This window comes from Protopterus annectens, chromosome 9.part0 (assembly GCF_019279795.1).
Source record: "Protopterus annectens isolate FY-2018-M chromosome 9.part0, PAN1.0, whole genome shotgun sequence".
Classification (NCBI taxonomy): Eukaryota; Metazoa; Chordata; order Ceratodontiformes; family Protopteridae; genus Protopterus; species Protopterus annectens.
This window is the reverse complement of record NC_056743.1, coordinates 1,395,896,444-1,395,968,532: the sequence shown is the minus strand read 5'-3', so window position 1 is coordinate 1,395,968,532 and position 72,089 is coordinate 1,395,896,444.

Below are 72,089 nucleotides of genomic sequence, written 5' to 3'. Positions count from 1 at the left end.
CAGAAGCAGTCTTAGTGATGCAATAGGTAGCACACTCACCTTTGATGCAGAAGGCTGTGAGCTCTACTCCCACACCAGGTAGTTGGATTGGTGACACTGCAGTACCAAACAAGTAAGGTGTATCTCTCCTGAGTGTGCAGTCCTTCTGATGAGATGTTAAATTGAGGTTCCATCTACCTGAATTAGTGGCAGCTTAGGTGGATGTAAAAGATACCATTGCACTTATTAAAAAGAGTATGGGATGATACCTGATGCACTTGCTAAATTTACCTTAGAAAGTTATAAATCCCACCTTGGGTCTCTCCTGAAAAGACCACAAAATATAATGAAAACAGTCAAAGGATAAAGTGCCTCTTTGATACAGCAAAAGAGAACTTCATAAAAACTCAAGAGGCAAGACTAGCCAAGATATTGTTTTCCATGAAATATTCACAAATTTAGAACAACAATTTAAAGATAGAGGATATAAATTGGATGAATGCATGAGGCTGTTTGACAATACCATAACTAATAGACAAGGCAGAGGCAAACCTTTCTTTAAGAGGGATAGTAGTAAGCAGAATGAATTAAGAAACAATAAGCATTCATTAGTACAGTTTAACAGATTAATTATCCTCTATACTAACAACAATAATAAGATACATGAGATAGTAAAGAAGAACTGGAATAACTGACTGTAGATGAAAACATTTCAGGGCTGGTGGGAGCTACACCTAAATATTCCTACAAGAACACAAAGTCCTTGAAAAGACTATTATGTTACAATAGAAAGAATAAGAGCAGAGTACAGTCAGTTAGGAAGGGGACATTTCCATGTAGGAACTTCAGTCAGTGTTCCTATATGGCTAGTGACAATATCTTTGTACATCCAGACACAGGCAATAACTATACTTTTGATCACTATGCTGATTGCAAATCACGTGACTTAATATACTTAGTGAAATGTCAGAAATGCACCTCTTTTTATATTGGGAAAACCAATAGGACCCTATGGGAAAGGGTTGGGGAGCATTTGTACGCTATTCAGAAGATGATAGGAATGCATTAGCTAAACATTTTATTAATAATGATTCAACACATAGGTTTATCTTCCTAGCAATAGAGTTGATCAATAAAACAATTAGATTGGGAAATATTAAAAATCATACAGAGAAACAAGAGAATAAATGGATTTTGAAGCTGCAAGCTGATAAAGCCCATAGACTCAATGAAAAAGTTTCATTGAAACCTTTCTTGGCAGACCGACCTTTTACACATTAGCCCCCGGATTCACGAATCCTCCGTGTAAGACTTAATAAATCTTACTCGGAGGCTGCAGTTGAACGGTATTATGTCAGTGTGCCATGAATATGCATAAGGGCACGCTGACCCAACCGTAAGTCCTACACGGACCGTGTAAGAAAGCAGGAGGCGTGTCCGACTGCCGAGCAGTCAAAATGTCCACGCCCCTGCAAGTGTTTAAAAAGAAAGTAAATAAACAAGAGCGAGTCCACTCAAATGTCCCTGCACCCAACACCTCACTGCCTGATAATGAAAACCCCCATCACACATCTAAAACACATAACCATAATTTTTTTTTTAAATATCCAAAATAGCTGCCCGTATCTGCACGTTTGTGCGCATGTGTGCCCATTGCTTAGCTACAGTCAGCAATTCTCACATGGAAGAGCACAAGAAAGAATGTTTATGCAAATCACAGAAAATAGCAATAGCGTAATGGTAGAGTGTTCGCACAAAGAAGAAGCATTCATGGTTCGAATCCCACCACTCCCTTTTGTATTTATTTTTTAAAACAGTATATGGAATAATATCCAACATATATATGTTTAAACATAACTAAAAAGCAGTGAAATGGCCAATGTATCAGAGAACAAAATAAATATTTTAAAGGATCCCAATATAAAATTGCCCGCAGTTAAGCAGCGCTTCACCTAGTGCAATGTAGTTGCCCCTAGCTAACTCGCACTTCCCCAGCGCAATGTAGTTGCCCCTAGCTAACTCGTGCTTTACCCAGCACAATGTAGTTGCCCCTAGCTAACTCGCACTTTACCCAGCACAATGTAGTTGCCCAAAGCTAAATAGCGCTTTACCCAGCACAATCGGTTTGCGCGGAGGTGCGCGCCGTGCCAACCAGTGCCCCATTGGGCAACGTGGAGCAATGTAGAGCAAAGTTGCTTACACACAGCCACGCCCCCTAACTTGTCTGGATAGCAGTAAAATAAAATACAATGATAAGGTTTGAACCCAGGACACTGTGCACCATAATCAAAGTACTGAACCACTAAGCCAAGACAGCTTAGGAAAAACATCCACTGTTAACTTATATATAGTAATAAATGTTTGCTTAACCATTGCTAAGCATGTCTGCAGTCAGCCGAGAATATTCAAAAATGGCCAATCACTGTAAAGTGCGGGAAATGTGGCATATTTAAGCCGCATAGGTGGGAATACTCACCATAACTGATTGTAGCTCCCATCTGCAGTTAGAATGTCTGGTGTTGGAGAGGGTACACACTTTCGAGTGCAACGCTGGGGCATCGAGGAGTCAAGATATATGGTTTGGCTCCTAGTCCATCGGCATGAGACTTGACTCCTGCAGGGCCAGTTCCAAGGAACAGAGTATAAGGCGGAGGCTGGGAACCGTTGGCCCATGAACTCACCAGTGCCACAGGCGTCCCTTGGACTGGTGAGCAGGTCCGTCACCACCATGCAGACCTGAAGAGGTAGAAGCAGGACCTTCTGAACCAGTGGATCCAGGAGGCCCGTCAAATGCGGGATGCCCCTCTACTAAGTAGGTAGCCATGGAATGCAGTATGTAAGATAAGCTAAGATAGTCTAAATAATGGCTAGGTATGTCTCAATATCCCTTTATTTACTCCACAGCTGCAGGTGCACACACTATGTATCAGCAAGCCTATGCAGATAGGCTGCTATGGCTGCGCCACCAGGCAGGTTAGTAAATATTCTGCATGTATTGTTACATGATATATGTGAGTGAGCATGAGAAAAGTGTTAAAGCCCAATAATACAGCAATAAAATGTCCTGATTAAATCCTCTGCATGTACTGTTAAATAACAAATATCAGTGAGCCAGAAATTGAGTGTACTAACCCACCAATTAAGCTAAAATAATTCTGGAATACTATCCCTGCATGTATTGACATAACATATAAGTGAGCAGGCCTGAAAAAGAGTGTCGTAACCCATCAAGAAAGGTATAATATGTCCTGAATATGTCTTCTGTATGCACTGTAATAACAAGTAAAGGAGAGAGCCTGTAGAAAAGAGTTTTCAATGTAATTAATAAAGGTATAAAATTTGTGTGTCTGTGTCACTTACTTTGAAATGTTGTTGTACCCTTGCAATAATAAATAGTACTGTTGTATTAGGTGCTGTCATCCCACAGTTGCGCAGTCCCATAGGAAGTGGATAAAGGAATTGGCAGTAGCTGTGAAGTATAAAACATTAATTCCCTGAATAAATCATCTGCATGTGCTGTTACATATCGTAAGTCAGATAGGCAGGAATAGAGTGTAGTAACCTATGAATAAAGCAAAAACATGTCTGGAATACTATCTCTGCATGCACTGTCATAGATAAAATGTGAGTGAGCCTGTAAAAACAGTCTTGTAACCTATCAATAAAGGTATAACATTTCCTGAATATGTCTACTGTATGCAGTGTAATGTCAAATACAGGAGAGAGCCTGTAGAAAAGAGTTTTAATGTAAATAAGAAAGGTATAATAATTGCAGTGTGTATGTGCCAGTTACTCAGAAATGTTGTAGAACCCTTGCAGTGAAGAAATGTTACTCTGTTGTAGTAAGTGCTGACAACCCCCAGTAGTGCAGTCCCATATAAAGTGAATGAAGGAAGTGCCAGTAGCTGTGAAGTATGCAACAGTCCTAAACAGTTGTGAAATGGCTGACATGCATAGGTAAATCTGGCACACAAGTTGCCTGTCAAGGTGTTCCCCAGAAACTTAAGTGTGTTACCTGAAAAGTAGGTTTGTGTAGAAAACAAGTGAAAAAGCCATGTGAACACATCCAGATGTGCACATACATAAACAAGTCAATTTAATGCAAGTATGTAGCAGTAACATCTGCATCCTGGGCAGTTACCATGTCAGATATAGGCCAGGTATATCATGAAGTAGCAAAACCCATAACGCAATCAAATACATGTTGCTCAGTGTAAGAATACATGTAGGGGATATATACCTGCAGTCAATAGGAATGTAGTATACAGTTAAAGTACTAATAAGATGTTAATGGAGGTTTCTTTTTACACCCTACTCCATGTGCATAAACAATGCAATTCCACACCTCAATGGGTATGTGTAATCTCATAACATTAGTTGGGACATATGTCCTATTTTTATTTAAATCTGCACCTACTTTGATGCATGTCGACTGTTAAAACACCACAATCTTGGCGGCCTGTTGCCACCAATCATCCCTGCATGCTGTTGGAATGTCCACTGTCATTCAATACATGCATGTGTTATGCTTGCTGTTCAACTGTTGTAACCCTGGTGTGTTGGGTTAATGGGAATATTACTGCATGCTGTTACAACTAACTTGGAATGCTGTTGTCTATGTTGTAATTAAAAACACCTAATCACAGAACGTATGGGAAGGCCGGTCCCAGTGGACCCACCTGTCCCACCTCAGCTGGCAGTTGCACCTGGCACCAACAGGTCTGGTGCCCAGCCCGGGCCACCCTCCTCCGTAGATCCTGTGCCACCTTCAGGTGGAAGCGTTGCAGGGGATGGGGCTCACCCCCCCTGCAAGCGTGGGTGGAGAAGGGCCTCCTGTCACCCTCCGAAGGGTCCGGGTTGTGGTGCGTAGGGAGATCCAGCGTTTAGTTGCTGATCCCCTACGCCAGCTCAAGGTGAGAGTGGTGAGACACATGGGTGAGCCTGCCCCAACTACGCAGCCCTCAGCATAGCGACCCTCGGGTCTGTGAAGGTCCAGTGGTGACTGAACATGAGTGGGGATATCAGTCCCACTGTTACCATCTGTGGGCTCATGGGCTTGCGATTTCCAAACATCCGTCCCCGTCAATTGTGTTTACCCACCCCATGTGTCATACTCCACCCCTATATGTGTCTTGTTTGTCTTGTCTGTTTACCTACCCAACCTACCTCCCCAAATATACCTACTTCCTCTACCTCACCTACCATTCTCCCTGAAAAAAAAAAAAAGGGCAATCTGTACCTGAAAAAAAATTATGCCCTATACATAGCTTCCCATTTCGCACACATCTCCATTGGACATGTACACTGACAATTCTAATTGGCAGTGCAACAAACTATGTTGTCCTCACCCCTCTCTCAGGGGTGGAAGGTTTCAAATCTCACTCCAAATTTTCAACATATGCACAGCTGTTGCTGTTAAAGAAATGGGCAGCTATGGGCCTTCCCTACACCCTTCTTGCACATCCAGAGCTTGTTTTCCTACTGTCTTTCCCTCTCTGTGCCCCTTTTTCACCACTTTCCTATCTCCCCATTTTCTTTTCTTTAAAAGAAATTAGCGCAGGGGTTAGCGGGAATAAGCACGTTTAAGCAGTAGTAAGCGGGATTAAGTGAGTGTGCGCATATGTGCGCTTAGCTAAGCATAACTAAGCGTCACTCAAACCCATGCAAACCCGCTTACTACTGCTTAAAAGTGCCTTAGTCACTCTATGGCAGGGCCCTTGTTCTGCTGAGCAGCAAAATAAAAAACCTCTACCACTCTCGAACCCCAGACCATTGACACAATAGACTGCATGAATTACCACTAAGCCACAGTAGATATACAAATAACTTGGTTCTGAAATAAATATATCATGCATTACAATGAGGGAATGTAAATGGAAATTAGGAATGGTATAACACAAACCCTTTTCTGTGGGTCTTTACCAGCAGTGGTTGTGGAATTGCATGACATGACTGTGAAATGGGAACCAGCCATCCTAGCAGGGAATAATGTTACAGTAGCACCTTACAAACACCACACAGTATCAGACCAGGATAAACACTGGCCACAGGAATACAGTGCAATAACCACATTTGTATGGCAGTTAATTGTGTAAGTGTGAAAAATGTACATACTCCCATGTATGAGTACAACATGCACATAACTGGCTATAACCCTAGCATCAGATAAGAGACAAATACCAACCTTCAGACTGACACAACTGTGTCCAGAGCAAACAAGAATGGGCCCCACCTTTGAAATCTGAAAGGGCTATGCCTACCTAACCTAGCATTTTATAGCAGTGGGCTGCAATCACAGTGAGTAATGCAATCATCAAACAGCAGGCTGCATGCAATTACTGAATGGTGGGCAGCAATTGGTGCAGAGGCTGTCACATGCACAAGTGCAGATACCTAGAAAAGCAGGCTGTGCCTGCAGTCCACACATGCAATTATATCATTGCAGGTGTTGTGAGACAAAGAGCGAGAGAGAGAGAGACAAAAACAGAGACTGAAGCTGAAATAGAGGGCAAATACCCACATCAAACCAGCCAAAAAAAAAGATACAAAACCATATCACATGGAGCAGGTAAATACAAAGGTAAGGTATGTAACCCAAATGTATGTGTTGGCATGTTGTAGATGTTCCCAATAAGTACTCCACACACTGCAAATCATCCATGTGTGGCAGCAATATGTATCTATCTGTAGCTGCACATGTGCATAGGCCAAGGGACATACTGCAGCTGTTAGTGAAGGGTGGACAGCTATCTGTCAGTGAATGTTGATATGTGCATATATCCATGTAGGTTGTACTGTGTGGCCTAGAAGACAGCATGCAGTGCGGTGGAGTGGCCTTAGGTCAACTGGTGCCCTAGGCAAAAGGGCCCCACGGCACCCCCCACAGCACTTCCTGGTGCCTCCATCCTTGTGTCCACATAAATACTGGAAAAGCACCCCTGCTAGAACGGCGCCCTAGGTGGCCACCCAGTAGGCCTATGCCTAAGGCCAGCTATGGTAGTGCTGATATATGTCATGTGGTGGTTAAATTCTGTGGGACAGATATGTCAGATCTGATGTGTTACAGACAGTGAGGCCTGCTAATGCTACAAGGTCTGAGGACACCCACATGCATTCTACACAACACTGTGCAATGCAATCACATACCTGTACATCCCACAACTGCCGCATAAGTGAGATCCCCACCATGAAAGGTGGACTGTACATGTGCCATTATGTACATCCATGTGTACAGCAATGGATGTGTACATGTATGTGTATAACTAGGCATATACATAATATATAGATATATATATATATCTATATATATAGATATACAGATATATATATATATATATATATATATATATATATATATATATATATACATCTAGAGTGAGAGAGAGAGAGATGCAGAGACACTGGGTCATATGTATCACAACAGGTGTGTGGTGAACAAGGCATCGACTGTAGACAAGTGTTGATACTGCAGTGCCATTCCACCTTCACAAAACAGTGTACCCATTAACTAACACATAGGCAGAGATCTACCTAACAGTGAAGGTGTGATAAGAGAACATGGGACACAGGTGGACAGTAGCCTCCACTGTGATGAAGACAGTGCCACACTACACCTGTAGTCTGTCTGTGTGGTATGTGTCATGACAACAGGTGTGTCATCTATGGAAGTATAGGGTAGGGTTCCCCTCTACTCATCACAATGCCCTGTGTGGTATGTACTTCACATGACAACTACACCAGGTGAACAGGCCACAGACAGACCTCCCAAAGGGTAATACTGTCCGCAAACAGATTCCCTATGCAGACTGACTCACAAAACCACAACTACACTGTATTGCATACTGGCCACACAGAGGTGACCTCTGCCGGACATACAGAGGTATGTCACACCCATAGCTGGGTGACAACCACCATGGCAACATATCACAACCCCTCGGGGTCACACGCTCTAGGGCCCTAAACCTTGTCAGCTCACTAAACAGCATATGCTGGAGGGATAGGTTCCCATCTCAGACATATGCCACACACCAGAATAGACCACATAGGAATAGCAAACAAGGCTCCTCCTTAGTAGTTGTTATCAATACCCCTGATGATTGTGTGGGAGATTGTTAATACACCCCAGGAAACACCTCTGTGGTTCAGGTTGGCAGGGGCAAGTGAAATCAAGGTACATGTGTGTCAAAGGCCAGGGTAGCATATGTCTAGGCTGCTGTAGGCCCTAGGGCGAATAGCATATCACCCACCTATGACACTATGCACTCACACATGTACTTAATGCAATAGCTGCTATGTGAGGTTGAATGAGTGTAATGCTGAATGTGTGCAAGGTGTGTAAATGTGTGATAGCTTAGTGTGATGTTGTATCTGACATGGTAGTGTCTAACCTAGCTGTGAGGACAGCAACTGATGTGTAATGTACTGTTAGGCAGACATAGTAGTACGGTATATGATGTGACGTAGTTCTCCTTTGATGAATGTGGTGTCTCATTGTAGGCTAAAGCAATACATGTATGCTTAGTGAGTGGTACTGCAGGTGAATCCATCACCAATATGAACTGTAGTACTACCTGAAGCTATAGGGCTAAACAGCACAGTATGGTGTGCGTTCACATTGCTTGGAAACATTGTAATGTGTGTTTCCTGTAGTCTGCACAGAGGACAGACTGCAGGCATAAGGGTGTGTAAGTAGTGGTACACAGCACCGTATGGTACACAGGTAATGCATACAGTGGTGCGTTGTATTTTTGCCTGATGTGTGTGTGATTATGCCTGTACAATGGCTGCAAACATATGTGTGTTACAGGGTTGATGTGTGTATCCAGCAACATCTATAGTCTGTTACAGCAGTATGCCACCTATAGTAACAACTGGACACATCTGTTAGTCAGGGCTATGGCATCAATGACTAGGGTGTTTGATTGGTACTACTGTACCTGTACTTTAAATCCATTGCAATGGATGACATCTCTGTTCGTGCATTGGTGTGATATACACCTCTGTATTGAGGTAGTGCAATGTGTCACAAACAGTGTGTTGGGTACTGTTGTATAGTGGTGTGATAAATAGAGTCTGCCAGGCAGTGTTATTTAGTTGTGGCCTGAGAACCAACAAGTGTTAGTGAACGTGTGTAACCACTGACAGACAATAGGATGGTATATATGTCAGTAAAGTGATATCTGTGGGTAAAGGTGTAAAGTGTGCCACAGGACACTCTCACACAAATTGTTCATATCTTTTTCAGCCAGATGGCCCACCAACATAATCAGGCTTACACTGCACAAGAAGAAGAGGTGATAGTCAACAGCCTTTTGCAGCAGTACACCATGCTGTTCTCCAGAACCAGCAAGCACCAGCAGGAGCGGACTGCACTGTGGCAGGAGCTTGTTAGTCGGGTAAATGACATAGGCATGCATAACTGGACATATGAGCAGGTACGCCATCACTGCAGTGATTTCATTTGACAAGTCCGGCGGCATGCGTCTGATTTCCAAAGACAGCAGCTTGCCACAGGTGGTGGGTGGCCATACATCCCCCCCTCACCAGAGCAGAGGAGCTGCTCCTAAGCATGGTGGCTCCTGGACAAAAGCAACTGTAAACTATGAAAGGTGCTGTAATGGAGGCTGGAGCCACCCAGCACATCCACCTGGAGCAAGCAGGTAATACGCCCTATCTGTAGACTACAGTTAACTGTATTGTTAGATTATGTGTACGTGACATGTGTACTGTGTGTTTAGCAGTTCCACTGCCTACTGTTGTGCAATACGGATAGTTTGTATAATATCCCTACACCTGTGACTGTTGACTGTTGTACTGCAGTTTAGCATACCCACTGTAGCAATGCCACAGCTGTGGCCACTGATGAACCCTATCATATTCTCGTAGGTCCCTCTGGTGTGACGGCAGGGCAGCCAATCCATGCTGGTGAGTGTGTTATACCTGCAATGTTGATAATGAAATATGCATGTCATAGCTGATGTATAGGCCATGTACACATAACACACCTACGCATAATGCATGCCATGCATGTTTGCTTTGAGACGTTGCACAGCTCAGTAATGTCAGTAGCTCCCTCAATGACATGCAATACACAGAGCATGACACACAGTTGTGGCAACCCTGTACTACACATTGGATAGGCATAGTTGCAACACCTGTACACAACATAAGACATTTATCACATGCAGTACACAAAGTTATGTTACATATGGCATAACCACACACCCGCTGTAAGGTCACACGTCAGTATCCCACATGTCATCCACACACACATGGTGTACCTCAGGGGTAGAGGCCTATCATGGGGCTGTGCAACAGTCTTCAACACATAACACAGTCATGTTAGGCAATGCTCCTTACTGGGCACCTCATGCACCCATGTACAAAGTGGCTGTGTAATAGTGAACGTATCAATGGCACTGCAGTTCAGGTACCGCATGCTAGGCAGTGGTTTGTCACACAGTAGTAGCCGTGAGTGACCACAAGATGCATGATGATGATGATGGCACATGATACTACACTCCATCCAGTTACAGTGACCACAGTACTACACATAGCAGTCTTTGCTGTGCACCTCATTGTTCTGTGTGTGCAAACATATGCACCTATACACACCATGCATAGCATGTTGTGTGTGTGCTTACATATGCTAGTATACACATTTTGCACAACAGCCGCCATCTGTACAGAGTGTCACATATATGTCCTGGAATGCTATTGGGTGCATAGGTCACATGACACACATTTGTTATGAGTGGTGTTTAATGTTGCAGTCATGTAGCATGCCATGTCATGGCTGGCAACAACATATCTGCAATATGTCCCACACGCACCATAACCACTGTGCAATGTCCATGTCGTGCACTGGGATTCCTTCACGTCAACATGCACCACTCATCCCATGTCAGTACATTGCATGCATTTGCTACACCTGTGCCCACTATTGTGTGATATGGACACAGACACTGTCATCACACATGTCAATCTATGTGTCACACCGATGACACATGCAGCCATGGTATGTATACCATTGAGTGATGGTGCACATGACATTGCAGAGCAGATAATACTTGCACAGCAATGTAGTGTCCATGTGCACATTGTGTTCCAGGGTGTAGCCAATCACTGCACAACTACACACATGCATCAAAGCCATGTATAATGTCATTAGAAAGGGCTGTCTACACTTGCACTGCATGGTGTTGAGCAACACATGGTCTGCCTTCTGACACGTGTGTGGTGACTGTTTGCCTTGAGATGCTGTCACCCACCATCACCCACTATTGTGTATGTGTTGGATTGCTGGTGTGTGTGTGTGTGTGTGTGTGTGTGTGTGTGTGTGTGTGTGTGTGTGTATGTGCTGTGGTGAGCAGTGTATTTCTGTGCATGTGTGCATGTGTGCATGTGTTCATGTGTGCATGTGTGCTAACATCATGTACAGATTGTAAAGTGCGTTTCCTGTCTTCCTTCCACAGGTGCTGTGTTAGGCGTGGCTGAGTGTAGCAGGGAACCTGATGTCACCGCCACTAATAGTGGAGATGATGAGACATGTATTGTGGCACAGGAAGGTCTGACAGAGTCTGTCATTGGTCCACCAATCAACAGTACACAACGGTCAACCCCATCTATGTGCACACTCATACTGCCAATACATCCCTCGTCACCAATGGTCGTAGCTGAGGGACAGCATACAGTTGGCATTGACCAGGAGAGTGAGGTACCTATGGCATGTGCATCCCCTCACAGCAGCCATAGCTGGATTACCAGAATGGTACCACATAGGCGGATGTCCAGGTGTTCTTGGGGGAGCACCACTGGTCATACTGTCCCTGGCAGACGTGTCCCTGGAGGTATTACATCCTCCAGTATGTTCCGGGCTGTAATGCAGGCTCAGGCACATATGGAACGGTACACCCAACAGGGACTAAGGGCGCAGAGGGCCCATTACACTGCTATCAATGACAGCATCCATGACCTTGCCGGTGCCATCCGGAATTACACCGAGGTCATTGATAGCCATTGGAGGGAGACATTAGATTCCTCCACAATGTGTTAGCCATGAGCCAGGACCGTGCAGGAAGGATGAGAGGCCGATGCGGCCGCATGCCAGCAACAGCATCAGCTGGCATTCATTGTGGATGGACCGCAGATCACAGCCGCTCCCGTAGTGGCAGTACCAGTCCCAGCAATGCTGGGGCTGGTCTGTCCATTGACCGTCCTACTAGACCACGTGCATGTGGCACTGGCCAGTCCCCGTAGGGACATGGGTCCAGTCATCATACCTCTGCCTCTGATGATAACACCCAGTCAGGGTTGGTACCCGATACGGCCCATAGCACCCCTGCTAGGCACAGGTACGGTGTCTGTGGCCAGAGACAGTGATCTGTACGGCCTAGCAGATACAGTCTGTGGCTGTCCCACAACCGCCCGTATATGGCAGCCACATGGTGGAGTTGTGTGCATGCAGACACACACATTTACCATACAACTAGGGCTCACACATACACGCACACATTACATCAACATTGGCCCATACAGTACTGTTGTCCCTCACACACACACACACACACACACACACACACACACACACACACACACACACACACACACACACACACACACACACACACACACACACACACACGCACACACAGACATGCCGATTGGAAGGGTCAATGTCAGGCTCTGGCAAACCTACAACACACCCTGTGCATATGATGACACCTGTGCCACCTCCTGTCATCTGTCACATTGATGCAATAATAGGCTAACATGGTTCTGATGCACAGACTGACATAATAGCAGTGTAGCAATAGTAGCAAGTTGCCAACAGGAAGGTGTACTGATATCCTTGTAGGTATATCTGAGCAGGCATTATGCATCACAGCTCTGATAGTCATTGTAGCATTGTTTACACCAGTGTTAGGTCTGAGTATGTATTGTCCACCCATGTGCCACTTGGATGAAGTGTACAGTATTGACAGCATGTGTTAGTGAGTGGACAGTACGTGTGTGATGTGTGCATTACAAATTAGCAGGTGTACATCTGTGAACATGGTGTGTGCACACTGTCTGCATGTACGTGCATAGTGGACATGTGGGATGTGCGACATACCCTGTTCTACACATTGTTAACATCTCATGGTATCTTTCAATGGCCAGTATGCATTCTACTACAGATATGTACTAACATGGGTACACATGTGTGTATGACATGGGTTGGCACTATGCTGTGGGTGATACCATTGATATCTGTCAATGATCTGCAGTCTGGCAGTATACATCACCTCAACAGCATGACTATAACCAATCATTAGATGATGTCCTGACAAATGACTCACAGTTGTAGGGAACTCAGTAACAGTTGGATCCTTCCAGTACTATACTATGACAGTAACCAGTGGTATTGACTGCCACACATTCCTAGGAACACACCTGTGTGGCATAAAGCCCTCTTTGGTACATGCAAACATACTAGAGATATGTCCATCCACATCTGGTAATGCATGCATTGGCCTACACTGCATTCCCCGGATGGGACACATATCCTACAGAAGGGTATCATACAGACAGATACCTGTTGTCCAATACATGCTGTATAGCAGTACACCGTCTATGGCATGGTCATCCACATTTACTATACATACTATCCCGACAGTACCACATAGGTGGTAGCCCTGAACACGTATGTTGGGTACCAATGTGTACAGACAGACACGTGTTATGTCATCTGTCCCTTGGTATCCACATATCCATAGGTATTGTGGGGTTCCTCTGTGTTTCACATAACACATTAGGGGCCTGCATGCATATCTACAGGGCTGGTACACACCTATCATGACTGTCCATTATTGCCAGTCATTGTTGTGTATGAACATGTCTGACATATACCCCAGCAATTACCCTCACTCACAGTACTCTACAGTAAGTGTCATGGATGTGTGTGGCAGGGATGTCCTTGGCCACGGGTCACTACATTGGCCGGTCTTGATGCAGACATACATATGTGGCCTATGATCTGAGAAGCAGCTGCACAATCTGTCGAAGGTTACAAATGTATTCATGTAGTATGCAGGCTTCACACCTGTGTACTGATTGAGGTCACATTTACACAGATCTATTTGACACGCAGATACCCGATGTGTGCAATGCACATACTGTTTGAAACATATGTCATACCGTAATAAAAGCAAAACCAACAAAGCATTGACCACCTGTGGCATACACACACACTCAGCATTTGCAGGATTTAAACCCCTACCTAACTATGTTATGCAACTGGCGCGATACGCATTAACATGGCACGCTATATGCATTATTAGGTGTTTGCTGTTCTCCTTGAATATTTGTAGGATGCTGACATAATCAGACTTACCAAAGAGGGATGTACCTCTTTTAAAATCTGTTTCCACAGTCTCCAAAAAGGCCATTCCTCACAAAGAAAATCACACACAAACTTAGCGTTTGCAGGACTCAAACCTCTACCTGACTATGTTATGACTCTAGTGAGATACGCATTAACACGACACGCTATTTGCTTTAGTGGGTGCATGTATTTCAAAAGCTCTATTTGTAGGATGCTGACATCATCACACTTGGCAAAGAGGTATTCATCACTCCTAATGTGTTTCCACAGTCTCCAGAAAGGATACTCCTCTCAAAGGAAATCACGCACATACACACACCCCCTCCCCACGCACGCACTCAGCAATTGCAGGATTCAAACCCCTATCTAACTATGTTATGATACTAGTGAGATACACATTAACACGACACGCTACATGCTTTACTGTGTGGTTTCCTTTCACATGCTATGTTTGTAGGTTGCTGACATCAGACTGGACATGGTTATGTGTGTGCACGTAGTGTTATGCAATCCCACAAATGAACCTTGTGGGTCAGCAGGTGTGAACATCTTGAACAGGAATACACAATTCATACCTGGTGTGATCTATCTGTGGAATTATTACCATTCCTTCATATGACAATACATATTCATGCATGGAGTGTAGGTTTTGTGGATACCACATGTGTCTGTGATGTTGGTAAAGGGCTATTCATAGGTTCATAGGTTCATAGGTTCATACTAGGCTATCTGCCCGAGGGCATTTACAAGCCTAGCCCATCGTTTTGTGGCTTACCACCCTTTAGTATGGGGAACTATACTCCTTATTTTGCTGTGCCTCTGTCGAGCAGTGACACTGAGGTAATCCCTGGGGTATATCTGCGATCTCCCATCCATTGGTCAAGATTTCTTGAACAAGGCCAGCTGCTCTGCCTCACATGTACCGGGATTTTGTTCCACAGCATAGGAGTCTTTGGGTGATGAATCTATCCTCCAGCACGTCCTATTAATAGCCGTCGAGGTTTAAGTCTCCGCCCTTGTGGCTCTGATGGATCTAGATTTTTGAGGTGAAGCATATTCATCAAATCTGGGTTTGACATGGCCTTGTATGTCAGGCAAAGGTCACCTCTGAGCAAGCGGTGGCGACTGAATAGAGCTGGAGTTCTTTCAGTCGGGCAGCATAGGATAGATTTTTGAGACCTTTTATCCTTTGGTAAGGAACTTTGTGGCCTCTCCAGCTGCTGCAAGTGTCGGGTCAGATACATTCAATGGGGCATTGTACTCAATCATTGGTCTGATGAGTGATGAGTAAGGAGACTATAACCTCCTTGATCTAGATGAGAATCCCTTCATGATAAGGTGGGCAATGTAGAAGGTCTTCCTAACTACTTTAGCTACATGGGTGTCGAATGACAGACTACTATCAACCTGGGTCCCCAGGTCCTGATAACTTCTTCTGTGCTCAGTGGATTGCCACCTATTTGGTAGCTAGGGGTAACCTTGTTTTTCCCGAAGGGTATGACTATGCATTTTTGGCATTTAACTTTAGGCGTGGCTCTGGCACCAGTTATCCGTTTCTGTGAGACCCTTCTGAAGGATATCTGTGTCAGATGTGTTTTCTACTATGGCGCCCAGTTTGCAGTCATCTGCAAACTTTGTCAGCCATAACCCTCCTGTGTTTGCTTGTACTGAAAAGTAGATGCCAAACAAGAGTGGACCCAGGACTGAGCCCTGTGGGACACCACTTGTGACAGGCTTTGAGTCTGACATGGCGCCAGCAACTCTGACCCTGTGGGTTCTGTCACTCAGCCAGTTTGCAACCCATCTTGTGATGTATGGGTTAACATTTAAGCTGATGAGTTTTTCAATGATACCCGGGGTATTGTATCGAAGGCCTTAGCCAGATCGAGGTAGGCTGTATGGACTGCCTTTCCCTCATCAATGGCTTTGGTGACTGTTTCGAAAAAGTCAACCAAGTTTAAAAGGCATGATCTGCCTTTGACAAAGCCAAACTGGGTTGGATCCAAAGTCTGCAAATTCCCTATGTCTTTATTTATGAGGTCCATTATGATCCTCTCCATGGCTTTGCAGATAAGGCTTGTCAAACTAATGGGCCGGTAATTTCCAGGGTCGGTGGAGGCACCGCCTTTGTGAAGTGGGACCTGTGTTGCTCCTGTCAGTGATGTTTGTCCTGGGTGGCTGCCTTGCAAGATATCTAGCAGGTTTGGGGAACATGATGTGCTCATTAACATACCACAGACGTTTGTGTTGTGTGTTTGTCGGTTTACAATATCTCTGTTCCTGACTGCAATCATGATGGACTCCATGGACTAGCATTTCGGACTTCGTAGGCTTATAGGAATATAGTTCCCATGGTGTGTTGTGCACCAACACTTGTGGGGTGTGCCACATGTTGCTGTAACACATTCAGTGGTGTAAGATCCTGTAGAGAGTGTGAGGCTCAGCAGACTGTTTGGGTGCAGGGTCTGTTTGTCCTGTCGTTCACTTATGACACATATGGGGAAACATTGTTATCCACGTGATGGGATTCATTTGGCATTGTGGGGACCAGTTTACACATTCTACATGTGATATCTCCTGGTATGATGTTATGGCCTTTTGTCACTGGGAGGTGGTTATATATGTATGAGCCTGTCTGACAGGATGTTGACATTGTCAGTCAGGTACAGTTGACCCTGACTGAGGACATATATGACTGTACATCAATATTTCTCACCTAGCTAAAGGAGGTGTAATGTTTCTGTCTGTACTCCTTTGCAGATTATCTTTCCACGGCAACAACAAACCTGAACACTAAAACCCTGTTATACTCTTTTACACACTTGACACACTACTGATCCTTTGTGATCAGTCGACAGTGTATGTCATCATCATATCCTGGCATGTCCAAACGTCGGTTTTGTGTGTACTCTCCAGTACAGCTGGTGCATATTGGAATTCTGACGGATTGTTACAACTGCCGTTTGTACACAGGTAACACTGTCCTCCTACCAACAAACTCAGATATCTGTGAGAGGTGCAACTGTATAGACGGACAGGAGGCTGAGCTCTCACAAGCCATGACTGGCACAGTCTATCAGGTGGTGAAGGTAACCACACACACCACAAATACAGTGACACATGCACCTATGACAACAGCAAACCATATACATTGACACACAATGACATACTTGGAGCATCTAATTGTACTCTGCCTAAGCAGCTGAGACATCCAAAGCAGACACACAAATGACTGCTAACACAACCATACACACATATAATCACATAGTTCACAAAGTCATTGTGCCACACAGTCACTGCCCGTAGGCCTACACAACACACCTCATACAACTGTATTAGGTGAGTGTAATTGTCGGTCACACTGACATCCCACTCACCAGGCTGAACAAGGTGAAGGTCACTTTGTGCTGTATGTCAGGTGCCAGGATATGCCACATGACACATGCACTGTTGTCAGTCCACTGCAAGTACAAATATGGCTCCATCATTGAGCATTCCAGTGTGCAGACCCTCAGACATTCCTCCCTGGACTACATGACAAGAGACATAGAGGGGCTCTCTGATCATATAGGCCAGGATAGTATGACCCTGACTTTGTGTAGCATCTTACCCTCACCAAGTACTATGTCACAGTATACAGATTACATGATCAGTTTTAACAGTTGTCTAACATATTGTTGTCATTCACAGGGGATCCAGTGTCTGTCAGCCTGGGATTACATGCTCAACATGTCATGTACATTCGCTATGGATGCCATGCAGCTGTCACCCCTAGGCTTTCACAGACTGCCTTAGGCTCTTGACACACACACAGTGGCTGTTTGAAGCGAGGGTCAGCTGACATAACCACAGCCATAGACGTTACAGGGTACAGGAAACAGACAGTGATGGTGCTCAACAACTGATGTCTAACCCTCAGAATGCATGCACTCAGGACTCACATCAGTATGGCATCTGTCGATATATGTGCAGTAACAAACACCTAGTTCAGGCTCACAAAAGCACAGCAGCATTAACATGTTTTACATCATACCATGGTTTTCAGACACAGAAATCGGTCTGGACAACAACAATAGGGGGGGATTCCGTATACATCATTCATACACACACCTCCAGGTTGGTAGCAGTACACAAAGCATTGGGGGACGTACATGTGCAACTGAGAGTGGTCAAAACTGCATTTCAGTTTGTAGACTGTTACAGACAACACTCCCAAACATGGGCACAACAGTTGCTATTCCTGGAAACACTGGGGAATGTGAAGGTCTCAACAAACACCATTATATTGTGTGACTTCAAATACACAAACATTGACTGGGTATACTACTCATGCAGTGACACCCTCGCACAACAGTTGCTAAGATTGTTACACTCAAATGCTGGGGCAGACCTGGTCACCACACCAACAGGGGGTTATACATGTGGCACCTGATCATCATACACATGGGGACTCTATGTTCCACAACAGAGGTATACCTGTAATTGTTAAGGTCGGAACATACATTCATCTCACTAGACATACATATCCCATACACACACACATCCTATGTGATCTCAGTGACATACTTCTCATGAGCAAACATCACACTTGTACAAACTGAGGTGGTATCCCTCAATGACCCTGGGACAGTGTTAATTATGGCTCAGACAACTACATACTTTACAAGCACATTCTATGGACAACTACTGGAATTCATGGATCATGCTATCCCAGATAACTACAAGACTCACTCATCCAAAGGCAGTGGCCTGTCTACTGGACCACGGCCATTACTGAGCTGTACATGGACAGGAGGAGACCACTACATTATGGAGCACAATCACAATCTGGAAGGCATCTCTGATCAGTACTATGGTATAGCTACGATCAGTTGTTGATTCATCTAAGGCCCACTTCTAACAGACACTTGCAACAGACACTGTGGACAATCACAAGGCCTTATTTAGTTATGTTAGGGACCTGTGTGGGAACTCACAGATATGCTGTGAGTTACTGCATAATTACAAATGATACAGTGAACCCACTGACATTGCGAACATCCTGGACAACAGGTTCAGTGGGAATGTTTCCCCACCATCCCCCCTGCAGTGCACATGTCCATCACAACAGGGTGTAGCCTCCCTGACATCACAGATGAACATGTGTGTGCTGCCCTCTCCATAGCAGACAACACATCATCAGTGGGACCAGATAGTGTCCCAGACTGTGGCATACACGAGATTCATGACAAACTTCACACTCACATTATGTCACTGTTCAATATCACAGTTACTACAGGATGTGTACCCATGGAATGTCGTACAGCTACGGTGTACCCGATACACAGTGCTGGTGCCACAAGGGACCCTGGACATTATCACAATATATGCCTAACTATCCTGATCTGCTATGCTATGGAGTGTATCATCATGGAACACATACACATACACATTGTGAACCTACAGACACTGGATCCTACACAATTTGGTGTTGTTGTGGGCATATCTTGCCTCTTGAAGATGTTTGATGTCTTTAAACAGTTAACAGGTCCATAGACATACACAGGGTTGTTCACACAGCCTACCTGGAGCTCGCACACCACTTCTACACAATACCCCACTTGGCCTTTACACATTAGATCACCAGATTCAGTATCTACACATATGTCATAGTCTGGATTGCTAACTGGATCATGGATAGCACACACATGGTCATTATTGCAGGTGTCATGTCTGACTATACACCAGTTACATGTGGCATCCCACAGGGCTCAGTCCTGGGACCTCTCTTGTTCTGTATATATTTCTGATACATACTGGCTAACACAGGGTGGAATATGGATGACCATGTTTGCAGATGGCTGCAAACTGTGTGCCATATTCGACTCCACAGCTGGCACAGGCATCCACGGAAAGGGTCTCACAGAGATGGCTGACTGGTGCCAGAGCCATGGCCTACAGCTAACTTACTTTAGATGTATAGTCATCACCTTTGGTGGTAACATCGTGCACACACATTACCACATAGGTGATGATACATCACGTACAGTGTGTGTGGTTTGTGATTTGTGGACATGAATACTTAGTATTCTTGACTTTGACATTCACGTTGCCAATGTTGTTGGACACACCTTCTATTTAGGCAACCTCATCCCATACAGTTTTACATCCAGATCAGGTGGGGTCATTGTGACCCTGTAGTCATCTGGCACATGCTTGTATGCAATGGCCCATTTCGGATGTACCTTACCCAACACCTGCAGCAACTGGAATGTACACTGATTTACATACCAAGTGGATCTGGGGACTCACACCGATGGTATGCACAGTTTGGCTATGGTGACCCCAGTTCTCCTCAGTTGCTTACTGCCTACTTGGATGCAGTCTGTGCCTTTTCTTTGATGCCATGTCCATCACAGCATTGATCAACAGGTTCCACGTGAGGATATCAAAGTCCCTTACAGCTACATGCTCCAGGAACAGGTACATGAGCAATGATGTTAATAGGACATGCTGGAGGGGCATATTACCATCACAGAGGCTCCACTCACTCGGGAATGTGATCACAGTATCACATATGCACAGACCCATGCTGAACACCTACAGGTGACATCTTCACAGGTGGACGGGTGATCGTATGTTTAGCCCTGGGATATGTTATGGGTCCTTGCTAGACAGAGGCAGAATGACATGAACATATGTGAGATATCTTGTGTGAACTACTATTGACAGGCACAGTCTACTCATCTAGCATGATTGCAGACTACAAACACACTGTGGCTAGGCTTCTACATACCCTAGGGCAGATAGCCTAGTGTCAACCTCTGAACCTATGCTAATGTTCAGGATGCACATTGTTCAGTGATGGTACTGATTGCAGGTTTTGTTTCTTCTTTGCTTTACCACTTCCTATGAACAACCTAGGTTTCTGCATTACATATTTGATTGTGACAGTATTTCACTATTTTATATTGTGTCTGTTGTCATGTCACTGTGTGCACATGGTGGATTGGCGAATAGTGCGAGGTTCCTGGGTTGACACTTGCAACTGTGGGATATGTGTGGCCCACTGCTGTACTCAAACTTTACCTAAGTGTGTGAGCATGCCCAGTTCAGACTTTCAGTGTTTTGTTGCCTGACATTTGTCTCATAGTTTAAGTGTGTGAGCATGCCCAGTGTGACCTTGCAGTATGTTGCTAAGGACCACTACGTTTGTTGATGTGTGTGAACATTACCAATATTAACATTTATACTATATGTTTGTTGAATATCAGGTTCTATTATTACTGCAGGCCTCACCTTTGTGTCTTGACTCGACAGGGATTATGCTATGCATGCAAGGTTTCCATTAGATACTTAGCATTGACTTAACATTTTTTCATGCAAGCTGACCATTGACATGCTGACATGGTTTAGTGGTTCTGTTCTCTGACTATAGTGCACTGTATCCTGGATTCGAGGACTGTCACTGCTTCATATTTTCATACATGGCAGAACAGACTGCTTCAAGAATAGTGAAGCAAATATGAACTTGCTAACCTGCTTTTGATGAACTATGCCCACATTTGAGCAGACTTGCACAACATTGCTCAATGTTGCCCAACATTGCTGGACAGTGCACAATATTGCTGAACATTGCCTGTAGTTGTGCTACTTAGTGTGTGCAATTTTGTTCACATATACTAAATAGTGGTGAGAGCTGTTTAGCAGTGCTTTATATTGCTTAACACATAGCAATCATGCCCCAGGTGGTGCTGCAGGCCTGCCTATGTTGGATGCACATTTTACACTCCCTATACATGTTTGTTAACAGGTAGTGTCAAGTTAGGCATTGCTTTTACTATATGTGCGAGTCGGAAAGAGGTATAATTTCCAGGGTTCCTACTGAGTCAGTGTATATGCTATGTGTAGCCTCTTTGCCAAGGCCAAAGCATACTGGGCACGCCTCCTTCTGCCTACTGGGGCAGGCTCTGGTTGTTCCCCCTCCGAGTCACGCTCTGCCTATGATGGCCTTGGCAATGGTGGGGGGCTGTTGTGCCCAGCCCTATGCTGCTCCTGCTGCAGCTGTTTTCACAGGATCATATTGTGTAGCATAGCACATACCATGACTATTTGGGTACATGTATTTGGTGAGTACTGCAAGGCTCCACCAGATGTGTCCAGGCACCGGAACCATGACTTGAGCAGCCCAAACACATGCTCGATTACATTTCATGTTTGTGCTTGTGCCTCATTATGGCATTCCTGTTAAGGTGTGTGTGCATTTCTGATGGGTGTCATCAGCCAAGGCTCAAGTGCATATCCAGCATCCCCCATTAGGTGACCATGAGGGATGTCCCCATTGGCAAATGTCTGGTACAGCTGTGTCAGATGCCAGATATGGGAGTCATGGTAGCTTCCAGGGCAGCCAGCACACACATTCATTATTATGCCCTGGGCATCACACATGACCTGGCAGTTGATGGAGGGGTAACCCTTGCAGTTATAGTAGACCCTACCCCACTCACCGGCTGGTGCTTTGATGTGAATGTGCGTGCAGTCTATTGCACCCACTACCTCAGGGTATTCCGCTATTTGCTGGAAGAGACACATATTGCTGGCCAATACCTCATGGGAACTAGGGAAATATACATGATCACCGACATGTGCTGCCATGGCATTCAGGAACTGGTGCAGTACCCTAGATGCTGATGCCTGTGAAATCCCCATCATATCGCCAGTTGGTCTCTGGAAGGTACCTGTTGCTAATATTCTTAGGCCAACACATACCTTGATTTCCACTGGGATGGGTTCCCCTCTGTTGATTCTGTGTGTGAGGCATGGCCTGCACAGCTCAACAATTTGCTGCATGAGGTCTCTGTCCACTCTATAGCGCTCCACTATCTCCAGCTCATGTAGCCCCTGGTAGGTTACCCTGGGTCTGTACACTCTTCTCCGTCTCCTCACTGTGGGTTGCTCAGCAGCATTTGCATTGTCACCACCCTCAGCATGTTGCATATGTCGCCTTATGACAGCAATGGCAGCCCCTAACATTTCTTTGTCTCAGTAAAGCTTTTTCTGTTTTCACTTCTATTAGCTTACTGCAATGTTGCAGTGTGTCTGAGAAAACATACTGGAATGTTTTTTGCTGTGTTTTAAGTGTTGGGCTGGGCTGGGCTAGTGTAGTGCCTGTGTAATTGGCTGATTCTGATTGTTTTCACCTGCTAGCTCTGCTAGTACTCCCTGGTTAACTTCCTACTATTTGTTGTGCTTCCTTTTCCCTTTCTGTTTCCTCAGGGGGCAGCGCAGGCAAACAAGTGCAAACATGCGCACAACAGCTCACACGCGTGCACACATGCTTACACGGACTAAAACTTGCTTATTCTTGTTAAAACGCGAGCATACCGGCGCAAACGCACTTACAACTGTTTACACAGCCTTACATATGCTTACTCAAGCCTACACGTGCGCACACACGCTTACACGAGCGCACACTGTCTTACTCGGGTTTACTGGTGCGCACACACGTGCATGCATGCTCAGCAAGAAACTTTGGTGTTATCCACAGCATACACCTTCGATTTCTTGACTTTACCTGGCCTACCTGTTGACACACCTCTTTCACTATTATGTAAATGTAAGCTGACACATGTCACTCTGCTCCAATGAGCTGCACTCCTTTCATACGTACCCCCCCTCATGATGTCACGCATCTTCTACTCTGTTACTCCCCTTATCTTACTCCTACACTCCACTGACTGTGCTCATTTGCTATGTGAACTTGTGATTCACTATCATAACTCTCATTTGCATAGGGTTGCCTTCTAATGCTTAGTTACATCTCTTAGACTGAGCTTCCCCCCTTAGCAGCCTCTACTTGGTGGCCATGTTGTCTTCAGCCTGCCATTCCCTTGCATTATAAATTCATTTTAGCTATGACATCCACATTTGTGGATCTTAATTATTAATTTTCTGCTTTTTAGGGTACAGCACGTTTGCACGGCGCTGCGCTACGGTTAAACCTCGGACATCGGGATTAAAAAAAAAATAATTTTTATTTTTATTTTGCATCACTTCCCATTGGCAATGGCTGTATTTTTGGCCATTAGCATGCTTCCTCCTGTGAATGCATGCTTTTTGTTTACTGCTGACACGGCTCCGTTTTGCTATTTGCAGAACCGTACTCAGTTATCAACTGAGTACATTTCTGCAGATAACACTACTCCTACTCGGACAGGTTCGGGTTTCCTGGATCACAAATTTACCTCATTTGCATGGCTTTCTCCTGCAATTGAGGTAATTTGCATATCCCAGCCCTGTCCATGTAGGACTAGTTTAGAGAGCTCAGTTGCACACCTCTGACAGCTGTTCCTGGATCGCTCGGTGGACATGTTGGCTTGCTGGAGTCTTACTCTACTCTTAGACTTCGTGCAAGCCTTCGTGAATCCGGCCCTAGGTGTTTATGTTATTGTGCTTCCCAGCTACAGGCCATTTTTTCCCCTTTGATGTTCTTATAGGTTTTTACATATACTTATACATTTTTGTACATATTTTTTATCATGTTAGATAGGTTGTCATACCAATAGTTTAGTAGTTTTTTGTATGGTAGTTCTTTATATGAGAGCATTTATTGTATCATTATGATATGAGTTTAGTAAAAGGTTTTTACGAGATACATTTCCATTACAAATATATATAAATATATATATATTTATATATATATATATATATATATATATATATATATATATGTACACATACTGCCATCTAGTGATGCCGCATTGTGATAGTATGTTCTTTTCTGCCAACATTGATGTCTATATCTTAATATAACATTTTATGTTTTTAGTAATAAAATAAACATATTATTGAGGGGGTTTTATAATAATTTGTTATACTATTTTATAATATTAACAAGTTTTATTGTATATGGAAGTTTTTATACACGTTATAGAGTATATTATTTTATGAGTTTTTTAAGATGAATGTGGAAGATAAATGAATATTACATCATGTGATTAATTAGTTAACCGTTTGATTAGTTCAGACATTTGATTGCCTAGTGATTTATTCATTCAAACCATCTAGTCATATTTAAATGAATGTTTTTTGTAGTAATAGAATGCAAAAGCACTCACTTTGTTTTTATATTTTATGTTCTGTGTGGTGAAATAAATGGCCTCCTTCGCTTTTTATGATGTTGCCTCTTGACTTTTTATGAAGCTCTCCTGAAGAGATGCTACTAGCCTAGTGGCACTCACCTGGTCAATAAATGATAAATAAATTCAAAGTTTTAAATTAAATCCATATCTCTGTAATCAAAAGGAAAGAAGAAAATAGTATGCACACTGAAAGCTTTGAACAGCATTTATCGTAATTAGTGGTGAAAGCCAAGTAATAAGACACTGGAATGGCCGAGGGGGGGCTGGTTCATTAACCTGCCTAGGGCTCCATTTGACCATGATCCAGTTCTGAACCCATGGTCAAATCACATTAGACTGCCTCAGATTAAACATTAAAATACAAGTACCAGAGGTGAACATTTTACATGCATAAATATCTTTAGTTGTCATTGTGGACCCACATGCACAGACGTGAAAAAAATTGTTGAGAATGTGTTGATATAATTTACAACAATATACATGCAGAGGAAAGGTGCCATATAAAGGAACATGTCAGGGATGGCTAAGGTTGGAGCAGTGGATTCACTATAGCAACAGAAACCCTAGAGATGGACAGAAGAGTGCAATGGGAGCCATTCTGCAAAGCAGGGCTGCAAAACACAATGCAGAAGGGGGTATGACAAAATTATGTGAAAGTTAAACATGGAAAGGTGGGGTACAGTAAAGTAACATGATGTACCAACCTCTACTAGACCTGACAACATCAGAGTTTTATTAGTGTACCTGTGAATATCATTAAAAAGGAAAATATGAAAGCCTGAAGGGAGTTGGCCTGTCAGCTCAGTCCACTTGCATTTATTTCCGCAGTTCCCTAACAAGGTGAGCCACAGAAGCACACAGACTAAAGATGTCATAAAACAGTCATTTCAGGGGAATGTAACTCTTTTGCAGAGTGATAGAAAGAAAAGAAAGATATGTTACAAAGGATTTGATCCCATGTCTTACCTAGTGATAGTCTTTCTTCACCTACATTAGCAAGGTGAGCCACACGAGCACACAGCCTGAAGGACTCAGAAAACACACAGTTCAGGAAAATGTAACACATTTGCAGACTACAAAATGAACATTTTAAAACAGAATACAATCCTCAGGAAATTAGAGCCTTTTAACCATTGCATCATATAAGCAAACTGAGCCATGGAAACAGACTCAAGACGTAAGGTTTACCTTATTTCATATTTGTGTGGTGACACTCTGTGGTACTCAGCTCATTTGCAGGAGTGATGACAAGATCCATAGCATGTGACAGGGATTGGACTTCATTTTGCAACAGGACGACGAGTGCCATTCTCACTGGTTATACGTGGGCATTGGTGTTGCTGTCTGAAAATCATCATGCAACACCTGACCACAGAAAGATTTTTTTTATATTAGCCCTTTTTGGGCATTTGTGTGGTGTGTATATCAAATCTTTGACCAGATTAAATGTACAAAATGGGAGTATAAGACAGAAATGAAAATGGGAAGCAAGCATGTGGTAGAATATGAGGTGATCAAATAAGGAATGATCAGGATGGAGGTGGGATGGGGCATACTTATCAACTTCTTATCTCAATAATCCTTGAGACATCCCGAAATAATAGTAACTATTTAATGACTTCAGCTCTCAATGATATGTCAGAAAAGTACACTTTTTATGATGAACACATCAAACAATAGGAGGAAGTTATGTGTTCATTAATCAGATATCTAGAAATCTGAGATGTAGGTAGCAGCATTTTTATGGGACATATGCCCTCTTTTAGGGAAGAGAAAGTTGAGGAAGGAAGTTAAGGAAGTTAGAGGGTGGTAAGAGGGAGATGTTAGGTAGCAAGGAAAGACAGACTTGACAACCAGGGAGTGGGGTACACAATGAAGGAAGGGAACACAATTGTGAAGGAGACATCAGACAGAGGAATGACAATGGTGAGTGGAGGGTTGCGAAGAATACAGGATTGGCTTGGATACAAAGGGGGGGGGTTCAGGTTGGGGGATAGGATCAGGTATTCAATGATACTGTTTCGACCAGCTCAGACCCAGTGAGAGACTACTTTACCTGGAAACCGTTACCACTGGTTCCTCCTGAGTAGGTGGAGTCAGCACTGGGTAGGGATGTAACTCAATGAGCATGATCTCCATGCAGCCAATGCAGGAATCCAACCTCTTGTCTATTATATCCCACACAAGCTCTAGCAGTTCCTGAAAGGTGACAAAGGTGTCAGTCCCACTTACACTGTTATCAACAAGTAGCATTGTAATATCCTCCAGTGCAGGGTTCCTGATATAGGTGGTACAACTAGGCCTGGTGGAGTGAAGGTAACTGTGGCAGTCTAAGACCCAGATGTGCTGGGTTTCTTTGGTGGTGGTGGCAATGGTGGCAGTACAGTTGTAACCTGTTGTGAAGGTGAAGGTTGCTGTACCACTGTATATCATAATAACAGAAATGGGGGCAATAAAAAATAAACCATATAAATGTATGAAAAGAGGAAGGACAGAAACAACGAAGGTGGAGGAAGACAAATACAAACACAATGAATAATGCATGTTTAAGCATGTTGATAATGATACAGTAAAGCATAATAACCTTTTAAATGGAGGACTTACATAGGTATGTCATCAACTTGTTGGTCTTATTATAACATGGTTGGGGGGGACGCTAAGCCAAAACTCATCCTGACATATATTCTAACGTAAGAGAATATTAATGGCAGGAGCTTTGTGCTTGTGGCCAGTGATGATGTTTTTAGAGCAGGAAATCTGGACAAAGCCACAAGTAAAAGTGGGACAAAGGCTCAAAAATAGAGGCAATTTTTTTTAAATATTGCTCTTACAAACATAGAAATTTAACAGAATAACAGGTTTTGCATTAGCATGATTTTTTTGAAGGGTATGAAGCCTGAAATGAAAACATCTGTCATTATTTTCTAACTTCACTCTTTAATTATTTGCCACTAATTTGCTAGAATACCATAATTTTATGAAAAATGGGCCAAAAATATGAGGCAAAAATCTGGGCATTATGCGAAAATCTGTACAGTTGAGAGGTACATGATAAACATGCTGATTACACCATAAATATGTCCAGCTCAGATGACACACAAAGGACAGATACTTCTGTTGTGTACTATGAAATGCTCATCAAACTATTTCTTGTAGATATAACACATATGGACCTTGTTGTCATGCATAGATATTAGTGGGATGACAAATGTACCTTGCCATGACAAGAGAACCTTTTTAGGAGAGGGGGGCATTGAACCCACAGCCACTCTAACAATGTAAGTGCACATAGACTTAACATGATGATTCACTTGCCCATCTATGCATGATAGGCTTGCAGAAGTGCAAATATAGGTATATAGGGTCATAGAATCATAGGAAATTACTAGGCTATCAACCCGAAGGTCATTTTAAGCGTAGCCGTTTCATCCGAATGTAATACTATGAAAATGCTAGTCAATATCCAAGATTGCATTTAGTGATGACTGCCCATATCCAAGAGGATTGTGGGTGCTATCTATGGTAAGAATTTACGGTGCCCCACTCATCCAAGTTCCTCCTGAACAGTGTCATAGAGGTGTTCTGCTTCAAATGAATTGGTAGCCTGTTCCAAAGATGAGGCAGTTACTGGGAGATAAATCTGTTCCTCCAGCATGTCCTGTTTAAGTATTTATATTTAGGTACTTCCTAGACTACTGACCTATGAGGATCTTAAGAAGCCTACCCTTATATTCTCATGGTTATTTTGTAGCTCTTATATTTTGTGTACAAACAATCCAGAGATACGCTGAACAATGTGTACATGTTTGCCCTATCCATGAGGGACAGGGGTGCTAAACTGGGGGTGAAATTACAGTTAACCATCCAGTTTTCCAAATCTGAATAGAGCAAGAGAAGTACTTCACTTGATGTGGAGTGGAAGACAGTTCCATAGAAGCTGTATTCTTTATGATACAAACATATCTCTCCAGAATGTTCTATTTATTTTGCAAAAGAGTGCGAGATCCCTTGAGTGGATTTTTATTATGCCATTGGACTTTTGAATGTGTAATAGGTCTGGCAGAAAAGGGTCAGCTGAAGCTCTATACTCAAGGCAGAGGTCACCTGGGAGTAGCCTATATGATAGTAAGAAGAGGACATGGCCATGAGATGGTCTGCATTGTTTTTATGATTTAGGCCCTTGAATTCTTTAGTAGGAAAGTGTTCTGGTTGTTTCAGTTGTGACAAATGGTTGGAAAGGTACATACCAAAAGGGCCTTATACTCAATGATTAACCTAATGAGTGCTGAGTACAGTAGAAAGTTACATACCTGCTCTGGACTCAATACCTTTAGATATAAGCTGTGCATGAAAAAGCACTTCCTTACCACAGTGGATACATGCCATCAAAGTACAGTTCATTTTTTTTTATTAAACAAGAAACATCTTTATTAAACTATAACATATGACATAGGCAGTGTTACATTTATATAAATGAAAATAAGCCATACCGACATAATTTCAGTTGCAAACAACCATGATGACACAATTGTAGTTGCAAGCATTTTATATCACTTAAAATCTATCCAGTCATTTTCTTCTCATTCTATTACCTTTCACTCTCTAGTTATTTACTCCTAATACCTTGGTTCCTTTGCCAGCTTTCAACAATAAATTCCAACCCCCTCTTGCATATTGTCAGTATCCCTAATTGCAGTCACCTTATCGGCAGAATTTTCTTTCTCCATCCCCATGTTGGCTTAGTTCTTAGAATACTTTCTTCTACTTTTTGAATATAATATTCTGTATGCTTATTGTTATTCTCCTTAAAGATCTGCATGCAAAGTTTCAGTCCTTCTTTATTTCTTGAACTTCCTTCCTGTTTCATCATCATCTCTTTCTACTTTGAATTATAGTTTTCTGCTTGTGCTATGTATAGGAGCCTTAACTGTATTGCTCTGAAATACCCCTTCAAATTGGATAATACCAATCCGCCTTGCTCTATTGAAAGAATCAGCTTAGCCCAATTGACCCTTGCTATCTTCCCCTCCCAGATAAAATCTTTCAGCTCTTTATTAATTGCTAATTCTTTTCTGATTGATAAAAAAATATGCCTGACCTGTGTTAAAGACTAGAGGGACTAAAAACACTTCAACTGCTTCTATCTTATTATTGATCCCCATATAACAGAGCTTCCATTTTCTCAGATTTTTATTATATTTTTGTTTAGTTTCTTCCCACATATTCTTAGCTGCCACTCCAGAATAAGTATTAATCCATACTCCTAAATACTTCATTTTATCATGCCACCATAAATATGGATATTGTTGAAGCAATTTGTGTGTGGGTACATAATTTACCGCTACTGCCTTTGTTTTAGCTACATTAACTTTATATCCTGAAAAGATGTGAAACTGTCTGAAAATGTTCAACAACACTGTAATGTCCCTTTCTGGTTTTGTCAGATATAAAATAGTATCATCTGCAAAGAGACACATCTTTTCTTGACTACCATACCAACTATATCTTTGAATTTTTGAGGCTCTTATTTTCTTTGCCAATGGTTCTAAATATAATGCAAATAACAAAGCGGAGAGAGGACACCCCTGCCTAGCTCCTCTACTCAAGCAGAAATTATTGGAGAGGACCGACCCCCTTTAATTTTTGCCTCTGATCCCTCATATAGCTCCTAATCAACCTTATAATTGTATCAGGGAATGCAAATGCTTCCATTGCTCTACTCATAAAGTCCAAGCTTACTCTGTGAAATACTTTCCTGGCATCAAGACCCACCAACAGTGGTATTTTCTTATATTCTGCTTCCCTCTGGATCATCAGTGTTCTGTTAATGTTGTTGAATGTTTGTCTCCCCTCCACAAAACTACATTCATCCATATCTATCAATTTTGGCATCATTTTTGCCATTCTTCTAGCCATTATAGACATAAACACTTTATAATCATGGTTTAGCAATGAAATGAAATAGGCCTGTATGAAGCTAGATCTGATGGATCTTTGTCCTCTTTAGGTATTAAAGCTACCACTGCTTTCTTCCAGGATGTTGGTACTTCTCTTGCTCTTAAAATACTTATAAACTAAACCTTTCAGATCTTTATCTGTTTTCCCCTGCAAGCTTCCAGACTTCCACAGGAATGCCATCTATTTCTGGGGACTTTTCTGTAGATTGGTTAAACATCACCATTTTTATCTCAGCTCCTCCTATCCGAACTGTTAATAATTGAGTCTCCTCTATGTCTAACCTTGGCATATTTAATTCTTACATAAATATTTCCATTTGTATCTTTTCTTGATTTCTTCCTTATTTCTCTGATTTATTCAGACTTTCGTAGAATTTCCAAAATATTAATACTACTTCTACAGGATCCCTTGTTATCTTCCTTGTTATAAGCTCCTTAATCTTGGTGACAGTGCTTTCTATTTTCTGATGCCTGAATTGTTGTGCTAAAGGTTTTTGTGCTCCAGAGTTATTATCAAAAAAAAAAAAAAACATAGTTGCTTAACAGATGTCTTTCTAAAATCATGCATATTATCGAGGTAATCCCTTATTTCTGTTTAACATTCTGCAGTTGCTCCTCTTCTTGTTCTATGGGATTTCCCCTATTTTGCAATATTTGAAAATTTGTCAGTCCCTCTAAATAATTCTTGTTACTTCTTAACCATATCTCCCTTTTTTATTTCCACCCTATTTTTAAACTCCACTTTAATTTTATCCCAGTTTTTAACTATTTTTTCAGAAGAATCTTCTCTAATAGCTCCTGAATAATTTCCACTACCCATTCCTTAAATTCCTCTCTTTCCAACAGATAGGTGGGAAAGTGCCAGTGTCTCATTTTTATTTCATTATCCTGTGTTTTTATTTTAGTTATTATTGGTACATGATCTGAAATAGTTATTGGGTAGATATCAAGGCATTCAATTAAATGCACATTTTCCTATGAAATGTAAATTCTGTCCAGCCTAGCCCAGTTTTTATATCTTAGGAAATAATATGTAAATTTACTCTAAACTCCTAGTGCTGAATTCACATTTTCCATGCCAAATATTTTCATACATTTCTTCAAACATCTACCCTCTTTTGTTATATTTTGCCATCTAAGCCCCCAGCCACATCTTAACTGCTGCAAATCAAATTCCAATCCCCACCTCTAAGTAATATTCTGTGCTGAAAGCTGAGTATTTTTTACAGAATTTTCTTAAGCTCTATTACAGCAGTTTTTGGTGGAATATAAATGCATGTGAGTATAATCCTCTTGCCTTGCCAGTAGCCCCTCAGTACTGTAAATCTACCACTATTGTCTTTTTATCCTCTTCTATCACTATTGCCGCTCCTCTTCCTTTGCTCCAGGTATCCTATTGAATAACCATCCTGACAACCTTTCATTATCAAATTCACATTTTCAGTTCTTTCCAAGTGTGTCTCCCATAGCATAGCTATTTGCACTCTACATTTTTAATATAGTTCACTACTCATTCCTTTTTGTATTTATCTGTGAGACCATTAACATTTAAAGACATTACATATTCTTGAAAAGTTATTCCCAGCTTTTATGTATAAAAACTTTTTGTTGAATGTCTAGTTCCAGCTTTTGTGTTACATGCATATACCATTTGGCAGGTTAATTTTTATACAGTTGTTTCTTGCCATCTCCATTTAAGCCTATGTCACATCTTACAAAGCTTTTTCTTTTATTGAAAGCCTTCAAACAAAAATACAAACACATCCCAATACCCCCCAAAACCTATTAAGTTAATAACACACAAAACTATGCACATCTTCAAATATTTAAGTATTATCCTCCTAATAGGAACAAATATTCCAGACTGACAGCCACATATATAGATTTGAGATAACCTAAAAGAAAGGTTATACATGCTAAGAGACATGGTACAGCCTGTGTTTCTATTGTGTTGTCTGTTTTTGCCTTATTTTTATAGCTCTCTTGGCTGGAAAATCACTTGAATGCTTTTGGGAAACATTTTCTCCAAGCCATTCCTCTTTATCAGATTGTCTGCTAGAGACATGGAAACTGAACAAGGAGAAAGAAAGAAGGGAGAGATGAAAAAAGTAAAAACATGAATACCTATTTACATTAGTAAACCCCATTACACTTAAAATAACAGAGAAACATTTATAACATGCAAAGAAAATCATGCACCATTCAAATAATATTATTAAGAAAAAAATTGTTTTATGTAACAGGTAACTTTCTCCCACCTCTTTCCTCTCATGAGCATTTTTTTGAACATTAATGACATGAAGTAGGGCATATGCTTTAGCGGCCCCTGCAAGTATAACACAGTCCAAAAATGTCCAATATTTCTAGATTTTCTTGTTCTGTCCTGTTTCACAAATATAATTATTGCTTTTTTAATCCCACATTTGTTAATTTCCAAGTTACTGATTTTATTCTCCAAACATTAATGACATGAAGTAGAGCATATGCTTTAGAGTCCCCTGCAAATTTAACAAAATCCAAGAAAGTCCAATATTTCCAGATTCTCTTGTTCTATTCCTGTTCATCTCCATCTCCCAAATACTGTCTCGGCTTTATTTCCAATATACTGTCTATTCTTTTAGCTGACTCCTGTATTTTTTCTTTTTCTCAAGCATTTTTTATTGAAACTCTGGAAAAAGGTTTCACTGGCACAGTCTGTCTGTTGCCTTTATTACCAGAAGAACAAGAAAGAGAAGCTCCTTCTGTTTCACAGCTCACTTTTTATTGGACAAACTTTTGTATTTCTTCTTTAGCATATACTTCATCAAAAAATGATTTTGCCCCTCCAGTGAAAAATAATTTGAAGATAGTTGGGTAGAGCAGTTTGAATCTCAAGCTTGCTTCTTGACATTCCATGAATAATTGAAAAACATTAATCATCTTCTGCCCTGTACGAGTAGTCATTCTCCACAAACACTCTGCTGTCTCTCACTTTTAGTATTTTGTTCTTATGCCACAGTATTGTCAGAACCAACTCCTTCTGCTGGTAAAATTGCATCTTTACTGTTAAAGGTCTAGGTTGTTTTCTTATAACCAGGTTTGGAGCATACACATGATATGCCCTTTCAATTAATAATTCCTGTTGTGGAATACCAGTCCAGTTGCTTACTTGTGCTTTCATAAAATTCATACAGTCTGTTCCTTCCAGCTTCTCTGATACAGCAGAAAATCTCATGCTTTACCTATATGCTCTGTCTTCCAGTTCTATTATTTTTTAAACATCTCTTCTTGTGCAGTCTTACATTCAGCCAGCCTTTTCTTCATTTCGATTTTTGAGTTTTGCAGTTTTATCACTTTATCTGAATATCTGTTTAAAGCTTCTTCTATTTCTTTCCAACTTTTTATTGTTTGAGTTGATATACTCCATCAGTATTTCATTTATTTTAGTCAAGTCTGTGTGCAGTTGCCTTATCCTTTATTCTAGGTTACTGGAAGTCATGTCTGGAGCTTGCACTGCTTTTTGCTGAACAGCTGCAGTACTTTCCCCAGACAATGTTTTTTATCACCTTTTGTAGTTGATTGTCCTTCAGGTCCTCTATATTTCTTTTTTCCTGGCATCTAGACAGTGCACTTACTAGCCAGTTACTGAAATTTACCGAGACATCTAGGTCCACTGGCTTTCTCTGCTAATTTTCTGTTTTCACACTGGGAGAGCTAGAATCAAGCTATTACTCAATGTGCAGCTATATTGGAAGTCGAACAGTTCCTCGACATAGATTCTCAGACCCCTAACCATGTGAACACTTTTCGGGGATGTGTTGCAATAGACACAAGGGTACACTTCTATTTTTAACAACTTTATTGAATTATCACTTGTGGCATAGGAAAACTTACATTTATATAAAAGTAATCAAGCTGTATTAACAAGGTCATGTTTACAAACATTATACTTCACATATATTGCTATATAGTATAAAACCTAAGCAACATTATGTAAAGTATTCAATTTTTGCCTTTTTTTAAACAAGACACATCTTTATTAAACCATCACTTATTACATAGGCAATCATACATTTATATAAATAAAAAAAAAACACAACAACACAATACTAGTTGCAAGCATTTTACATCACAATCCATGCTGAAACACTTCCAGTTGCAAACATTATATACCACTTATAATTTACCCAATCATTTTCAGTCAAACATTACATAGCTCATTTAAGTCCTGCCTTCTTTTAAACCTCATTCTTTCCTGCATCTATTGTTCCCACAATTCCCATTTTTCCTATTTAGTTTGCTCCTACCCTTTTCTAAATAACTCACTTTCAATTGTTTTATCTTTGTTACTATATTCACTACTTCTAGTATATTTGGTTTAGATTTTGATTCATTTAGTTTTATTCCACGGTTTTGACATCAGCAATTTCTTTGTGGCAGGCTATCTTGGAGGTCCTTGATGTCCTCTGTGGAGTTTACAATTGCACTAATTTTGCAGTATTCTGCAAAGTTGGTCAACCACAAATCTTTAACATTAGCTTTGACCTCTGAGAGGTAAATGCCAAACAGGAGTGGCCTAAGGACTAAACACTGGGGTGCACCACTAGTGACATGCCTTCTGGAGAAGATATAGCAATCCAGCCTAACTTCCTGGGTTCTATTTGTGGGCCAGTTAGCAATCTATGAGTTTTACAGGGATTGTCATTTAGCTGGGTGAGATTATCTGTGATACCTGATGGTGGGATAGTGTTGAATGCCTTTGCATGATCTATATATGCACTGGACACTGTTTTACCATAATCCATTGCTTCAGTAATTTTTTTAAAGAATCAATTAGGTTAAGTAGGCAGGATCTGCCCTTAATGAATCTAAACTATACCAGTATCTATTTATATTCATTCCACAATGATCCTTTCCACTATCTTACAGATGAGACTGGTCAGGTTTATGAGACTATAATTAACTGGGTCTGTTGAAGCCTCATGTTTGCAGAAGCATAGCTAGGGCAGGGTGAAGGGGCAACTGCCCCAGGCACAAAGTGTTAAGCGACACTGTCAGCTAATCCCAATACTAAGTGCATATTGGCTTTTAAAAGCTGGTATTGCATTTGTGGTCAGTTCTGAGTAATGTACCATTCTGTTTATGGTGTAAACTGTAGCAACTGCTAGCTACAGTTTAAAACATTTCTTTTTTTTTTTTTAACTAAAACCTGAGTAATGCAGCACTCTGTGTGGAGAATAAACTTTTAAAAGTAAATATCAAACAAAAAATAGCTTTCTTCTTAAACTAAAACATGAGTGCTGTAGTGCTCTTTCTGGGGTATAAACCCTAGCAACTGCTTACTAGATTTGTAGTAAGTAGTTTGCTACAATTTAAAAGAAAAAAAAGATTTTGTTCTTTCTTTCTTTCTTTCTTTTTTCTTTATTAAAATGGTAGGAAGAAGTAGTGTCAGGGTCAGAGTGCCGTAATTGTATCTGATAGCAGACTTATTTTTTTTGTTCTTTACTTGAAGAGTCGGGGGAGTGGGGTGCTACTCCATGGGACCTTAACAGGGTGCTAGTTGAACCAGCTATTCCTCTGCATGTTTGTGTAAGGGAATGATTGCTGCTCTCCTCCAGTCATTAATCATGAAACCTTTTTTGAGGCCGATATTGACTAGCTTCTGTATCAGACCAGGCAAGTCATGTTTCAGGCTGACCACTAGGCAGTTTAGTATGGTAACTGGCTTTAGACATTGATTTTTTTTTTTTTTTTTTATTGGAGGTTAGGTCTGGTTATGTGATCTGAGAATATTGATGGAGAGACAGGGTAAAGTTTGAGCTAAATTTGTCTACTACTAGATTGGCTATGTCCTCTGGTCTGATAAGTGATACCATTCACTGTTAGCTCTACATCGTGCTAGACCCTGTTTCTAACATTTATAATTTCTACCATTGCATAGCCATACTATTACCCTTGAGCTATGCCAGTACTGACAGAACTGGCCCTTCTGTATAAAAGTTATACAGAAATATTTGTAATGGCTACAAGTATTTCTATGCAAACACAGAATTTTTTCATGATAGCAAATATACTCACTGCTGTGCTCACTTAGGTGTTCTAGTCTTTTTTTGTGCATCTCCATACTCATTTTATCTTTGCAGGGACTAGAGACAAATGAAAAACTGGATGGTAGCATGCAATGGCATGCTATTTGTTTAGCTAAAAGATGGCATATTTAAAATATCAGGGTAGTGTCTGTGCCTCCTTTTCATTCTTCCGCCAGTGGAGGTCAGGCTTGCATCTACTCATGTCACTGTAGTGGCAATGGCACTATTCCTCCATTCATGGGATGCCAGTAGCATGGGTGACAGCCTTGGCCCAACTATTCCAGGCATTAGTGTTATATTTTAGCCCAGTATAGCCCTCTTGCAAGAGCCTTTAGCTGTAATATTTCTGAAGACTGTCTAGAAAAATCTTGGACTCCTCCTCACAATACCTTTATGCTCTAAAAGAACCACTACCCTCACTTTCTCTAAGAAAAAATGGTAGATAACTAGTGCACAAAATAGTTTTCATGTGTATCTGCCTCTGTGCAATGATAAGCTGTTTTTCTGTACATCACTTGTGCATCTAAGGGTAGCTTTTCATCTGCTGTTTAATATATGGCTTACAGGAGATGTCAGTGCTTCTAAATGTATTGCCCATAATTTATCTTAAAAAGCACAATGTACTGAAGGCAGTAGACTTCAGAATTATTATACAGGGTGAGTGATTCAGTAATGTGCTATACTATGGAACCATTTGGTACCTTGCACATATTTCATTAGCTACAACCATTGTAACACCGCTATTGTAATGTTGATATGTTCTTTGAAAGTTAAACTTCTATGCTTGTTTTATGGGGGATAACTGCTCAAGACACATACATACCTGACATTTACATAGTGATTGTTGGTTTATACAGATAGCTGTCATTTACAACTACAATATGCTCGAGATCATATTAGGCTAGTTGTAGTGTCAGGATTTGTAAGGTCCATGAAGGACCATGTCTGTTAATTCCACTGTTTTCCATACCTACAGGCCTATGGCTAAGAAACAGACACAGAAGAAAGATTGTGCATCAGTTTGTGCTTCCACCTGAAACCCCAAGTTTATGGATACTGAAAATTATGTAGTACTAGAGGCTGTCAGTCTTCATGTTAGATGGCTCTTTGAAGTTCATTCTACTGAACAGCCCTTCTGTCATCATGTCTGGCATATGATTGTTATCAATGTTAATGTTATGGGTGGTCAAGATCGCAGTTACAATATGGTCCATGCAGCAGGAGAGATATTATCCATACTGGTACTCAGACAGTAGAGTGTCTGGCACTGGAGTGAAGAACAACAGGCAGTGGGCTGTTTACCAAACTAACCTTTATGGAGATGGAAAAGTATCTGGGTACACTTAAAGTGGTACAACTACCACAGAATGTCACAGTATGATGCTAAATGTCAGGGCAGAGCTGGAAAGGCCCCAGAGTGTTTCAACTGCAGATGACCCAGGTAGGTATGTAGTCCTATATCAAAATAAAAATAGCTGATAGCCATCCTTACCACTTAGTCACAGTAAAGTTTATAATACTGTCTGATTTATGGCATACAGATACACCTGAGTCCAAGTTCTATACCCATCTGTACAAGGTATAGTTTTCATAGCTCTTGCATCTAACTAAAATTCTGGACACCTAATTAACATAAAAGCTGAATGCCATCTAGCACATAACTCTCCCCACTTCCAGTAAGAATGTCGGATACTACTCAGAAATGGATGTTTAAGAAAACAGAAAGAATGACAAAAATGATGGAAAAATATGTAAGTGTATTATCAAACAGAGTGCAAAATTTGTAAACTCTGATGAACTGTATTGTAAAATTCTACAACACAAGGTCATTTAGTTTGACTTAAGAAAAAGAAAGATGTAAGGTATGTATCCTATTTCTCTAAATCATTTTTGCCACTAGTATGTTGGTCATGTAGTATTGTGTTCTGTTAAACAGGCCTGAATAAGGAACATTCCTTCAAAATATGGACATTTCAGAGGTCTGTATTTTTTGCTTTGGTGTATTCATAGGTCACTATCAGGCACCAGCACTGTGTAACTTTCCCCATCTTTTGGAGGATCTGTAGCATCTGATAATGATGACGGGAATGAGCCAGCACACTCATGGGGTGCAGAGCGTGTGTTGGACACTGGTGGTCAGACCACCATATTCCCTTCTCAGAGTATGGATGCAGTCTGTATGGCTGTTGATACCCAGGAAACACAACCATCTGAGAGTGGACAGGTTGATGAGGACATTATAGATCAGGGAAGTGTGGCGGCCTCCGGATCAGAGATGTTTATATCTGCCCCTAGTACATGAGGGCTGGCAGTCCACACACAGAGACTGGTGATTATACTCACTGGAGATATGGTTTCCACCCCCCTCTGCCACCCAACATATGTTCAGATCTATCAGGCTGAGTAGGCATGACATCCCCTTGATGAAACTACACTGGTTTGGATCCAGTGTCTGGGTGTTTCTTATGTCATTATTGATCATTTTCATGAAAAATCTTTCCATTGCTTTGCATAGCACACTAGTGAGACTTATGGGTCTGTAATTTCTGGTGTCTGTAAATGACCTGCCTTTATGTTGAGGGATGCCAGTTGCCATTCTTCATCTGTGATGCATAAAGCCTGTTTGAAGGCTACAGTTAAACAGTGACTGCAGAGGTCCTGCTGGGTCATGTTTCATGCTATTTAGAAATCAGTCTGTGATATTGTCATCACCCAATGATGCAGTGTTGTTTGTCATAGGGAAAGCATTGAAGACCTGTTCCCTAGTGATAGGTGGGGGAGTTATATTTGATGGTATTTCCTGAGGGAAGATGGGGCGAAGAGAGGGGAAAAATTAGATCTGAATCTGTCTTGCCATTTGGTTTGCTATGTCTTTTGGCTCAGTGTAGGTGACTCCATTAACAATGAGCACCGCAACAAATGTGTATTGCCTCTGAGGTTGTGGACACAGCAAAATAATCTATTGTGATTGTCCTTGGCCTGTGAGGCCAGACTTATCTCATATTTGGCTTTGGTAGACTTTGTTTGTCCTCTGAGTTTTTTGTTTGGTTTGATGAGAGAGCTTCTATCCTGCTGGGCCCTAAACCTCCTAATTTTTGCCAAGATTTTCTTCCTGCTGTTATACAGCCTATTGATGTTGTGATTCCTCAAGGGTGGCTTATTTTTTTTTTTAGCTGGTTTTGCAACTAATACTGGTGGGTACAGCTGCCTCTATTCATCTACTAACATGCTTATATAAGTTTTTGTGAACATTTTCAAATAAGCAACAGTATTCTTAGGGTTTCGGGGGGCTTCAGATTTTGCCAGATTATCAGATAATATTAGAAAAGTAGCCTTAGGATATTTCAGAGTTAGCTGGAGTTCTGGGTTTTAGTTTTATTTATGTATTTATTTATTAATTAGTTTATTTGACATCTGTTGACCAGGATAGTCTGACTGGGTCACATAACTCCTTTTCAGTACAGCCCCTGGGAGAAAAGATCCACATTTAGATAATTAGGTACATACAAATAGACAGCTTACAATTTTTTACCTGAAAAATGTTTGTTAAGACTTTACATGATACTTTGTAGATGGTTAGGCCCGGAGAGAAGAGCTCCACATTTAGACAGTTTGGTACATACAAACAGATGGTTTACACTGAAAACCTTGAAACTGCTTTGGTTGACTGGTATGTGGCTGAATTGCAGTTTTCAAGGTGGCAGAATGTTGAACCAAAATGTATCAACTACACTACAGTGAATGGGTAGTGTAGTGTGAGTATTTGGGTTTGACATTGTGTAGGGAGATCGCAGTTCAGTGAGGAATAGGGAAATAGCCCATTTTCTCACTGTAGTGCGCTCTCGGAGTTGGTATATTAAATGTGCAGGGGGCATGGGAGGTGTCGGAGGGCGCAGCCCCCCTGCAAAATAGTAGAATTAACATATTGTTGACATTAGAGTGTAACGGTATGTTAATGTGCATAGCAGGAACTGAGTGATGCCACCTCCTGCTATGTGAAACGCATCAAACCATGGTTGTCGATGTATTCATTTTCGCCTTGGTTTACTTTTTGGCATTCTGGATTCAGCATTTTGGGTCGACATTCTAAATGGTTGGCTGAAACGGATTCGGAATGCCAATAGTAAACCCAAACAGATATATTACAATTTTCTTACATCAAAAATGTTAAGACTTTACATGACGCATTGTAGATATGTTAAGGTTGAGAAAAAAGGTGAACAATTACTTGTGTTTTGCTTAACTTCTAAAGCATTTCTATGTCATTACAGCAGATTACTTGAGAAGAAAATAGTTAATGTACTTAGCAGCATGTTAGCGCATATGATCATATGGACAGATTTACTTGTAGAAGGGGAGAAATAGTATAAGGGTTTGATAGTTATAACATTAGAGGAGTCTAGAGAGACAGCCATAAGAGTGCAGACAAGGGTTGGGTGAGAAGAGAAGAATTCTTGAAAACGAACCACTGCCAGACTGAAAATAAAGAAATACAAGCACTTTAGTGTAAATTCTATTTAATCACCGCTTTTGTCAACAAGACTTAGTCAGAAATACAAACTCCATAAATTCTAAAACTCATATAAATACTCAATGCATCAATTGACAATGATTACATCACATCAATAAAACAATTAATCAATCAAATATTAAAGAAACAAATATATTTAAAAAGACCAATATGCAATATGCAATAAACTTGTTTATTTAACAACTTTAGCATACGCCCTACAATCTCTTAAAAACATTTAATATTGATAGCATCATTTAGACCTGGGCACATATCTGGCCTTAATTTTATCTGCCATCTAGTCTCTCTTTGTTCTAGATAATTTTTGAACCCCCCCCTCTTAAACTCAATTGACCCTGTTCCAAAACAGAAAATAAAAATATTTTACTATTCTAGATTTAAAAAAAGTATACCAGAAAATTGAATTTGTGTTATTTGTTGAAAGATGTGAAATGTACTGAAAGCATGTTAGTTAAGCCTTCTAATTTTAATCCTTTGTTAAATCACACCTTAAAGGTATTTGAATTAGAGTGAGAATGAATTAAGGGATTTATTGGGTTGCAACAAAAACAAAATGTTCAAGCCCTTTAACAACTTGAGCAAGGAATTAAGAATAGCTATGAAAGATTTATGTGAAAACAAGGCTATCTGTATAATGAAAAGTGATAAGGGTGGTATTCTCATCATTATCGATCAAAATCAATATGTTAGTAAAATAGAAGCAATGTTGGCTAATGAATGTGAATACAAGAAAGCAAACAGTACAGACATTTTTAAGTGTTATAAATATATTTCTTGCTTTTTGTATGACAGTCTTTTGGTTGGTGATTTAAATGAAGCTATGTATAATTTTTCTAACACTGAGAACCCCAAAGTGGGTGTTTGATTTGGCATTCCCAAGATTCATAAAAGCCAAGTCAATCCTCCTTTCAGGCCTATCATATCAGCCCCCAACTATGTTACTGAAGGTATATCCATCATGGTGGACACTTTTTACAAACATTAGTTCACCAAATGGAGTCCTTTTTAAAGGACTCATGGAGTTTCTTGGAAAGTGTGAGAAAGTTTAATCAGAGAGTGATGTTTGACCCTGAGAGACATGTTATGTTTACTTTGGATGTAATTTCCTTATATACTTGTAAACCTCATGAACCAGGCATTGAGCATGTGAGAGCATATTTAAATAAATTCACTAATTATGATACTACTCGTATTAATTTTCATTGTAACTTGTTGGATATTATTTTATCCAATCATTATTTTTGTTTAATCATCAATATTAAAAACAGGTCCAGGGTATAGCCATGGGGTCTCCTGTGGCCCCCTCATTTGCCAACATAGTTATGGGATGGTGGGAATGTGAGACTCTTATGTCCTTTTTCAAAACGTTTTGAGTTTTTTACTTTAAAAGATTTATTGACTACTTGGTCTTCATTATTGAAGGGGATGCAAAGAAGTTGATTCATTTCTTGGACAACTTAATTTGAGTTCATCCTTTCTAAAGTTTACAGCAGGTGATACTAGCACATCCATCAACTATCTGGTAGTCCATTTAGAATGGGACAACCTACATAAAAAGTCTGTAAGTAATATTCATAGGAAAACAACGTTCATGAATAGTTATTCACATTACTCTAGCCAACACCCGAAACATATAAAAAATAATATTTCTAAAGGACAATTCATCAGAGCCAGTAGGATGACCAGTGAGGATCATTCCCTGGCTGATGAATTCATATTCATCAAAAAACTTTCCATGGAAAGAGGTTACGATGAAAAATTATTGGATGAACAGATGCAATATGCATGGGATAGAAGAGAAGATAGATATCCGCCAATTATAAAAAAAGTTATTGAGCTTGTTCCAAAGAACAATGTTCCTTCTAATGAAAGACATTTGAGTTTTGGGATGCCTATGACAACTGATAGGCAGTTATGTATCATTAAAAAAGTGATTTTAAGAAATTGGAAAATTGCGGAAGGTAATCATGAATTGGTGAAGAGTGCTGATATAAAACCTACTTTTGTGTATAGGAATAATTCAAATTTAAAAACCTTGTTAGAAAGGGCTAGAGATTCTTTTCTTACTGATATAAAATGTATTAGTAAAGCACATGGCATGTACAAATGCCATGGATGTGTAGATATATTTTGGAAGGGCCATTTATAGATTTACCCCACCTTCCATATACTATTCCAGTCACAGGCTATTTTTTCATGTAAAAGTCCAGGAGTGATTTATATTGCTGTTTGTAGTACATGCCAAAAATTTTATGTTGACATGACTACTAGGCTTCTATATATTAGAATTAGAAAACATGTAAATAATATAAAGAACAGAGATAGCAGAAACACCGTTTATAGACATAGTATTGAATGTAGTAGATTTAAAAGGTTTTTATTTTCTGTTTTGGAACAGGGTCAATTGAGTTTAAGAGTGGGGAGTTTCAAAAATTATCTAGAACAAAGAGAGACTAGATGGCAGATAAAATTTAGGGCAGATATGTGCCCAGGTCTAAATGATGCCATCAATATTAAATATTTTTTAAGAAATCGTAGGGTGTATGCTGAAGTTGTTAAATAAACAAGTTTATTACATATTGCATATTGGTCTTTTTAAACATGTTGTTTCTTTAATATTTGATTGATTGTTTTATTGATGTGATGTAATCATTGTCAATTGATGCATTGCGTATATGAGTTTTAGAATTTATGGAGTTTGTATTTCTGATGAAGTCTTGTTGACGAAAGCAGTGATTAAATAGAATTTACACTAAAGTGCTTGTATTTCTTTATTTTCAGGCTGGCAGTGGTTCATTTTCATTTTATTAGTTTTATTTTCACCATATCAGTTTTTGTTATTAGAGAAGAATTCTTGTTAGGTTTCATAGATGTATATGGGGTAAGAGAAAACTGAGGAGAATATGGTGGGGTGACTATTTCAAATGAGACTGGTTTTGGTCTAACCTTATCAGGGAAGACATTACACTAGGGGGAGTGCAGCCTCATATTAGTGAGGACCAGGTCCAGTATGTTTTTGCCCTGGTAGGTAGGTATATTGACAATCTGTTCCAGGGACTTTTTGTTTACAAACTCTAGGAATCTCTGTGCCTGCATGCTTTGTGTCATATATGATTCATTGTTAATAGTGTGGTAATTAAAATTTCCCACGAATATGGTAGTGTGTTGACTGGTGATTGTCTCCAGTAAGCTTAAATGCATGCTTGTTTTACTTTGCATGCAATAATTTTGCATATTAGTCTACACAGTCTTTTGTGCAGCTTTTTTTGTTTTCTTGTATGAAAATCTTTAACCATGACATTCACATTTTCACCATGGAGTAATCAGTCTTATGATAACTGAAATGCCAGGCACAGCCATGCAGACTGCATATCTATTTTTAGCCATCAGTAGGAGCATGGTCTTTAACCCTTCATTAGATTGATCCAATGACCATAAAATATGTGAATATGGCTTCAGGTACCTCATCCTTTAGGAACCAAGTACTTTTATCTCACTCCTGCACTATCTACCGTTTGGGATTCAGTACATGTTCTTTTCAACTATTTATCCATGTCTATCATGTAAAATATGTCTCCTATGAGCCTACATGATAGCCACAGTTATTATGACACTCTTTATTATCTCAAGTTCAGAGAATAGCTAGTCACATTTGCATTTTTCCCTCAGGGTGAAGAGCCCTGTTACCATGTTTGCATCCTGGTATGAACTTGCTCCCATCTTGTCATATATAAGGATTTCACAGGGGCAGTTAGTAACCTGATCAAACTTCAAATTACTTCTAGGTGTGTCTATGTTTGCGCACATGTGTGTGTGTGTGTGTGTGTGTGTGTGTGTGTGTGTGTGTGTGTGTGTGTGTGTGTGTGTGTGTGTGTGTCTGTATTGCATCTTGTGATAGATTGGTATATTGTCTGGGATTAGATTTTCTCTGCTTGCACCCAGTGAATTCTTGGATAAGTTGCAAATCTTCCATGACCCTAAACAGGATAAAGTGGGCATTGTAGAATAAAAAATAAAATAAAATAAACAGACTTAATATTTTTTTAGAATAACCCATATGACAAAAAGGCAAAATACAAAGATAGTGGCCATGTCAAAAGAAATGAAAAAAAAATCTATGGACTCTGTTTAAGCATGTGGAGTAGTGACAGATGGAAAGATTATTCAAAATGGAGGAAGTTGATTGAAAAGTACATGAAGCAGATACACTAGAATTAAAATTATTAGATTGTGTTATAACAACTTGGAGAGCTTCCAAGACAGTAGGTAATAAACCTCAGCTGGTCAGAGCATGAAGTATTTTTTAATTCCTGTCTTCCAATGAAATATCGGTAGTGGATGGCTTTGGCAATTTGAGTTTCGTACTTCTCAAGTGTCCCTGATTTGGTTTTCTGTTGGTCTATTTCGCATAAAATGCGTGTTTTTCAGGAAAATTGTTAAGGAGGGAAAGTTAAGGACTACGTTCATAACAACTGCAGTCACTAAATGCTGACGTCTGAGTTTCAGACTTCATATTATTTAGAAAATGTATGCAAATGGAATGCTATTTTAGCAAATTTCTAAGAATAATATTAATGTTTAAATGTGCCCCTGATTTTGGAACTTTATTCTCCATATCATTTTTGGCTTTGTCCATGATTCTTGTGCTAAGTGGTTTATAGCTGTGAGTTGAATATATTACTGTGTGACCTTTATTTATTTTTATTTTATAAGAGCCAGATATCTCAGATGTACACAGACAAAGTAGATATAATTGCTGAAGGTATTTACAGAGGAAAATGACTAACTGCTGTTGTTTGTTCATTATTCTGGCTTTGCTGGACTGATGGGATTTGAAGCAACTTAGAAGACTTTACTGAGTGCCACTCTTTGTATGAAACAAGATGAAAATATATTGCATGTCCTTTATTTTTATCAAAATCTGGTGTCAATAAAGTATACACATAAGTGTCTATAATTGCTATTTGAAGGTGTGAACTATTTATGGATGAAAGTAACTGACTCTTATTTTTGCTCAGTTTAAACAGTCACTAATCAGGTTTGCAGGCTAATGTGCATTTGTGTGAATTAAGATGGAATGCATTATTGTGTTTACTGTATGTGGAGAGTCAATGTTAAATATATTACTGTTGCAGTTGTTATCATTTTTGTACCACAGGTAGTCAGTCATATGAGGTGTACATGGTCAGTAAAGTAGCTGTAACTGATGGTACAGAGGCTGCCTGTAGATAAAAGTGACTTATGCTTGCCATTGTGTAATCACTGTTAAATAGTAGTCACTGATCTGGTGTGGCAGATCTACTGTCACACTCTATATGCTATTTGTCGCAGTTAGTGTAAAACTGGTATAGCTATGACTTACGTTTGTATATGTGAATATCTGTTTTATAGGAGTTGCAGTATGTCTAAAAGTAACAAGTTGGCCGTGATTTATTTCATATTTCTGCACTGGTTTATGAATGCACTGCAGCTTCCTCCAGCACCTCAGATATATGCCATATTTAAATTAACATTCTTCTAATTTGCCTATAGATAAGCATATGGCTTGTGGATGTCTGTTTTTGCGGATTTTTTTTTATAGACCTGGCATGTCATTGTGAGTGTCAGTGCATCATTTGATAGACCTGGCTTGTCAGAAGAAGTTTGCATGTGTATGAATGTATCTGCATGTTTGTGTTTGTTTGGTTATGTAATTTAATTTTTTGTGGACTCACAGTATTACCAAGCTCATGGATTACTCTTCTGGTAGCAATAAAAGGGAAAACAGTTAAAATGCATTATCTTTCAAAAATAAGACATAATATGCACCACAGAACAACCAGATCATCTGAGTATCTGGTGGTTTTGCACCCTTACATCCCAGACTGAATAAGTGGATTTTGACACAGAGTTAGTAGTGCTCTATGCTCTGAACCTCTCCTTTTATTAAAACCATTGCTATTCAGACATGTTTGCAGAAGATCAATGTAGTTTGTATGGAGGGTGGGGGCCGACAATGGTGTATCCATTACTTTTTTAATGTTCCTCAAAATCAAACATCAGAAGTATATATATATATATATATATATATATATATATATATATATATATATATGGGTCCATATGACTTGGTCGACAGTTCATATGGTCGACAGTTCATTTGATCGACAAGCATTTTCGGTGGGGGGCTGTGCCCCCCACCCCCCTAACTATATATATCAACTCCAGGGTCGCACAACATTGGGGAAGGGGGCAAATGCTTGTCGATCAAATGAACTGTCGACCATATGAACTGTCGACCAAGTCATATGGACCCATATATATATATATATATATATATATATATATATATATATATATATATATATGTATATATACATATATATAAAATGTCATCTTAGCTTGTGCATGAGCTGTGAGCAATGTATTCATTATTTCTTTAGCTTGCCTAACAAACCACAAAGTGTGGACAGAAGGTCACTATAACTTATCTAAGGGCAATGTACTGTTGAGAAGCAACACAATCGAATATATTACTATGATCATTATCTGTTCACTTTCCTCAGAATCAGGCATCAGATATGGTGACCTTTCGGGGACTATGAGTAAGGAGGCATGATGTTTATACACATCTGATCAGGTTGAAGTATGTTTCTATGTTTATTTGTTTTGTCTGATTTGTCCCGGTTTGGTGTCACGGCACACAGAAATTTGCTGCATTTGGGGTAAGAGTGAGGGGGATATGTTGTATATACGTTTGGCAGCAGACACTTAAAATATATGACTCTGGCCATTTGTGCCTTGACTTTCATTTTGGTCTGACATCAAATGGATGCAGAGTAGGTGTCTATTTTGGGGTAGATAGGGAAGCAAGTACTATTCCCAGATATGAGTTATGCATCTTCACTAGCATTATTCTTCTCATTTAATTGTGAACTGCCACTGTGTCAGATACAACTTATTTCTTACTTGAAAGAAAATGAAGGCTACATTTCCTCTTTTACTGTTGTTTCTTGTTTAGGCCATTATTGGCTAAAAAGGCTTAAAATATTCTTAAATGCACCTCAGATATTTATAACCCCATGGCATCTCAGGGCTTAGAATCCTCCAGACCTTCATCTTATTTCAGATATTTCTGTTATATGTATTACAATGTGCTCTTGGCCACTTATGGTGTGTTGTAAGGATGCAAGAAAAGGCAAAGTTGAAGAGTAAGACTGAATTTTTTCATTAGTCATGATTTTAGTTCAGGTCATTGACTTAGTACTAATAAATGACTCACTAACTTAGACATCCCTCTCTTTCTTCCCTGCCAGTTATAAACCGAACACATGTGATAGCAATGTGCTAGTATCCTACTTTTTTCCACTGCAGCCAAGTGTTATAGGCTGACAGACTCATAACTGATTTCTCAAATTTGTTAAAAGATCATGGGTCTGGTAGTACACCCACTTTATCATCACCACTAAGTGAGTGACTAAGCCATCACTAAATCAGTGACTGGCTGAGAAAGAGAAAAAGTGCCATTTACCAAAATGTTTAACAATGTTGTTTAAAGCATGTCAAGTTTGTAGGATCATAGGATCATAGGAGTTTACTAGGCTAATGGTCGTGGGGCCCTTACAAGCCTAGCTAAGAGTTTATCCCCAAAAAGAAACCTCAGTAAGCACCTGTCACCCCTGTCAATGAGGGACACAGGTGGAGCCCCTGGGATGAATTTGTGGTTTCCCATCCACTCATCAAAGTTGTGCTTGAAGAGGGTCAGAGAGGTGCTCTGTTTGACATGTATGGGAAGTCTATTCCAGAGATGGGGCAGCTTCTGAGAGACAAACCTGTCTCTCCGGCAGGTTTTGTTAATGCCACATATTAAGTTCGGGCCTTCTGAGTGGGTAGTATGTGAGGAGTTAGACTTATGGATATGGAGCATCTCTAGTAGGGCAGGGTCCAAGATTGCCTTATAGGCAAGACACAGATCACCCCTGAGCAATCTGTACGATACCGAGTAGACTGATAGTGATTTGAGCCTGTCTGCATAGGACAGGTGTTGGAGGCCATGGATTCTCTTTGTGAGGTATTTCAGTGGCCTTTCCAGTTGATGTCATACTAATTTTACCAATGAGATCCATGGATGGAATTATCAGTAACAGTCACATGACTATGACTCCAGGAAGAAAAGTTAAAAGGCATCTGAGATAGCAGTAACATATATAGTACAGGTCTGCACCACAAAATTACACAAAGACCAAATGAACACCAGTCAAACCTCTCAGGTATCTAATGGGTATAAGCCTGTTACTGAAGTAGCTTAGTTCTAAGAAGAATAAAGAGGAGTTTTGTAAGGAAAACATGTACCAAAGCCCTGAAAGGAGTAGTGTTAAAAGTAAAAAATAAATATTTTTACATATAAAATGTGATGACTGTGGCTTGCCTGAATTAATAGATGCAGACAAGGTAAACAGAATTTATGAATGTATTATTGTGTAAGTTCAGAAGAACTGAGGCAATAGGGTTAAAACAGTAATGCCAGGCTTCCCATACACTACATGGCTGTTCTGCTACCTAGGAAAAATTATGAAATTATAAATGGGTCTTTTCCTAGTTATGCTTGGTCTCATGTCTCATTTTCAAAAGCAATAACATTAACATTGTCTTTTCATTTCTAATGTTAGGTTGGAAAGCACAGCCCAAAATATGTTCTGTCCAAAATAATATTCTCATTATATTGCTTGTATTCCATCAGAGTTGTGATTACTGATTAAAATGCATTCCATCCAACATAGTGTCCTCATCAAGTTGCCTCTACTCTATCATACTTCTGATACAAATTAAAATATATTTTGTCCAGTGTAATGTTGTTCTGATATTTCTGATTTTGAGACAACAGTATTACTGGACAGCATGGTCTACCATCTCTTAGAAGGAAGCATTAAAACATGTCACTGAACTTCTAATATTTTCTTTCTTTCTTAAAACTCCATTGTCATATTAAGCCACCTTACTATTTTTCAGAAAATCCCATGACAGAATTACAAACAAATTATTAAAGGTTTTATATGAATTGTTTCATTTAGGAATACATTTACCAATCTCAGTGTTGCTCTTTGTTAGTATAACTAACATTCATCTCTGAAAGCATTTTCCCCCATTGATCCTTGGATTATAACAATAACTTTTGTGATCACATTCACATACCTGGTATATTTGAAGAAAGTGGAGGTGCTGTAAGAAAAAAAAAGTTTATTTTTATTGTTTAGGGACTGCAGTTCCTTTACAATCATAAGTTTTCAAAATGTATCTAATTTCTGACAGAATAAAGCACTGATGTAAAATCACTAGATGCTTTTCATTTACTGGAAAACTGTAGAAAAAAAAGCTTTTTAATGAGAATTAAGAATCAATCTAACACAAATATTTATTTTCTTGTTTCATAAGTAACATATGTTGCTTAAACAGTCATTTATTTTTTTCATTCTCCTATGTAAGAACTGCTTTTCATCAAATCCTATGTGCCAACTGCCTTTTGTTTATACTTGAAAGGCACAAATAATCTTTTTTGCATTATCCACGTGATATACTTTTTCTCAACTGCTCACAGTACTCCCCTTCATGACTTTTCAGGGAAATGCCTTGATTTCATCCAGTAGGCTCTGTACTACACAAGGCTGGATTAGCTAATAAAAGACAATTAATTATAATATTACAATGAAGATGTCGAGATCTTTGTAGGACTGTATTATTTAGGTTGTAATGCTTTTGCCTTTACTTTGACTCTCCTTACAGAAAGGTACTATTACCTGATCTGACCATTACTGTGTCCTTTCTCACTACCAACCAGTGTGCCACTTTAACCTGGTGGGACTTGCCATCAAGTGGTACCTGATAAGTAGTAGTGCTTGAATATAGCTTAAAGAATGTCTGCTGGTGGAGCTCTGCAGTGCTGAACTAGATGTTTGCCTTTAATTCTAGTAAGTGATAGCTTTGCCTCCACGAAAAAAAAAAAAACAAAAACTAGAATGTAAACCAGCCATCAGGTAGGAAATGTTGCCACAGGATGTCTGATCTAGCCCTTCACTGACTGTGTCAACAAGAATTATTAGCATCTAATACTGAAGTGAAAGCACTGCCATGTTAGATAGATTTCTCTTCAGCTGTCTTAGACTGAGCTGTTTGAAATGTCTGTTTACCTATTAAAATCATCATCATTATGATTATCTTCTTTCTCAACATCATTAATCTCTTTTTTTCTCATTTTCTACATTGGATCAGTGTGTTGGGTCAAGTATTGCCATCTTTCTTGATTCAATGCCACTCTTCTACCTTTTTCCACAGTCATGCCTGACTGTTGCATATCTTCTCTCATACAATCCACTCATCTCTTTGCTGGATGCCCTTGTTTCCTCTTGCCTTCTTCCTGTCTGTCCCAAATCTTCTTCTTCACCAGATTGCCATATGCTTTCCTGCACATGCTTAAACCACTGTAATCTGTTCTCTTTAACCTTAGTATAGTATAAACATTAAAGTTAGTAGAAGTTAGCATTGTCTAACCTAATCTGCCCCAATAAAGCACCCTTATTAGTATGCACCAACAAAGCACCCTTAATAGTCTTCTCACCTCAATACCCCACCCTCCCTGTAGCTCACCAATCAAAGGATTGGATAGTATAGATATGCAATTTCCTAACTTATCTGTAGTCAGCTAGGTGGATATGGATGTCTTGAGACAGTGTAACTATCTCATGTTTACTGACAGCCATTTAATCCTTAAAGAATCAGACACAGTATGCAAGAGATGTAATTACAGAAAGACACTGGAGGCTAAATTCTCACATAAAAGTCCGTAAAAGGTTGTCAAAACCACACACACAATACCCACCTCACATGGCATACAACCCATATATGCTGAGGCATTTAAAAGCAATCTTCCTAAACAACAAATATCACCTAGACCACTTAGTGTCAAAGATATTCCTCGGCAAGCCCAAAGGCACTCAGAAAAAACACCTAACACCACATATACTGTCACTCTTAGTGGAGCCCTAAACACTAAGGCCCTAAGGCAGGCAAACACACTTCCCAAGACTCTCATCAGAGGGGACTCTCTTATAAAATAAACTGATGTACCTCTAACCAGGTTGAACAAGGAGATGATAACTTTTAATTGTTTATCTGGAGCCAGGATCCACTGAATCATGCATGAACTCAAGTTATTACGCCATAGGTACCAGTATGATTCCATCATAGTTCATGTAGGTGTAAATGACATAAGATGTACCACCCTTTGCTATATGAAGAGAGACATTATGGAGCTTTCAGACTATGTGTCTCTGGCTGGTATGAGCGTAGCACTGAGCTGCATGCTGCCATCATTGAGGATGATGTCACAGTATGAGCAAAAAATGACTGAGTTCAACAACTGTCTGTCTTGCTGGTGTCATTTTGCATGGATCCAATATTCATCAGCTTGGGAGGACATCACCAACAGACCATGTTGCTTTGTCAAAGATGGTCTACACCTTTCCCCAGTAGGATTTTGAATAGTGGCTAAAGCTTTGGCCGCCCCATAGTGCCTTTTTTAGGCAATGCCTAATTAACAAACCTATCAACATAGCAAAATCAGTTCAACAGAACCTCATGATGCTACTGCTCAATGCTAGGAGCTTAAATAAAAAATACATTCCTTCAAAGCCCACCTTCCACTCAGGGATATAGATATCTGTGCAGTTACCAAGGCGTGGTTTAAAGTAGCAGACAGTACCATGGCAGTATGAGGTTTCAGGGCCTTCCACACTTTTAGATCAGTAGCTACACAGGCAAGTGCTAAAGGAAGAGATGCCTCAATATACACCAATAACAAATATACCTTTAGGGTGGTCAAACAGGATGATGTGCTAGAGTTCCTCCATGTACAGATCACTATAGAAAAAATCCTGTACCATATCCTAGCCAGCTGTAGGTCACCCTCCATGTTCCAAAAAGCTCACAATGCATACTTAGCCCTGCTGGAGAAACTTACCATCCAGCCTAGCACCCTACTCATGGGAAGCTTTAATTGCACCTCAGTAGATTGGGAATCTTACATGGCCTCAAATCTGCAGGCACAGAGATTCCTGGACTTTGTTAATACAGACAATCTTGACCAAATAGTGAATAGGCCCACTAGAAGTTCCAACATACTGGACCTCATCTTCACAAATGTAGGAGAATGCTGCAACCCCCCAATGTATTGTCCTCCCTGCTATGGTACAACCATAAAGCTGTCTTCATTGAAATTAAAATCAACTCTGTAATCTCAAAACCAGTAACAGTTAGGAACCATTCCAAGGCAAATTGCCTGTTGTTTAGTGATTATTTGTCAAAATTCAGTGCCCCTCCAAACCCCAAAAACACAGCAGCCTAAACTGAATTGGTCTCAAAAACTCTGTACAACTGTGCCAATGGCTGCATAGAGGCTGCTGTACCTACCAGAAGTAAACCAAGAACAAGCCTCAGAAATAAACTGTTCTGATGGCGTCCTAAATTAAACAGGATGTACAGCAAACATTATGGCAAAAATCAGAAAAGGTAATTCTCATAAAGACAAAAGCTGTCAACAAAGTAAATAGGAAACTAAGAGAGCTAATTAAGTCAAGCAAAGCCAGTTTTGATGTTAAGATATCCTCCTAGTTGAAAGCCTTCTACAGCTATGTCAAAAGCCTCAAGGGCAGCACACATTCACTGATCCTGTGATACAGCGAACCTGTTGGAGGACAAATTCAGTTCAAACTTTATCCCCTCTCACTCACAACCATCCCCCTAATAATGCCCTCAAACATAACACCTCCAACTATAACTAGGGAGTATGTACTGGCTGCACTCACTAATGCTAAGAACACAGCCTCAGTGGACTCCACTAATGTCCCAGGATGCTTCCTGAATAGTCTAAAATACAACTTATGAAGACTCATAGAGTTATTAAACTATAATGTTAAAACAGTCTTTGTGCCACATGAATAGAAGACTGCAATGATCATCCCCCTTCATAAGGGAGGATCTTCAACAGATCCTAGGAACCACAGGCCCATTACTCTGACTAGTTTTATTTGCAAAGCCATGGAAAGAATTATCATGGAAATTATCAACAAGGATATAGGAGCCCTCCAGACACTGGAACCATCCTAGTTTTGCTTTGTCAAAGGAAGGTCATGCTTACTGAATCTGGTGGACTTCTTTGAAAAGGTCACTAAGGCACTGGATGGGGGGAAAACTGTGCATACTAATGCATAGATCTGGCTAAGGTACTTGATATAGTATCTCACTCTGGCATTGTCAACAAACTTACAGATCTAAGTATAAACTCTTTTATAACATGCTGGATAGCTATCTTGCTCACTGATAGAGCCTAAGAGGTTAGATTTGGTGAGGTCACCTCCACAAAGAGGTCAGTCATCAGTGGAGTTCACTAGGACTCTGTTCTGGGCTCACTCCACCTTTGGCATCTACTTCTTGGATATCAAAGCCAATGTCAAAGGCTTCTGGATAACTGAGTTTGCAGATGATTGCAACCTGGGAGCAGTCATTGAATCCCCCAAGATGATGACACCTTTCAGGAGAGTCTAATAAAGACAAACACTAGGTGCTAAAGCCATGACAAAACTCAGTACCAGGAAATGCATTATAGTATCTTTTGGGAAGTCTGCCACCCTGGGTAACTATGTCATCAATAAAACACCCTTAAAAGTTGATTCACTAGACAGGGATATGGAAACTCATGTAGACAGTAACCTAGCCTTCGACTAATGTATCCAAGGTAGTATGAAAATCATTCTATGCTGCTCAACTTATAAGCAAGGAAATGGAATTTAGGTCCAGAGATGTCATCAAACAACTGTACTTGCCCCTCATCAGGCCCATCATAGAGTACAATGCCCCTTTGGTTTGTACCTGACCAGAGACATGCAGCAACGGTTCCTTACAAAAAAAATACAGGGAGTAAACACAATGACATATACTGATTACCTTAAAGCCCTGTCTCTTTACTCTGTGTCATATAAACTTCTGAGAGGTGATCTTTGCCTGGAATAGAAGGTATCCCTGGATCCTGTTTTGATGAATCTTTTGCACATTTGCAAAACAAACAGCACTAGAAAGATAAAAAATAAGATTAAAGGACCTAAACTTTGCTTGCAACATAAATTGGACATAATGGTGAGATAGAGATGTTTCTCAGAGAATTCCCATTCTCTGGAACAGGCTTCCCATCCAAGCAGAGTTCTTTCCTATCCTTATTTAAGCACAACTTGGACGAATGGCTGGGTAATCCAAAATTCACCCCTGGTCTGACTCCTATGTCCCTGATGGACAGAAACAATTAGCAAATCATTCCCTATAAATCAAATCTAAATCAAATTTGTGGGTCGCATCTTGGTTGTATGGCTAGGCTTTTAAGTGCCATAGTGGTTATTAACCTAGTATAAACATATGAACCTATGAAACTACTATGCAATTGGAGCTACTCACGCTACTGTTCTAATGTTCCCATGTCTTTGTCAGGCTCTGGCATGCATCCTACCTACCATCCATCTCAGACACTTTATCTCCACTGCTCTGCCCTTACTGTCTAGATTTCTGCACTATACAATAGTACTGATGCACCACTGTTTTGTACCATTTCCTTTTCAGCATCTTTGACATTCTTCTGTCACACTTTACCCCAATGCTCTGTGCTAGTTAGATGCAGCCCCACTGATTCTAGTTTGACTTCCTCATTCAGACTTCTCTTCTTCTCAACCAGCCTTTCCAGATACATGAAGCTGTAATTTGTTCCATTATTTCCCCCCTCTGTCTCAATTCTTAGTTTCTTCTGATTCCCATTTGTCTGATCTATACTCATTTTCATCCTGTGTGCCTTCAGCTTCACATTCCATCCCCCTATCATTTGTTGAAGTTCTTGTTTGGAGTCTAACTGTAATGCCACATCATCTGCATACCCTCTGACCTGTTTCCTAATGTGTACCAACATCTGTAAGGACAACAGTCATATGCTTTCTCTGAGTATAGGAATTCCAAGTTGGACTCTTTCCTCATCTCTATCTTCTTCTCAACTACCTCTATTACTACAAACGTTGGGTCAATTGTGCTGCATCCTGTTCTGAATCTGAACTGCTCATCTCCCATCTTACTTTCTGCTACTCTGTGTGTTTATCAGTTACTATCTCCTGAACTTTCATGCACTGAAATAGGAGTTTGAAACCTCTGATACCTCTGTACTGACCACAGTTATGAATATATCCTTTGTTCATGTACACTGGTACTAGAATTATTATTCTCCAGTCATCCACAATATGCCCTTCTCTCCAAACTGCTATAAGTACCCTCTTAACTCACCCAACATCTTGATTATATCTGATGTGATCTCATCTGAGCCTGCTGATTTCCCTGACTTAATTTTCCTTTGGGCTGCACTTACGTCTTCTAGGATGGGCCCTTCTTCTTTCATTATAACTTGTGTCTAGCATAATGCAGCTTCTGGTGGGAGTTCTTCATTCAAAAGTAAAACATTTTTGGTAAGTATGACCAACCAAGTAAATGTGGAGGGAGAGAACAGACAGTCTAAGTACTTGAATGTCATACAGTTGGAAACAAAAAGTGCCAGTGCCAGTGAATTATCCGGAAACTAACTTGTACAATTTGTATTTGCAATAATTTGGTATATAATATTTCCAATTGTGTATTGGGCAGTAATAATTTATTATTTATTGGCATTAAATAAAAGCTTGAGTCTTATCTTAGCCACTTTTTCCCCTCTAAATCTGTTGATGTTGTGCTTCACATATTACTTTTTACACATAGGATCACATTTGCTTGACTTATTCCTTTTAAAACATAGGAAACATAGGATTAATTTAATGTCAGTCTGTTCTGATACTCGGAAAGACCATGCTTTAATGTAGGCTTAGCCCCTGTATCTACTAGCTATTTGAACAGATTTTTTTGAAATGTACATCAGAATGTTAGAGAAAAAGTTGAGACTTGGAGGCAACTTGAGCAAATGCGAACTTCTATTTTTGAAAAGTTTGAAAGGAAATGGTAACAATATAATAAAAGGCTGACAAATAACTAGCCATTGTGGTGACAGATGTATGATATTACAAAATGGTAGTGTTAACTATGTTACTGGATGGCAATGCCTATTAATATTTGTTAGGCGAGCCTATGCAAATATAAAACAAGTATATTGTTTTTGATCTTTATGACATACTTATTTCTTCATGGCTAAAATATGAAAAATGGTTTACCTTTAGTTGTACATATTGCACACAGATGAACAGCAATTGTGCAAAAGGCAGTTTGCAAGATTTGCAAACGCTGAATGGAAAAAGGTTTGAATGTGCAATGAGCGAATGCACATTGACATTCACTCATTGCACAATCGACATTGTGGGGTGGATTGCACTATAGTGGGGATTGGGAAATGGTCCCTTTCCCCACTGTAGTGTGATTTCGGAGTTAGAATATTAAAGTAGGGTGGGTGTGGGGGTGCAGGGGGGCTTGACCCCCTGCTGTACACTTCTTTTTTTTCATTCGACATAATGTTTGAAAAACAGCTAATCTGCTTTTCAATTTGCTGTTATTGAAACATTAAGGACTATCGCCGTTTTCACTCCACTGGGATTCGGCTTTATAGGTTCATAGGTTCATACTAGGCTATCTGCCCAAGGGCATTTATGAAGGTAAACCATGAAAAATATGAATTTTATAATGATAAATATAAATTTTGTAAAATGGACCAACCAGGATAGTTATTAATATATAGACAATTGAAGATTTATAAAAGTATGCTATGTCCACCATTTCACCAAATTAATTCAACCTGTGGGCACCATTTGACTCTGTTCCTTAGAAAACAGAAAAATATTGACTAAATAAGGCTGGACACTATGCAAGGGACACAATATTTTCTGGCAAAAATACAGTCTATGAAATATGTACCAGGCAAAATTTTAGTTACTGCTGATATAAATCATGTTATACCTGTATTTGATATTACATGTACTGGAGAGGCAATTAATAAAACAAATGGTTTATTCTGGCAGTTGCTACAGAGGGTTAAGGCTGTGAGTTTTATTGCATGTTTTATGGGGTTTAATTCCCTCAGCCCTCATTTACAACTGTGTGACCTTGAGTTGGTCACTTAACCAAACAGTGCTTTGGTCAGCTGGGAATTTGAGACAGAATCCTCAATGGTTCCCTAGACTGGAAGCCTAGTAACAACCTATTAATGTATTAAAAAAAAACAAAAAAAAAATATTTTTCTTCTCTGAAGATGTTGATTGAAGTAGCATAAGAATACTACATTTTTATTTAGCAGATGTTACCACACACAAACTCATGGGGCAGCCAAGGAACCCAGCAGGACCCCCTCTTACGCAAATATTATTATGTCAGAATGAGAGGATTACTTAATATGGTCAGCTGAGAATAAAAATTAACTCCCACTGCCACCAGTTAATATGTGACACCCTTGCAATGGCCCAGCAATCAATGATCCTCAATCCTCACCACTAACACCAGTGAGGGGAGTCCATACAGGGAAAGGATAACAAATACACACATGGTAAAGTACAATTTCCCTTAAGAGCACACAGAGATCACAATCAGTCTGGAGCTAGTTTCTCCCTTTCTCTCCAGTCTCCATGGAGACATGGGACATCCACACCACATATTAATTGGTTGGCAAATACTAATTGGCTTGTAGTGGTGTGGGTAGAGTGAATTCCTGTAGCTTGTGTACAGTGATCACTGAAGGTGTTTTGTACTCTAAATCAGCCACACAGTGAATACTCAGAGTTCAGACCACAATTGTTTTATTTCATTTGTTAGCTTAGTTAGTCAGGGAGAGCAAGCAGCATGTCAGCAGTGGAGTACAGAAAGCTGACAAGGAGCCATCTGGCTGAGATGCGTCAGGCTAGGGGATTGGTGCATAGAAACCTGACTAAGGCAGACCTGATTGCAGCTTTTGTCACAGCTGCATCAGAAAACAGCAACTAGGAGGATGATCAGACTGGCAGTGGAGATGTACTATCCTCAGAGAATGGACAACTCAAGCTTTCTGCAGAGGACTTAAAAATCCATCGGGAGCTAAACAGACTTGAGGTGGAAGCCAGGCATTTGGAAATAGAAGCAGTTGAGAGACTGAGATGTCTACAGGCTGTGGAGAATGAGAAACTGCAATGCCTGGATACTCAGGAAAAGGAGTGGCAGAGTCAGCATGAGAAGGAGATGCTGAGTCTTCGCCAGAGTCATGGAGGTAATGGGGAAGGAAGTAACTGGAACCCAGAAGCACAAAAGGTCAGTAAATTTCTTCTGCAGTTTAGAGGGGGATAATTTTGATAGTTTCATTCATATGTTTGAGAGGGTATGTAAACAGTATGATGTTGACCAAAGGCTCTGGGTACAGTTCCTGGCCCCCTTACTCCATGGTAAAGCTGTAAATGTGTTGTCTAAAATGTCTGACATTGACTGTTTTAATTATACTATGGTTAAGAACTGTTTGTTAGAACTGTTTAAGCTAACACCTGAAACATATAGGAAAAGGTTTCATGAGCATAGATGCAAGACAGATGAAAGTGTGTGTGAATATGTTGCTGAACTGAGCACTTACTTTCATAGGTGGGTGAGTGGATGTCAGGTCACCACTTTTGAAGGGCTGGCAGACCTTTTGGTGAGGGAAAAAGCCCTTAGCACTTTGCCTGAGGACATGAGGATCTGGTTAGCTGATAGACAATGTGCTGCTTCAGATGAGTTAGGGAAGAAGGGAGAGCTATACCTAACAAGCAGGGCATCCCTGCACAGGAAAGGGCCCCCCAGTACTGCTCATGGGTATAAGGAAACCCATGGTTGGCAGCACAGACTGCGCCAACAGAATCTGCCAGTAGCAGGGGAAGCCAGTAGTCTAGGTACACGTCCAAGACCTAGGGTTAAATGTTTTGAATGCAACCAGTGGGGCCATGTGGCATACAGATGTCCATGGTGGCAAGGTGGTGAACAAAAGGTGAGAGAGACAGTAAGTGGGGAAGACAAAATGCCAATAGTAGGTTGTCCTGAGACAACAGGTGTACTGAACTACTATCTTGCAGATGTCCTGATAGGGAAGGATTTGGATGAGGCAGAACCATATGCTTGTGCAGTTACATGCAGTCAGGCAAGGAGACAAGCATGTGGGTCTGGTAGCCTGGGGGAGACCAAGACAGACTGCATACTTGCAGCCAGGACTGGTGAGGTGGTTACTTCAGGGAGGGATCTACTCTGTAGCAGTGAGACTGAATATGAGCCAACGTTGCTTGTGGGTACTGATGTTCCCTTAGACAGAGTGACTGCAAAGGTAGAGGTGAGTCATAGTACCCAGGCTGAAAGTGAGGCACCACTGTCAGAGGATGCCAGACTTCCCGTGGAAGGGGAGCTGGGAAGGGTTACAAAGAGAGTGTTGAAACAGGCTCATCTCTCAGACCCTACATTGCAAGGCCTGTGGGAGGTAGCTAGTAAGGCATCTGATTCTCAAGTAAGGGGGGGGTTCTATATACTGGGACAAAGGGTTACTGTATAGAGAGTGGACCCCTGAAGGAGGGCTAGAAGGTGAGAGAGTACAGCAGTTGGTAGTGCCTAGAGCCTACCATCTGGCGCTTCTAGCCATAGCCCATGATATTCCCTTTGCAGGTCATATGGGCATAAAACGTACAAAGATACGTATTATGCAGAACTTCTATTGGCCTGGAATTTCCAGAGATGCAACAGGGTACTGCAGGACCTGCAAGGAGTGCCGAAAGGTAGGCAAAACGGCAGACAAGGCAAGAGCTCCTTTGATGCCTTTGCCTGTGATTGATGAGCCATTTCAGAGGATAGTTATGGATATTGTGGGGTCTCTGAGTACCCCAAGTTCCACAGGCAAAAAGTATATCCTAGTGGTAGTGGATTATGCTACATGATAACCTGAGGCAGTGGCTTTGTCTTCCATTGAGGCAGAAAAGGTGGCAAATGCTTTGTTACAGATTTTCATTAGGGTAGGTTTCCCAAAAGAAATACTGACTGACAGAGGTGCCAATTTCATGTCAGACCTAATGGCTTGTCTGTGGAAGCACTGTGGGGTGAAGCACCAGAAGACCACCCCCTACCATCCCCAGACTAATGGTCTGGTTGAGAGGTTAAACTCTACAATCAAGTCCATGCTACAGGCATTTTACAGACCAGTTTAAGAGGGAGTGGAACAAATATTTGCCCCATCTGTTGTTTGCTTACAGAGAGGTTCCCCAGGAATCTACAGGTTTTTCACCCTTTGAGTTGCTGTATGGGCATAGGGTGAGGGGACCTCTAGATTTAATTTGAGATGAGTGGGAAGGTGAGTGTGAACCTCCCAAGGAGTCTGTTGTTGCATATGTCCTAACCTCAGGACAAGGCTCAAGAAACTCATGGGCTTTGTGTAGGAGAACCTGGCAGAAGCCCAACAACAGAAAAAGGTGTGGTATGACAGGAATGCTCAAGCTAGAGAGTACGCTGTAGGGCAGCAGGTTATGGTTCTCTTTTCTGTCAGACCCAACAAGCTGCAAGCAGCTTGGGAGGGACCATACAAGGTGGTATGAAAGGTAAGTGATGTTAACTACATGGTGGAACTAATAGGCAGAAGCCAGTGGGACAAATTGTACCATGTTAACATGATGAAGCCATACCATGATAAGGAGGCCCTTGTGCTGAGCATTTGCAGTGGATTGCAGGAGGAGTTTGAGTGAGATCTAATGACTGCTCTCCTCAGTGAGGCTCGAACTGACACCTCAGTGGAAGGAGTAGCAATGTCCCAGCAGCTATCTCCTACCCAAGTTCGAGACATCCGAGCAGTGTTACAGGAGTTTGAGGACATGTTTACTGGGAAACCAGGGTGCACCCACCTGGTGCAGCACCAGGTGGATACAGGACCCCAAAGAGCTATTAGGCAGGCCCCATATAGGGTGCCTGAGAGAGTCAAACAGACTCTGAGGGAGGAGATACAGGAGATGTTGGAACTAGGGGTGATTCAAGAGTCCAACAGTCCCTGGGCCTCCCCATTTGTGCTTGTCCCAAAGGAGGATGGCAGCACCAGGTTCTGAGTGGACTACAGGAAATGAAATAGTCACACAGAGTCAGATACTTATCCCATGCCTTGGACAGATGAGGCCCTAGAGCAGCTGGGTGGGGCTAAGTATCTTACAACTATTGATCTTACCAAGGGTTACTGGCAGGTACCCTTGACTCCCAGTGCTAAAGAGAAGTCAGCCTTTGTGACTCCTTTTGGCTTGTATGAGTTTACAAAGATGCCCTTTGGGATGAAAAATGCCCCAGTGACTTTCCAAAGGCTGGTAGATCATATCCTAGCAGGAGAAGGAGGGTTTGCCCTTGCTTACCTAGATGATATTGCCATCTACAGCCATTCCTGGCAAGAGCACCTTCAGCATGTCAGAGAGGTGCTGGGCAGACTACAGAGGGGAGGGTTGACCATTAAGTCCAGCAAATGTCAGGTGAGTATGGCAGAGGTTTCCTACCTGGGACATAGAGTGGGGAGTGGTAAGATCAGGCCAGAATCTGCCAAAGTGGGAGCCATTCAGGGATGGCATGCACCTGTTACAAAAATGCAGGTGAGGGCATTCTTAGGGACAGCAGGGTACTACAGAAAGTTTGTCCCCAGTTATAGTACCATAGCTGCTCCCCTCACAGACCTGATGAGGAAGTACAGGCCAGATAAGATAGTGTGGACCCCAGCATGTGCGCAGGCATTCGAGGAGTTTAAGGAAGCTTTGGGAGGACCCCCTGTGTTAGCCAGTCCAGATTACAGCAAAGAATTTGTTGTGCAGGTGGATGCTTCGAACCATGGAGTGGGGGCTGTACTTACCAGAGGGAGGCTCTTCAAAGGGAGAAGAGCACCCAGTGGGTTATCTCAGTTATGGGCTCCAACCCTGGGAGGAATGCTATGCAGCTTCAGAAAAGGAATGTCTAGCCATAGTGTGGGCACTGCATTAACTTCAGCCTTATCTGTATGGAAGAAAATTCACTGTAGCGACAGATCACAACCCCCTAATATGGTTACACAGAGCCAGCTAGCAAAATGCCAAGTTGCTAAGATGGAGATTAGGGATTCAAGCATATGATATGTCAGTGCAGCACCGCAGTGGGATTAGCAACGCCAGTGCAGATGGGCTCTCAAGACAGGGAATGGGGTAAGGTATACTCGGATAGACCTAACCCTTTCAAGGCAATGTTTCTCAAGGGTCACTTAAAAAAACTAAATTGACTTCCCCGGGGGGGGGGGGGTTGTGAAGATAGGTGAAGGCTGCCAGTCTAGCCAGATAGAATTTTGTACATAATTCTGTCATTTATAAATATTAATATAACCCACAGGCTTATTATCTTAAATGGGAAAAAATGGTGTTAAATGTGTAACTTCAAAAATGTAGCAACAGTACACTCTGCTGTAACAAAGCTGATAAGTCAATTTTTTTATGTCAAAACTTGGAGCCAAGATGTCTAGATAAGGGCAGTCTACCTATTGTTTTGAGGCCAGAGTTAATGGCTAGTATTTGCATGCATAATTTCTTTTATTGCTCTGGCTCCTGATCAGCTGCAGAATCAAAGGGGCTATTAACCTTTGAGTTTCTGGTAGCCTGGGAACCAGAACGAAATGATGTAATCTGAAATGAATCAGTGGTACTGTGTTATCAATTTAAGGCCAGAAAGAATGAGAGCATTTGAGCATTCATCTTTAGAACATCCAACTCACCACTCTGCCTGTCTATATGTAAGTAGGATTTTAGAACTGTGTTTTCTCTTAGATACAGCTAGGAAATAGAAAGATTAGACTAGTTTGTTTTTCTGTGATGTCAGAACTTTTCTACTGTATTATTTTAAGTATTTCTCTGTGATCTCTGAACTCTTGACTAGCACTGTGTAGTAATAGGTATTGTCTTGCATTTTTTATTTATTATTAAATATTTTTAAACCTTTCAACTGTGGCTGTTTTGTGTAGAGATAATTTAAGCTCTAAGAGTACATTGCATGTATATAGTGATACTGTACCAAGTCACTCCAAATAAGTCTTGGCTGGTTGCACTTACCATTTGGATAATAATATTGCACAGTATAATTGGACACCCTTTCATAAGGGTATTTGAGTAGCTGATAAATATTAGCTGAGTGGTAGCAGTGATTTCTACTGTATAGTCTGGGTAAAAGGGGCATAGCTGGAGAAGCTGTGGCAGCCTTCCCCAGGAGTGTCTGTGTGGTTGTATAAACTCTTATCTTAAAGTGTGTGTGTGTGTGTGTCAGCTACCTGGGCAGGGACACGAAGCACTGGTTGGACAGAGAGGGTGCTGGTGGTTTTAGCTTGCCCACTAGGCTGAGATCTGGACCCTATAGCTGTGCCAGTGGGAAGTCTTATTGGGGACCTGGAGAGAAAGGGAGAAACCAGCCCCAGACTGACTGTGATCTCTGTGTACTCTTAAGGGAAATTGTACTTTACTGTGTGTGTATTTATTATTCTTTCCCTATATGGATGCCCCACACTGGTGTTAGTGGTGAGAATTGAAGCTCCTTGATTTCTGGGCCAGTGCATAGGTGTCACATGTTGAATGAAAAAAAAAGACATAATTAATGGAGCTTTAGCATTACATGATTAATAATGAATTCAGCATACAGTTGACTCTTGGCTTGCATATCACTGATATCACTGAATGCATGGAATGCCATAATTACACTGTACATTTGGGAAAATGCAACTTTGCAGTGCATGGGGCATTGTGATTATGCCCTAAAATTGGTAAAAAGATAATTTTTTTTAAGGATGTCCATGGCTCAAGACCCAGTCTTAATATGACTTAGTGGTGCTTATCAAAAGGTTCAGGTCTTGTGTTAGGTACTAATAGAAGTGGAAAATTTAGGCTGTGGAGCTGGGGTGTGCACCCCCACCTTTTTGTTTACAATGACTGAAAACACTAACCTTGATGGGAAGAAAAATCGGAAATTGAAGAAAATGTACCATCAAAAGATGCTGTCAACTGAGTACCAGTGTTAGCAGTACATTTTTCATTGAGTAAATAATTAATTTGTCATCTCTTCTGACTGTCTGGCATTTCCCAGAAAGAAAACAGTGTAAGAAACTTCTCTGTGTGGAAGATTTTCAGTCCATATATTTCTAGTTAATCACTGTATATTAATCAGATCAGACAATAGTAGTAGAAGTAGCGAACGTAAACTCGTCTTGACTTAAGACTGCATTCCAATGTTGCTTTATAGAGAAGTATGCCAGTAGTGTTTCCTGGTTTATATTGAAAGGATGGCTGCATGGCTTTAAAGCAGATTTTGAGTTAAATTCTTCTTTATAATGTTACAATGATTACATTTGTTTTAATTTGTTGAATATAACCAAACTTAACTGAGTGTTTGCTGTTCGGGATTTAACTTGCACATATAAATTTGTTACAAAAATTTCTTACATTTTCTGTGTCATGTTGCCTTCAGTGGGACTATTTGCTAGGTTATCATAATGCATGTGCAGGCAATGCCACTATACAAAGGGACCGTGACTTGAGTGACCAAACATCTGTCCCCTGCATGCCATAAAACAACTGGTACTGTCTGTAAATTTGTTTTGTGTTGGACTGGAGTTATTTCAGTACCACAGCTGCATAATGCCGATGTGCAGTGGAATGCATGTTGCTGCCTTTTCAAACATTTTGAAAAAGCAGTCCCAGGTGGGCTTCTTTTCACAATTCCTACCACCCATTGGTCCACTTTTCAAAATCCTCAGTGGTCTATTTTCCAGATTGCGCCCCACCCCCATCTGCAAATTCCTGGGTCTGCCACAGAAAAGTGGACAGTACCAGCCAGCATAGTGCAGTGGCAGAAGGCAAATTTTTTAAAAGTAAAACTGAGTATCTAACACCTTTTAAAGCTATTAATTCTATTAATACAGATGAATACTTGTTTCTGCCTGCCTGACATTGCTTAGTACTTAAAAGCCAGTAACACTTTGTGCTAATACATTTTTTTGTACCTTGATAAAGATACAAAAGCAAATAAAGCTCCATGCACTATAAAGAATTATGGTAAGGTCACCGATCATAACCAGCTGTATGTGTTCTCAGTATGGATGCTGAGAGTCATCTCTTCATAATTGCTATAGGTGATACAATTCACAGCTTACTATATCTTAAGATTTGCTTTCAAGGTGAATTTCATGGCACCCGTGTCTCAAACAAGGTGAATTTCTTGGCACCTGTATCTCAAACACTTGATAAACTAGTAATGATCAGAGACCCAGTCATAATTCTATATGTTAAGCACCTTTCTGATACAAAAAAGTGCTTAACAAAGTTTCATTAAGTACCTTTCAGTATTGTTAAATTTTAGTCTCATGTCAGATCAAAACAGTGGCCAGCATAGTACAGCATAAAAATAGCCTTAATAACCTGTAAAACACCTTAGACTGTCATAATTTTTTGTGTGCTTGGCATCATGAAGTATTTTGTGACTTTTTACAGGATGAAAGATACACTTTGCTTGTGAAGGCTGTCTGTGTGAAAGCACTGTGTCTCATTGAGCCCTCTGTTGTAATTCTGAGACTCCAGGGACAACAGAGTCTACCGAGCCTTTTTACATCTGTGTCCTTAATTAACGAATGCACTAGAATGACTTCATGTGCTTCCAAAGACTAGGTCTGTGGTATTCTAGCCTTTGACGAGAGTAGAGGCTTCTAAGCGACATGACTTAGGCTCCAGAAAAGGTTCGGAGTTCCAACTGTTGGGGCAGAGCCTTACAGACTTTAAGTTGCAGAAGGTTTGCTCAGTTCAGTGCAAATTAGTGCTGGCCTGCTTCAATGACAAGACTGAGACAAGGAGAACGGGACGAGTACAAAGCATTCCAATGTCTGGTGAGAATAGTGACTTCTATGTGACAGCTAGCTGAGCTTGGGCTCCAGAGAAGGGCGGGACTGCCTGTTTCTCTTTTATTGGCCAGCTTCTGCAGGGTCATTGGCTGCATTTTGGTTGGGTAGCTTTTGTGCAGACAGAGCCTTACAGGCTTTAAATACTTGGAAGTTTGCTCAGTTTGGCTTGCTGTTGTCAACCAGTTTTATCCTATTGAGTTACCAACACAAGACCCTCATGAACAAAATGCAAGGCAACCTCTTCACTTCTGTTGTAGGTAATGTAAATTTCACAACTTATCTGTCTTACATTTACATTTAGCATTTATGGTAAGTCTTAAATAATGCTAGATAGTGTCATTTTATTATTATTTTTATATATTTCACAGACTATGGCTAGATATGTATCTGAAATATATTTTTGCACTTAAGTGCAAAAACATATACTTGAAATGCATAACTAGTCAGTATGGGAACATTCTGGAAAAGAATATAATAATCAGTGTCTGGCATAAGCACTACACATTTACGCAGGACACACAACATTTTCTGTCATCAATACAGTTTGTGAATTATGCTTCATACAACACTTCAGATACTGCAGTTTATTACTTGTATTAGACATTTTGATGGTTTAGAGCTCCTGGGAAGATAATGAAGCATACTTTCTAACAAATATTTGGTCCTATTATTATATTGACAAAAACAGTATTGTAACTCAATATTTTAATACTTTTAATAAATGTGGCATAGAGGATAGCCATCACTTTTATACAGATATTTTTGTCATTATAACAGGATGACTTCATCTGACCAGATAATAGCAGTCTTTGAAATCACATGAGTGCATAGAAATATTTACTGTTTTTTTTCTTGTGAATTGGAAGTAAAACTAAAGTTATGGAATTTCATCATTTTATAAATAACAGTTAATTCAACTTTGTTCACTTTTCATTTTCACTGATATGTAGTAGTGCCAAAAATTCAGCAGCACACCTATCATCCTGCAGACACTGAAAACAGGAACAAAGGCCCTTGAAAAGTACATATACCAAATATCACAAAACTCTGCCTGCTTCCAGTAGCAATCTAGGATACTAATCAGAAATTTATTTAAGAAACAGAGAATGACAGCAATTATGGAAAATACAAGCACATTATCAAAGACACAGTGTAAAACCTTCAGCCTTCAGTGAACTGTATTGCTAAATTCTACCACACCAGGTCATTTATTTTTGCTTCTTAAAAAGGGAGAGGTAGGATGCGTGTCCCCTGTCCTTCAATTATTGATGCCAGTCATATGTTGGTCATGTTGTGTGGTTTATGTACACTAGACAGCTTCAAAAAGTATGTGTGATGAGAAGGACTCAGAAAATTGTGTGAATGGCTACATCAAGTCTGAAAATAGGGACATACAGATTTTTATTTAATGATGGATTAGCATTCTTGCTAGACAGGTCTCATAACAAAGAGTAACTTTAATGCATGTTGATCTATGGTCATGGGAAGTGAGATAATATTTATGGATCACTCATAGTCTGGACTGTGGATGAACAATTTAATAGAGGATGAAGTCTGGAACACAGTAAAGAAGCCTTGCCAAAATAGTCATCTGTACAGCTTATATAGTGCTGCTACCAATGCACTTTCTATCTATGTTTGCTGTATGAGTGATGCAATGGCCAATCATGTGTTATATATGCCTTTAGCAATGTGTAACATCAAGAGACATTGCACCATGGAACACAATGTGTAGTACTATGGCTGCTTTCTGTACTGTCTCCCGCCAAAAGATAAAATTGTATACTCAAATGCAAAATCATTGTGGATTTGATGCTATGAACATATGAGTATGTTGCTAGAAACACATTGTCAACAACAATGTCTAGTTATGTTGGACAAACAAGAAAAATAAATCCAATAGTGCCAAAATAGTACCAAGCCGCAATGTAAGGCACTAGTAAGGACCACCAGCACTTCTGTATCACACAAAACCAATCTATTCCACGTCAAAGGCTCCAAAACACATTAACGTTCATCAGAAATTACGTTTTTGTCAGAAAAATGACTTCTTCAGATAAGGGACAAATGCAGATGAAACATCTTAAATACCCAATCTAATTAGGAATTACCCAATCAGAAACCATTTTAAATAATTAAATTAACACAGATTTAAAAGTAATTCAATGTAAAATGTCCACTGTGAACCATAAGACTATCTAGTTGTAAAATAATCTCTAGTTATAAAAAATATATCTATTTATAAAAATTACGCACAATACACAATTCTCTATCCACTAGTGTTACTACAAACTATGATAAAAAATGTAAAAACAATATATAAATATTATAAGTTGTTGTTGTTGTGTCTTTCGGCTTTTCCCAGTTAGGGGTCACCACAGTGGAACTCCGGTCCACTAATGATTGGCAGTAGATTTTTACATGCCGAGTTGCCATCGCAGACGCACAACCTTCAACGAAGGTACGCCCATTCACGCATTTCTCCACACAGAAGGCGCTCTAGCTGAGAATCGAACAGGACAGCATCTAATTGTGAGGCGACAACGCTACCGCAGTTATAAAAATTTTATAAGTATTTGTTAAAAAAACAAGGATATGCATATATATAAATGTGTTCAGATGCATAGAATAAAAGTAGCACTTTGCCTCCACCTACTGGTTAAAGGGGAAATCACAGTTTGGCTGCTCTGATTTTTAGTACTGGAGCTATAGAAACAGTTTCATTATACAACAACCCCACATTAATATTCAAAATGTGCACGCTGATTGGTCAGCGTGCACATTGTAAATCAGAGTTATAGTAATTGAAAAAGGTCCGGCCGCCCGGACTTTTTCCATTACTATAACTCTTTTTTTATAGCAATGGAGAACGCAAGATCTCCGTTGCTTCACGCTGTCTTGCTATGTTAAACGAGTTTAATATAGCGAGACAGCTTTAAAAAAGCAACAGAGATTCTCCGTTGCTTTTTGTAAAGCTGTCTCGCTATGTTAAACTCCTTTAACATAGCAAGACAGTTTGTAAAAAGCAATGGAGATCTTGCTTTCTCCGTTGCTTTTTTCAAAACTGTCTTGTTATGTTAAATGGTTTTAACATAGCGAGACAGCTTTAAAAAAAGCAACGGAGACTCTTCGTTGCTTTTTTTAAAGCTGTCTTGCTATGTTAAACCCATTTAACATGGCGAAACAGTTTGTATAAAGCAACAGAGATCTTGCTTTCTCCGTTGCTTTTGCCCACAGCTCTGATGTACTGTGTAGGCATACGCATGCACAATACATCAGAACTGCCGCAGAATGCCAGACAGCTGTGGAAGGGTAGCAAGGAGGCATTATACAATTCCATTATTTAAGAAAGTAATTATTTTTTTTCTTAAATAATGTCATTGCATAATAGCAATAACCCACTTCTGGGTGTGGGTAATGCTGGATTTACCCACGGTTGGCTTTATTTGGCCACTCAGGCTTTGCCCTCGTGACCAAACCACACCAACTGTGGGTAAATCCAGCATTACCCACACCCAGGCATGGGTTATTGCTATATTCATACCTGCCCATTTATTAGCTTCCAGTACTATCTGCCAAAACAATTCCTTGTACTCAATATTGAGTTCCCAAGGCCCCCCCCCTATCTTTTGCCACTACTTCTAAAATGTAAAAAGAAAAAAGTTGCACTGTTACAAGTGGTACTGTGTCTATATAAGGCATTATTATTGTGGTTCCTGATTTCATATAGGTGTTCATAGGTTCATAGGTTCATAGGTAGGTACTAAGCTATCGGCCCAAAGGCATTTATAAGCCTAGCCAAATGTGTTGGCTTTCGCCGCCGCCTTAGATTAGTTCCCTGTGCCTCTGTCCAGCAGAGCTACTGAAGTGATCCCCATGGTAAGCTTTCTGTTTCTCATCCACTTGTCAAGGTTTCTTTTGAAGAGTGTTAGCAAGGAGCTCTGCCTTATGTAGATTGGAATCTTGTTCCAAAGCATGGGAAGTCTCTGGGGCAGAAATCTATCCCTCCAGCACGTTCTGTGTATTGTTGTGGTGAGGTTTAGATCCCTAGAGCATGTGGCTCGAGGGGACGGTATGCAACTGAGTACAGCTGGAATTTCTTCAGTCGAGCTACATAGGGCATCTGTTTGAGGCTAGTGATCCTCTTGGTG